General features: G+C 36.0%; 3 protein-coding genes across 9 annotated transcripts; all 3 read right to left on the bottom strand.

The window, feature by feature from the left end:
* Positions 1–10,814: 10,814 nt before the first annotated feature.
* Positions 10,815–15,129, bottom strand: LOC148695137 (transcriptional corepressor LEUNIG-like). Of its 2 annotated transcripts, none has more exons than XM_088699207.1 (6): positions 14,982–15,129; positions 14,826–14,901; positions 11,928–12,077; positions 11,393–11,548; positions 11,171–11,287; positions 10,815–11,057 (listed from the first exon to the last, which is right to left on the bottom strand). In XM_088699207.1, exons 3-6 carry the CDS (start codon positions 11,985–11,987, stop codon positions 10,818–10,820), a joined length of 573 nt encoding a protein of 190 aa, XP_088555333.1. In that variant the 5' UTR covers positions 11,988–12,077; positions 14,826–14,901; positions 14,982–15,129; the 3' UTR covers positions 10,815–10,817. The 2 variants fall into 2 exon arrangements, with proteins under 2 accessions (XP_088555333.1, XP_088555334.1); XM_088699208.1 differs by having other exon boundaries at positions 11,393–11,450.
* Positions 15,130–17,130: 2,001 nt separating this feature from the next.
* Positions 17,131–25,561, bottom strand: LOC137717718 (transcriptional corepressor LEUNIG). 6 transcript variants are annotated; one of them, XM_068457174.2, is made up of 19 exons: positions 25,393–25,561; positions 25,075–25,190; positions 24,509–24,606; positions 24,224–24,333; positions 22,502–22,915; positions 22,338–22,423; positions 21,883–21,961; positions 21,728–21,803; positions 21,456–21,505; positions 20,833–21,135; positions 20,469–20,672; positions 19,968–20,213; positions 19,741–19,858; positions 19,062–19,171; positions 18,713–18,862; positions 18,253–18,408; positions 18,031–18,147; positions 17,711–17,917; positions 17,131–17,556 (listed from the first exon to the last, which is right to left on the bottom strand). In XM_068457174.2, exons 2-19 carry the CDS (start codon positions 25,104–25,106, stop codon positions 17,413–17,415), a joined length of 2,700 nt encoding a protein of 899 aa, XP_068313275.2. In that variant the 5' UTR covers positions 25,107–25,190; positions 25,393–25,561; the 3' UTR covers positions 17,131–17,412. The 6 variants fall into 6 exon arrangements, with proteins under 6 accessions (XP_068313275.2, XP_068313274.2, XP_068313272.2 ...); XM_068457173.2 differs by having other exon boundaries at positions 22,338–22,426; positions 25,393–25,539; XM_068457171.2 differs by having other exon boundaries at positions 19,741–19,885; positions 22,338–22,426; positions 25,393–25,530.
* Positions 25,562–46,835: 21,274 nt separating this feature from the next.
* Positions 46,836–49,675, bottom strand: LOC137718715 (putative indole-3-pyruvate monooxygenase YUCCA4). Its single transcript, XM_068458257.2, has 4 exons — positions 48,463–49,675; positions 48,060–48,308; positions 47,853–47,975; positions 46,836–47,314 (listed from the first exon to the last, which is right to left on the bottom strand). Exons 1-4 carry the CDS (start codon positions 49,102–49,104, stop codon positions 47,096–47,098), a joined length of 1,233 nt encoding a protein of 410 aa, XP_068314358.2. The 5' UTR covers positions 49,105–49,675; the 3' UTR covers positions 46,836–47,095.
* Between the last annotated feature and the right edge of the window lie 8,616 nt (positions 49,676–58,291).

The following is a 58,291-nucleotide window of genomic DNA, read 5'->3' as shown; positions in this document are numbered from 1 at the left end:
ACCGTCATCCACGACGGTGCTGATGACTTTTCCGGTGACCTATCTCGACATGTGGCAACGCGTGGGGTGGCGTGTGGCTTCTCGGGCCACCGCCCAGTGGCAGTGCGTGCAGCAGCGCATTGGAAAACCCAAGGTCTCTCCTTAAGTTTTTCGACTTGCTGAATCCGAATCCGCTGTCAGTTTTCCTAAATTCGATTGTTTTAATAGAGTTTTATTAAATGGTCTCTATTTGAGTTTAGGTGCATCAATTGGAAGTGATCCCTTCCTCCCTAGTTCGAGCAGCTCCTCAGAAAACATACTATGTAGTACTATAGAGTTTTCAAAATGGGGGGTTAGTATGTTTAGAAAGAAAATGGTTTTCTTATTATTAGTATTATTATTATTCTAAACTTTGTCCACTCACCCTTTGTTTTGCACCCCCTTCAGGAGTTAGAATCAAAGCATACGATTCAAGTGTCATGGCATTTCTGCATAGGTATCTTCGAGTCTTCTCAGTGTAAGACCCATTCCTTTGTTCATACATTTTTATAATAATTCTTTCACATTATTCTTGATTAGTTGTATGTTCTGAACACGTTTCCGCATTGGCATATTTCTTTCTAATTACATTTTTTATTTGTATGCATGTTTAAAATAGCTTTGTCACCCTCAGATGTTGGCCAGCATGTGCCTGTCCTTGTATCTAGGGATATCAGGGTCGAGGCATGTTAGTTTAGTATCAAAGCATACTTAGGATCTTATCCTACTCTAGTAATGTGTCGTCCTTGATATCATTTGGATGTTGCAGCTTCTGTTTATCGATGTCCTTCGGCACAGTTATGCAATCCTCATTCTGCCTAAATAGTTACCTCATATTTGAAGCATAAGAAATTCGTATCGAGATTGTGCCTTAACAGTGACGTTTTGGAATGATGGACGACTCTCAACAATGGACCGATACTCTGCATCATCCATTATCTAGGAATGGCGAGCAGAGTCGGATTTACATAGAAGTGATGTGAAATAGAGAAATCTTAGTGGGTTGAAGTCTAGTTGGGACCAGCTAGAGATATGAAACAATGATGGTACTCTGTGACTTTCTTTCTGTTAGAATGGCTGGCAAAGTTATACTTGTTGGGAGATTACTCAAAACGTCGGAGGTTTGTATTGGAGAAATTAGGGAAACACCAGTGGTAGGCGAAGTTAACAAGTGTTAGTTGGGTAGATCGAATCAACTTCCTCGGACTTATTGTTTCCGCTGAGGGAATTCGCGTGGACCCTCAGAAAAAATTTCTCAATGATTTTTTTTACTGATAATATCTTTGTCTACTTCAACCACAAGGTCAGTTTATTAAACATCAACAGCCAGCTTTATACCAAATTCCTCAAATGTCGACCTTGCTTGGATTACGTACCTTTCTTGGGAGACGTTAGCGTAGCAGAATATATTTTTACCATGACAGTTGAAAATTGAAAAATCCTCTCGAGTGTCGTGAATTACGAAATACCATTGGTCGTGTCGATTCTATTAATAGTGATCAACGATTCTTTGACCATAGTCCTATTTCCATTTCCTTTGGCTAGGAAAAAGTCAGTTTTATTACGATGTGGAATGTGAACGAATATGAACGAAGTTCCTGACAACTAAAGTGTTGTCTCACATGTCCATTGTTCTTACACCTTTCGATGATATCACTCAATTTTAAATCTTGCGGTGATGTCTTACTGAATTTGTAGTTGTGCGCTAATGCATCATGATTGAATGACGCTTATACCTTTCGACATTGGGACCACATGATGTGAACCATCCTATCTTCTACCTAGAGTCAACGATTATCATCCTGGCTTGAAAACCGAATTACACCCTTTTCGGGGAGTAATGCGTTAAATCCTTGTCAACCTCACAAACTTCTTAATTATCTTCACTCAAAAAGAGCTAAATCTCAGATAGCAGCGGATAAAATATATCAATGTCTACAATTGCACCATCGCGTACCACCCCAATTGTGCAATTGTAGTTACTGAAGATCGCAGTAGAAAAACACATAAGTACCTGAATACTCATCAATCTATTATATTTCCACATTATGCTGAACTCCCTACTGTTATGACGTCATTTCTCAATCATCAGGAAACTGAGTTAGCCAATTTTCAAGTTCAACCATTTCAATTGTTGTTACCCAATCAAGTTAGGTACTTGTATGTACTCAAGCATTAGAGTTGTATATTCAATCCAGATATCTTGTACTCTATATTTAATGGACTTGTTTTGATCTTTAAACTCTTGAGTGTTCTTTTAGCCTTCTCGACATGGTTTCTTGCTAAATTTGTGAGGAATTCATGATGGATCGACTTGGATGAAATGTGCGCCCAATTTCATATTGGTACCAATAGGAACATTAGGAGCATAACATTTTCACAAGCCTACCAGAATTACCAAGAAGAGTTCCAGGTGGTCTTGAGGATTGCACAATATTTTAGTAAGGAATTGGTGAAGGTAGAACTGTAGGTTTTGAACCTGGTGATTGTGGGGTCAGTTTCTGTGAATGGTTTGAAATGGTAACCATTATTTGAAGGAAGTTGTCAGAGTGATAGTTCTTCTAATTATACCTCTCGATTGGGAGAACAACCATAGTGGTTAGTCATGAAGGAAATGTTTTACGACAAGTGTTTGCCTTTACGCATCTTTCAAGTATTTCACTCCAGGAACTTCTTGATCAAATGTACGTGGATGTCGAAACACTTTTAACAACTCTGATTGGTGCATTTTTGGGGTAGTGCGAGAACGCGATAGAGGTGTGAATCAGACGATCTAGGCACATTCTCACATTGAGGGGCAAAATGGTAATTTTGGCACACTCGGGAACTTCTTACTTGCTTGCCAAGACAATGAGTTACCAACATTACATGCTACAAACTGTAATATCGATGGCTTATGTCTTGGGTTTGCTAAGCAAGTAGGCAAGTCGGCCATCTACAGCAGTAGTTACTAATTAGTTATGGTTTGGACTCGACCTAAGACACACACACCCATTCTCTTAGTACGTGACGTTACGAATGCTTAAGCAAGGCCTATCTTAATTTTCGGTTTTGATTTTCAGTTCAAATATTTCAAATTACATTATTATATTTATATATGTATTTTTGCCATTAAAAATTTTGGGTGAGTCATTTCCACTTTCGATTTTAAACTCAGTATAAGTATTTGAATCCTACATTAGTATATATCTATTTTTGTCGTCATCTTATTATACGCATATATTTTTTATCTTAGGTTATTACATAATAATATGTATTTTCAACTTTATACTTTTATATAAGTATTATACTATACTATATTATTGAGGAAGGAAGAAGGTATGAGCCATCCCGGATTTTATGGTTTTTATAATTTTAAAGCGTGAATTTATGAAAATGCCCTTCGAGGCAAAAACATTGACTTTTGTTGATCGTCGTGTTGTGTCATGTAAGGCCTTTTCCTTGACGTATTCTTGTAGTACTCGTCATTATAAATGTGTGGGCCCAAGCAGAATTGAATTTGGAGCAAAAACGAAGATTTTACGGGATTCGGAATGATAAGGGTATTTTGGTAATTTTACAATTGGAGATATTTCTCCATCATGGACCATTAGGGGGCGACACGTGGCAGGTTACCCCCATTTTTTGCGGTGTTCTTTTTTGTCCCGTGACCCTTTCCTTCTCTTATTTCTCATTTGATTTTTCTTCTTTCTTCTTCCCTTCTTCTTTTCTTCACTTATCTTCCTCTCTTGCCAAAACACACACACACACACCTACAACCCTAGCAAGGAAGCACCCCCACCATCATCCCTTGTAATCCTTGTGAGCCATTAGAACTGGAAATAAGAGAAAAACACCTTGAAAACTCCCGCCCCAGACTGCACAGTGCCATCACTGTGCAACATTTTTCTCCAGCGAATTCTCACCATTTCTGGCCAAGGTAAGCCTCAAAATTGGTCCCCATCATTGTAGATCATGTCTAGGTTCATGATTAGTAAGTTGTTGGGTAGTTTTGGTGGTGTAGGAACTTGGAAAACGCAAGAGAAATCATTGTGCATCTGGAATGTCGAAACCGTGGTTGTTTGGCCACTTTCCAGCCATTTTTCTGGCTAACTTCGATCTTCGTTGGGCCTCCTAAGGGTATAAACCTCTTCTCCAAATCCTAACTACATTTTGGCTTTTGAATCACTCGATTTAGACTTGTATCAAGCTTGAAATGAGCTCTTGAAGCTTGACAAAAAATCTAGAAAATTGCCATAAATTTGAAGGTGGCAAGTACAAGCTTACTCACAGCTCGTGGGCCGTGTGTGGGTTGTCCCTCCCTGGGTTTTTCGATCTACCGAATCTGAATTCGCTGTCTGTTTTCCTAAATTCAATCATTTTAGTAGAGTTTTATTAAATGGTCTCTATTTGTGTTTAGGTGCGTCGGTTGGAAGTGACCCCTGACCTCCCTAGTTCGAGCGGCTCCTCAGTAGCAGAATATTTGTGAGTGGACCCCTTCTCAAATTGCATGTTTTTATAAAATATTAGGCTTGCATGCATTTCATATTCAATGAATTGAGCATGTTTTATATTATGTTTTACGGATTTCTATATTTATGGTTTACGGAGAATTTATGATTTATTTAAATTGCTTTTACAAAGTATATATGGTTTATCTATTTACGGTTTATAAAATGGTTCGTTTATAGAAATCACATTTATGAATTTATTATGATTTTGGATGATGAGGTTTTGGTATTCTACACTTGGTATGAGATTTTGGCTACATTTTTTTATGCTAATCTAGTGGGTTATCATACAATACATACACACAACACGCATATGTAGACGTCTATGGCCATAAAACACAATTGATAATATTTATGACATACTCCCAGCTTCACTGGCGAAACCAGTGTCGGACAGCTTCACTAGCCACGGCTAGTGTCGGTGTGTTATGTATATGTTTCTTCTCTGGCATAGCCCAGAGTTGTACAACTTTACCTTCGGGTGATGGTACCTACCGTATTTCTTCACTGGCGTAACCCAGTCGTACAGCTTCACCTTCGAGTGATAGTTATGCCTTCAGGCGACTATGTAACCCTTAGTTGAGTACGTCATTGAAGTGATTTACGGAAGTGTTATGGATTTTCCTTCAGGCGCCTATATTACCATTACTAAGCACTTGGATTATATGTACATGTTTTACCAACGTTTTTCATGTCATACTAGAGTTTTCAGAAAACCTACTATATAGTACTATATGAGTTTCCAAAACAAGGGGCTAGTATGTTCAGAAAGAAAATGGTTTTCTTATTATTAGTATTATTATTATTATAAACTTTGGTCCACTCACCCTTTGTTTTGCGCCCCTTTAGAAATTAGAATCAAGGCATACGATCCTACCGTCAGGGAACTTCCGCATAGGTATCTTCGAGTCTTCTCAATGTAGGACCCATTCCTTTGTTCGTAACTTTTTATAATAACTCTTTCACATTATTCTTGATTAGTTGTATATTCTGAACACGTTTCTACATTGGCATATTTCTTTCTCATTACATTTTTTTTTTTGTATGCATGTTTAAAATGGCTTCATCACCCTCTAGTGTCAGCCAGCATGTGCATGTCCTTGTATCTGGGGATATTGGGGGCGTCTCACTCGTTGATCGACTTAGCCCTATTGCCACTCACATAATTTCTCCTCATCAATCGGCATTTTTGAAAGGTAGACGTATTTCTGATTGCATTGGCCTAGTTTCAAAAGTGTTCAATTTTATGGATAAAAAAGCATTTGGTGGTAATGTGTGCATAAAAGCTGATATCACTAAAGCTTTTGATACTCTGAATTGGAATTTTCTTCTTCATGTGCTTTCTAGCTTTGGGTTTTCTTATATTTTTGTGGATTAGGTGCATGTTTTATTACAGTCAGCTCATCTTTCAACTTTGGTAAATGGCACGCCACATGGGTTTTTCTCTTGCTCACAAAGTGTCTGTTAAAGAGACCCTCTTTCTCCACTTCTTTTTTTTGTTTAGCAGAGGTTTATCTTTGCTTATCTCTATTGGACGGATTACTGCTATTTCAGCTCCGCGAGGTTGTTGCCCTTCAACTCATTTGTTATATGCTGATGATCTTTTTATTTTTTATCGTGGGAATGTTCGATCTCTTCATTCTCTTCAAAATTTTTTGGATAAGTATGGTTGTGCATCGGGACAGCTTGTTAATGCAACTAAGAGTCCTTTTTATCTCAGTTCAACCTCTGCCCATCGCACAGTGCATATCTCGAGATATCTTGGCTTTCGTATGGGTATTGTTCCTTTCACTTATCTTGGGGTTCCCTTTTTTTGCAGTAAGTCAAGGAGAATTCATTTTCAAGCTTTGGTAGATAAGGCTAAAGCTCGTCTTTCAGGTTGGAAAGTTAAACTTCTCTTAATGGCTAGAAGGCTCCAATTGATGCAATCTGTTTATCAAAGCTTGTTTCTTCATAGCTTCTCAATTCATCAATGGCCAACTTGCCTTTTAAAGCATTTTTTTGCTTGTGAACAAAATCTTATTTGGTCAGGGGACTTGGCTTCCCAAAAGTTAGTCACTGTTGATTAGAGTATAGTGTGTGGACCTAAGCATGAAGGTGGGCTTGGTCTTCGTGATTTGGCTTCTTTGAACTTGACAGCTTTACTTAGTTTTGGCTGGGATGCTTTACAATCTTCTTTTTATTGGAGTTTTTTTCCCTCGTCAGCATTTTCATCTTACGCCTTACAAAAAACAAGATATTTATTATTGTCTTCTGTATGGCATGGTTAGAAGTGTGCTTTACCTATTCTAAATAATAATAGTTGTTGGATTAATTGGTGATGGAAAGTTAGTCTCTTTTTTGTTCCACAAATGGTTGGATGGACCGATTATTGGCCCTTCATTATCTTTGGTCATTTCACCTACAATTCTTCCTCGGGTTTCAAATGCTATTAAAGCTCAAAGGTGGCCTTTTTCCTTTATGTGGTCTAATAGATTCTTTGTTTACATTTGCCTTTAATTGTAGAGAATGACAAACTGATATGGGAGCCTTCGTCGACTGGAAAATTTTTCTTTTCTTCTGGCTATCATCTTATTCGGAAAAAACATAACGATTGTGCTTGAGCTAAGGTTATTTGGTGACATTTTAGTCCGCCTCAACTGTCTATTTTGGCTTGGCAGCTTTTCCATGACAAACTTCTTACCGAAGGTGCACTACAACGATGTGGTATCTCTCTGGCATCCATTTGTTGCTTATGTCATAGTTCTGAGGAATCTACTTTTCATTTTTTTCTTTGGGTGCCGGATATCTAAGTAGCTTTGGAGGTGGTTAGCAAGTCAATTTGGTACCTCTTTGCCTTTCTCAGATACCCTAGCTGCTTTTTGGGATGCTTACACACGGAAGCCTTTTTCCCAACAGTTGCACAATCTCTAGACTTTTGGAGCTTTTTCTACTATTTAAGCTATTTGGAAAGCTCGAAATAATTTTATTTTTTAGGGTCGCCCAATATATTTTCGTCTTCTTTGCATGTTTATCAATTCTAGGATCGTTCATGGTGGGAAGTTTATTCCTGGTTATTCTCAGGGTTTTGATGCTAGTATCATTTCTTCTCTGGGAATCCAACTTATCCCTTGCAAGGCGCCAACTATTTTTCCTATGATTTGGTCTTCTCCTTGATTTCCTTGGATTAAACTTAATACAGATGGTTTGTCTAAAGGAAATCATGGTCCTGCTACTTGTGGAAGAGTTCTTCAGGATTGCCATGGTCAGTTTCTTGGTGGTTTCTGCCAAGGAATTGGTCATCCCAACTCTTTTTATGCAGAATTATCAGCAGTTATTATTGGTGTATAGTTTGCATATCATTGGGGTTGACATTGTCTTTGGCTGGAAATTGACTCTTCTAATGTTATTTCTGCTCTCCATACGACTAATTTTCATCCTCCTTGGCATCTTCGTACGCAATGGTCTATATGTTTGGACCGCATTCGAAATATGACTTTCTATGCCTCTCACATATATCGCAAAGGAAATGTAGTTGCAGACAATTTTGCTAACATGGGTTTATCTTCTCTAACTTTGATATGGCATGATTCCCCTTCAATGGTTGTTCGTGGCCGCTTTATTTTAATACTATATTGGCTTTCCTGGTTTCCGCTTCTCAAATTAATGTGCATCTCTGCATACAAGTTTGTCTCGCATTTTTGTTTTATTTTTTCTTAACCTTGTGATGTTCCTTGTTTCTGTTTTGTAGATTTAGACCTTTAGGTTTGGCTTTAGAGGGGTTAGGTTTCATGTCCCTCCTATTTTTCTTGTATCTTTGCTATTTAGCGTCGAGGTTTTCTACAAAAAATAGAAAATAAAATCTTCAATGGGTAACGGATCAGGTCATAGTACCTAATCATATTAACAGGTCGATTTCGGGTTGGTTCATATTGCTCGTTTATTTTAACAGGTGTTACACAACACGACCTGTTAAGATATTGGATATGTCACGAAAACGATACGAACACGAAAAACAGAACATGAATGCCAAGTCTAATTTTGGAGTAGAGTACTAGGATTTACTAGAAAACAAGCCCGCGCGTTGCGACGAGAACCAACTGTTTCAAGCATAATTGCATAAATAAGACACATTTAACTTGAATAAATTCAACACAATCATGAATGAACAGAGGGACACATGAGTGAATGAGGTCGATAAGATAAGCAGCTTGGCTTTTATATACATTCAACCTTAACGTTGCGAAAAAAGTTCTTGATCACATAGGAAGAAACTGAACGTTCTTGATCACAAAGACAGGTTGCCAAAAAAGTTCTGTTTCCATAAGAAACAGAAGCAACATTCAGTTCACACAGATTTGACCTTGTAGTTAAGATGGCAAAATATGTATCTTGCAGGGCAAGCAACTATTCGTCACTCACAATTTTCTTTTCTCTTCTCTTCCTCACTCATAATTTTAACCTAACTATAAAAAGGAGCTTTATAACACCACAATCAATATCATTTTAACCCAACTAAAAAGAAACTAATTCCATGTCATAAGTTTATAAACATGCATAAAATATATAAACTTTCATAAGTAATCAAAAGCTTACAAATGCCAAGTAAGTGTATACTCAAAATAATGAATTTCGCGGTACATATTTCAATTAACAAACCACAAATAAAGTGGAATTCAAATTGATAAACTGGCAGAGGAAAATGCATTAACATTTCATGCTATCCACCTTGATGACAATATTCATGAGTATGAGATTTTATAGAAATAGATAATTAAATGAGCAAGATAATAACAAAGAATGTTCATCCTTTTTCAACCAGAAGAGCAATCCAAAAACAAAAACAAAAAACAGAACTAAAAAAGAACCCTTCTTTTAGTTTTAGCTCTTTGACACCATTGAAAAAACATTACAATGAAATTTTGGAAATCATTACTAATCATTCTTCAGAAGCATCTTTAATCATTACTAATCATTCTTCAGAAGCATCTTTATGATTTCTAGACATATTTAAAAAATAAAAAAAATAAAAAAATAAAAAAATAAAAAAAAAAGTAGAAATATGAATCCAAACAACCTCCAATGGATAAACTAATAAGATCGCCCAATCGACCACCAAATACTTCCAAAGATTATAAAAAAGAGGTGTCTCTATTACATGCTTTTTCGAGACTCGGAGAGAAAAAGGAAGGCAAAAATCTAAATTTGCCTCTGCCTTCGGTTACAAAGTTTAAACTAAAATAGTTTTAATTTGAAACCAATCAAGGACTATAGCTATCCCCTAAACCACCACGCTACCCAAAATTCTTTTATTAGCAATCAGAAAACCACTAAACAACCACCATTCCAATAAATCTCACAGAAAACCCAAGAAAGAACAATGCAAAGAATAATAGAAAAAAATTGAAAGACAGGATTTACCTGAATGTTCACAATAAAGAAGAATTCTCACCTATCATGCGCCGCATATTTCTGCAGAACAAAAAAATTTCAAAAAATATGAGTCGCGTTTTAATCACCATTTCTTAACAACTATTCAGTAAAGGATCAAACAATCATGCCATAAAACTAATTTGAGAAAAAAAGGGCACTAAACTTGAGTTGAGTAGGGTAAATAATTGAAGTGACTTTTGAGACATTTAGGGTAAGATTTCTGTATAGTGTTGTCAGCCCAGATTTGTAACATAATTTTGTTCTGTTACATATTATCCAAATAGCAGATGTACCATTTTAATACAATGGCAACACATTGCTTACAATAATAAAAGACAGATCACACAAATATACAGGTACACCATCATGTATTTGTCTCATTTGTTGAGCCATATGGCAGGAACAACTGATATGCAACACATTTAGCCCGCACATTGTTGCAGGAATGTCAAATGGATCATAAATATTGTAAGTGTTAACATAAGGGAAACTTCTAAACAAACTATCAGTTGGCATGAAAGTTCTTTATAGGAAGGAATTGTTATGATGCGATTACTACTGAGATAATTGTGAAACTGATCATGCTCAATTGGATTTATTTAAGTATTGATAAAATGAGGATTACATATATGAATGCCATGTTAATTTTCATTATGGTTTTTCTCATAACCTTAAAATAGGGCCAAGAATTTCGACTCACCATCCCCCTTTAGCACAGAGCAACTCGCTTCCTTTGTTAACAGATCGTGTTGTTCTCCGTCATGTTCCACAACTCCAGTGACTGTAAATATTTTCTCAGCTAAAATTATCAGTAAAGGATCATTTTTCCAGGAAGTAAAATGGGATCGCACATCTGTTTAAGAGAACAGTGATTTCCAGGAAAAGATGTAACGAACTTTACATAAGCATAATAATGCAGAATTGACTTGCCTGATAACAGCCAATGACCAGCAGTGAAGTATATGTAGGATGGAAAACGCATGAATGAAATTTATTTCCGTTGCAGCTCAACTCATGAACGCATTCCCCTTCACCTCCAGCTCCAAGTGTCCAAACTCTTACAGAGTCCTCGCTGACAGATGCAAGGAACTCGCCAGAAGGATCCCAACACACAGAATGGATAGGCTTAGTATGCCCCTGCATTCAAACCCGAATTCCAATTTAAACAGTTGAGAATGCACATAAAAATAACATAATCAATTTCAATCACAATTATGAAAAAAATTGGTGGGAGAAAATGTTAGACTGACCTGTAATGAATGCCGACAAGTCTGAGTCTCGACATCCAGTGTAGACACAACATTCTCAGCGGCTGCAGCAAGCAATCTTCCAAGACGGGGTTGAAATCTCATTTGTGCTGTGCCACCCTAATACATTCAAGCATACAAGAACTTAACAAAACATAAATAATATGAAAACCACCACTACCCCACCCCCATCAACTTCCTGCATCCCAGAAGACAAGATTCTACCTTGAACACGTTCGAGCAGCTGCCATTGTTAATACTCCAGTAGCGTATCTGACCATCACTGTCACAAGAACAGACGAGGTCATCTTTATTTGGGTGGAAATCTAATGACATAACAGAGGCCGAATGTCCCATAAAGGTACGGAGAGAATAACCAGGCTGCAGATTAAAAACATAGAGAAGGCTTAATACAGCACATCCACAGCATGTCACAGGGAAGAAAAACAAAAAAGATAAATCATCCTTTTAAGAATAGAGCCACCAACTCGGCACCCGAGCAATGAAAAAGATTATTACAGCATATATATAAACTTATAACGGCGAAGATTACAGAATATATGATAGAAAGCAATGAAAAAGATTATTACAGCATCCATATATATAAACTTATAACGGCGAAGATTACAGATAATATGATAGAAATCAAACTAGAAGTATTATACTTAGTTTGACTACTCAGTCTTCAAATCACGAATCAATAGGTTAAAATCAGAGTGAAGCTAAGTAGATGAATAGGACAGAAGAATTTTCTACTAACATTGGCAGCATCCCAGACCCTGACAGTCTTGTCGAATGAAGACGTTGCAAGACACGGCATGCTCGGACTAAAACAAACATCAGTTATCAAAGCTGAATGTTCTTCTAGCGTACCTTATGGCTTTAATATATCTGTGTACCATAAAACAGCCTGCATAATAAAAAATAAATAACTATGATGAACCAAATAACACTTACAAATGCAATTCCCTGAAACCAAGTACACAGCCAAAAAGATGTAATTGAATAGTAAGGTTGCAGAAAAACAGGTTGAAAAATCTTTGATTAGTTGACTGTATGCTATTTACTTCCTATGATAAGTTACATCTACATCCTCTGCACTGGGTTCAATGACTTCAACTATGTGAAAATATAAGTGCTTTGAATCGGTATCAGATTGTAAGGAAAAAGATACACAAAGAAAATGAACGTCTTTATGGTAAAATTTGTTCGGCTGGATGAATGTTGAAACTCTGAAATGTTCCAAGAAGTAACCAATCATAGAACACCTCACTTCGCTGGGAAATAGATGAAGTGACATCTTTCAAAGGGAGAACAAAAAACTCTTTGCCGGCTGAGACTTGAGACTTAGATAGGTAACCAACAAAAATAGGAGAGTGTTGTTTAACTAAACTGAAGGTCTTCTAAGCCAGGCAGGTTCTACAAGTTCAGTGTTGTTTAACCAAATTAAAGAAGTTCAGTGTTGTTTAACCAAATTAAAGGTGTCGCAAGTCGTGGACACAGTAATGTTTAACCAAACTGAATATGTGCCAACGTGGAGGGTTTAGTAAACAATTAGTGTTTTCTCAAAGTGTGAGAAGTTTTTACGCGGAGAGTTGATTTGTGTGTTGAGTTGAAGATCCCTTTCTCGTTGCGAAACCTCTTTATTTATAGGCAAGGTTTCAAGGATGAGCAAGTTTTCCGAGGTAGAATCTTGATACGACTGAGCTTCCACAACATTTTTCCTGAATATTCCAACTTATCCTCCTTCAGCTGAAACTTAACCATGATCTAGTCTTGCCCTGTCCATTCGAACATGGATTCTGAACCTGATCTCTTTCTAAACTTAATTTATTCTTATTGGATTAAGCATGAATTCTAGTCCCTTAAACAACTCCAATGTTATCAGAAATCAATTTCCAATCCTTACCAGTTTTAGTCCATCTAGGACTCGACCGAGCCCTGCTCAAGCGTGATCTCTCCACAGTCCTTCAAACGACTCAGCTCGGCCGATGACGTCCTGGGCCGAAACACCCTTAACTCACAGATCCAATGTTGGGCCTAATATCGAATCTTCCCATTCCAAATTACTCATTCTCGACCCAAATTTGTATTTTGGGCCCAGATATTACCAGCTTGCAACACAGATATCAAGGAATTTCACATTTATGTTCAGATATATTTAAGAACTGATAATTGGTCAATATGCATCGCAGCATTGAATTCTCCCCACAGAAGCTATTGGAAATTTGAAAATCCTCACTCACCCACCTTATTATCAAGGGTAAAATACAAAAAACTACCTAAACTATTGGTTTCACGACATTTTCATACCTTATTTTTTAAAATTGACAATATCATACCTCATCTTTAGAATTTGTGTCAATGTTATACCTTCCGTTAGCTTGGCCGTTTATTTCTCAGTTAAATGCTGACGTGGCTTGATCTGGGACCCATTTTTTATTAAAATATTATTAAAAAATTAATATTATTTAAATATTAAAATAATAAAAATATATACATAAAAAATAAAAAATAAACCTCTCGTTTCGTCCCTCCCTCCTTTCTCTCTTCCCCATCTTCCTACAACCCAAAAAGAAGAAGGAGGAAGAAGAAGAGGAAGAAAAAGAAGAAGAAGAGAAAAAAAAAAAAAACCCCAAACCAAACCCTGTTCGTCCCCCTCCCCCCACCACAAACCCAACCCCCTGCAACCCAGAAAGAAGGAGGAGGAAGAAAAATAAATTAAAAAATATATATAAAATAAAATAAAATAAAAAAAACCTGCAACCCAGAAAGAAGGAGGAGGAAGAAAAAGAAATAAAAAAAATAAAAAAAACTAAAAAAAAAAAACCCCAACCGAACCCGAAGGAGGAAGAAGAAGAAGAAAGAAGAAGAGGAAGAAGAAGAAGACGGAAAAAAAAAAGGGAAAAATATTAAATGATTTTTTTTAGTTTTTAATAATTTTTTAATAAAAAATGGGTTCCGGATCAAGCCACATCAGCATTTAACTGAGAAATAAACGGCCAAGCTAATGGAAGGTATAACATTGACACAAATTCGTAAGATGAGGTATGACATTGTCAATTTTAAAAGATGAGGTATGAAAGTGTCGTGACACCAATAGTTAAGATAGTTTTTTGTACTTTACTCAATTATCAAAGCCACCACCACTAGCAAGAACTTTACCATCTGATGAGATGTGGCAACTCACAACCTTGCTTGCAGTTGCACTTGCTCTAGCATAGTTTATTTCCGTAAATGTGAACCCTAGCTAAGTCTCAAGAAAACTATCTATGTTTCATTTGGAGTCCATTTAGTAACATTTCATTTTTCAGTTTTTAGCTTTCAATTCTCTTTGTCAGAGATAGAGAGGGAATACATGGGAAAAAAGGAGATGAAGAACAGTGGAGGAAGGATGCATGGTCGTTTGGAATGTGGAAGAAATGTATATGGGTACACAAAAATGAAAACCAAAAACTCTTAAACAATTTTAAATTGTTTTCAATTCGAGTTTTTGTTTCATGCATCCATTTTGCTACCGCATACATCCTCTATCGCTAGCGCACAAAATAAAAAATAAAAAATTGTTATCAAACGGGTCCACAGAAGGAAAAAAGAATTTTAAAAAAAAAAAAAAATTATACCCCACATTTCAAGGACAACTAGATAACAAAGTCACCTGTAGATTGTGCATCATCAAGAAGTTCATCATCTTCTGCATTTTCTGCATCGTCTGCAAATTGATCCATATCCGTCTGCAATCGAACCTATTTATCATCCCATTACCAAAATTATCAATTCCTTGTGATACCAAGGAGATGAAAAGATTACTCACCAACTGAACTGCTAGTGAAAGAGTAGCATCAGCACCAGACATCATCAGAGGCTTAAGGAGTTGTGGATGTTCTCTTTGGAGAAAAATATTTCTCCTCTCTTCTCAACTCTTTTCCTTTATCATCTTTCCACTTTCTAATAATTTCATGTTTGCTGGTGGAGTTGACGCCAAAGTCCACTTGACATTATTTTTCAAGGAAAGGATCCTCTCCGGATTCCTTTCAACTAATCATCCTCATCAAATAATCTAAGCCTTTAAAATTTGATACAACGGCTAAAAATATGAGTCTACTTTAAAAGTTATAATAACTTTAACCATTATATCAAATTTCAAGAATCTGGATTGTTTGACGAGGAGAATTAGGTGGAAGGGATCCGGAGAGGATACCTTTCCATTTTTTAAATGCTTAATGAGGGTGCTTTTGTTGAGACTAAAATTTTTTTATTCAATTTTAATTATAAGCAATATTTATGATCTAAACTAAAGAAGGGGAAAAGAGTTTGAACACAAAATGCAATGAATTAAAAAAAAAAAAAAATTCTAATCAACAGGACACTTCACCATTTGCGCGGCTCAATTTCTAGTTAAATTCACTCAATCAAAACTTTTGATCTATAATATTCCAAAATTATCCTGACAAAATGTGGAAATAAATTGCGGTTGTCTATGTTGAACTTTACAGAAACCATCCAAACTTGTTTCAGTTTTATCTGTAATTGGCGATGAAATTACAATTACCAACATCCCACGTGAAATTACCGTTACACCAAATAATTTATTCGTTTCAAGCATGTAAACCCTTATGTTCTACATTTGAACTGCGAAACTGGATCTTGATGACAAAAGAATTACCATCTCAAAGAGACTCGGCTAAACCAAAATGACACGAGACATGATAATCTTTCCCTTTTTCTCTACTACGTACACACCCCCATTTAATTAGGGTGATGCTATCAACACACCTATGTTTACCTCTCATACATCCCTTATTAATTATGCTCTTGGATCTTTTTCAGTTCATTCGATCAAGCGGCCATAAATTGAGAATGGTGTGTGGGAAGTAAAATGAGGTGTGTAGATAGCTCTACCCTTTAATTATGTCACTTGTTTTCATTTGATCTTAAGCCCATATATGGAACATAAATGGGCTCCATAAGTCTTTTTCATACAAATGTTTCCTAAAATTGATCCACATCATCAAGATGGTCCTTGAAATTGAAAATCGATCAATAGGGTCAGTGAAAATAGGTGTTATAAATCAATGTGGCCTTTTTGTCAAAAATAAGTTATATGTTGATGTAGCACATAAAAGATTTATGGGACAAATGGTCCTTGAAATTCAAAATTGATCAATGTAGTCATTGACAGTATATGTCGCAAATCAACATTGTCCTATCACAATTTTGTCATAAAATTTGTTATGTGCCGATGTAGGCTTAATAATTTCTTAATTAATTAAAAATTTGACAAATCTTGCAATTCTTAGCGTCACCAAGATAACCAGGGAAACGCCCAACAAGCTCTTCAAGATTAAGGTTGTGAGGATGTTGATTGCCCAAATGTTAACAGAGATGTCACATAAGTCGTCACCAATCCAAGCCGTCACCAAAGGTAGTCTCAATTTTGGTAAAGGGTGTCCAAGGATACCTTGAGTTGTTTTTTTTTTTGTTTTTTTTCAAAGAATAGATGACAAAGGCTACCATAGATGAAGGTAGAGGAGTGTGGGTTGCGATCAAATTAACTAAACTTGTGGGACCCATAAATATGTCAAATCAAAACATAACAGAATTTTTGACAAAATTATGACGAAATAACCATATTGATCAGAATCACCTATTTCTAGAACTACATTAATTGATTTTCAATTTTAGGAACTATCTTGATAGTATGAGTTAATTTCAAAGACCATTTGTGATTAAAAAATAATAATAATAAATAATAAAAAAATAAAAAAGACTTCTAAGCCCATTTTTGTATCACATCAACACATACCAGAATTTTTAACAGAATTGTAAAAAAATAACATTGATTTGCAACACATATTTTCAAGAACTATTTTGATAGATTTTCGATTTCAAGGATCATCTTAATGGTGTGGGTTAATTTCAAGAACCATTTTATGATAAACCCTTTTAAGATTGAAACACAATGAGAACGATAAAATTTTCTATTTTACTGTTCGAAAAACGTTACAAAGAGCTCCATGAAGCATGTAAGAGATCTCCACGTTTTAACTGTAGTAATAAGCGTACAAATACAACAATAATATTACAAGGTCAGTTTCCGGGGGTCATATGGAGGCAGTTCGAGATCCATTAAAAGCAAAAGACGATGAATCCAGCAACCAAGAGACAAACTACAAGCGTTGGACCAATACTGGCAGAACCTAATCCTACTCTGTGAAGTTCAGTTAATCAGAGTAACGACCATTTCATTTCCAGAGCTTGACATACTTGTCGTGACTAGCCGAAGCAACCAAACCAGTACCAGTTGACACAGACAACGCAGCAATAAGTCCTTCGTGTGCTGATAGAGTCATCGTCTTGTTCTCCGTCATGTTCCATAACTCCAGTGACTGTAAATATTTTCTCAGCTAAAATTATCAGTAAAGGATCTTTTTTCCAGGAGGTAAAATGGGAACGCACATCCTAACGGTTTAAGAGAATAGTGATTTCCAGGAAAAGATGTAACGAACATTACATAAGCATAATAATGCAGAATTGACTTGCCTGATAACAGCCAATGACCAGCAGTGAAGTATATGTAGGATGGAAAACGCATGAATGAAATTTATTTCCGTTGCAGCTCAACTCATGAACGCATTCCCCTTCGCCTCCAGCTCCAAGTGTCCAAACTCTTACAGAGTCCTCGCTGACAGATGCAAGGAACTCGCCAGAAGGATCCCAACACACAGAATGGATAGGCTTAGTATGCCCCTGCATTCAAATCCAAATTCCAATTAATGCATTTTACAATGCATATAAAACTAACATAAACAATTTCAATCACATTTATGAAAAAAATTGGTGAGACAAAATGTTAGACTGACCTGTAATGAATGTCGACAAGTCTGAGTCTCGACATCCAGTATAGACACAACATTCTCAGCGGCTGCAGCAAGCAATCTTCCAACACGGGGTTGAAATCTCATTTGTGCTGTACCACCCTAATACATTCAAGCATACAAGAATTTAACAAAACGTAAATAATATGAAAACCACCACTACCCCACCCCCATCAACTTCCTGCATCCCAGAAGAAAAGATTCTACCTTGAACACGCTCGAGCAGCTGCCATTGTTAATACTCCAGTAGCGTATCTGACCATCACTGTCACAAGAACAGATGAGGTCATCTTTATTTGGGTGGAAATCTAATGACATAACAGAGGCCGAATGTCCCATAAAGGTACGGAGAGAATAATCAGGCTGCAGATTAAAAACATAGAGAAGGCTTAATACAGCACATCCACAGCATGTCACAGGGAAGAAAAACAAAAAGATAAATCATCCTTCTAAGAATAGAGCGACCAACTCGGCACCTGAGCAATGAAAAAGATTATTACAGCATATATATAAACTTATAACGGCAAAGATTACAGAATATATGATAGAAATCAAACTACAAGTATTATACTTAGTTTGACTACTCAGTCTTCAAATCACGAATCAATAGGTTAAAATCAGAGTAGAAGCTAAGTAGATGAATAGGACAGAAGAATTTTCAACTAACATTGTCCGCATCCCAGACCCTGACAGTCTTGTCGAATGAAGACGTTGCAAGACGTGGCATGCTCGGACTAAAACGAACATCAGTTATCAAAGCTGAATGTTCTTCTAGCGTACTTTTTGGCTTTAGTGTATCTGTGTACCATAAAACAGCCTGCATAATACACATTTCAAGAACACGCTAAATAAGAACAAGCATCCCAAATAAAAATAAACATTAAAGCTTTTAAAAATTAAACTAAACAAAAGATTTCACATGTAAATGTTCTGGAAGAATCAATTAGCCAATATGTAGCAGCAGTTCTTAATCCTCCCCCAGAAGTTATTAGCAATTTAAACATTCATTCCCTCACCTTCTTATCATGGCCCCCACTAGCAAGAAACTTTCCATCTGATGAGAAGTGGCAGCTTGTAACCTTGCTTGCGCTTGCTTTAATAGAGTTTACTTCTGTAAATGCGAACCCTGCAGTCAAATTCAAATTCTGAGCTCTCAAAGTAAACAATAATATCTACAAATAACCAGGTTTACGTATTTTAATTATTTCAAAAGAAAATAAATAAAAAATAAATAACTACGATGGACCAAATAACACTTACAAATGCAATTCCCTGAAACCAAGTACACAGCCAAAAAGATGTAATTGAATAGTAAGGTTGCAGAAAAACAGGTTGAAAAATCTTTGATTAGTTGACTGTATGCTATTTACTTCCTATGATAAGTTACATCTACATTCTCTCTATTGAATGTTTACGAAGATAAGAAGAACGAGTATTGACAATGTTTGTGAGTTTGTGGACAACACAATTACCAAAAACACGTGGTAGTTAATATATGTGAGATAAAAATTAATAAAAGTAAAAAGACAAAGATCATTGATTGAGACTTGTAATTCAATACCTATGACTTGCACCATCCTGGTTTTTATGAATGTATATATCTACCTAACATACCTATGACTTGCACCATACTGGTAGATACTATGTTCAGGAAATGTAAAACGAAGAATTTATTCAACATGGCATCCACCGCACCTTTGCTGACATCCATACATCGACCAACAGCATCTCTATGATCCACATCATCAGGGGATAAAAAAGACTCGACATTATCATCAAGAGACCCATCCTCTACAAATCGGTCCATATCAGCCTGCAATTCAAGATCTTTATCATCCCACTGCCAAAATGGAATCCCAATGAGAATCCGTGCAAGGAATTGCCAATTCCTTCTAATACAAGAAGATGAAGAAGTCACTCACCAACTGATGTGCTGGTGAAGTAAGAGTACCAGTACCATCAGCGCCAAACATCATCAGAGGCTTGGAGGAGCTACCACTATGGGGCAAGGCAGGCATTGAGATTACATCTCCAGGAGTGTGAGTCGAGGGAGTTGAAGGGGCTGAACTCGGGGAAGGCCCAGCTGTGTTTGCTGTACCCGTGCTATTGGCAGGCCCTGAAGATGACACTGGCTGCTTTCTCTTTCTTCCTGCCTGGTTTTTTGAAACCTTAAATTGCATAGGCAAAACTGTATCAGGAGCTTCACAAGAATTCTAAAGAACATGTAAATAAAAAGTTGAAAAAATAACTACTCTACAAGGTTGATTTTAGAGCAAGTACATGTTCTTCAGACATAACTGTCTTAGTTTTGTTTATATGAACATTCCAAAACGAGCTTAGTTATAGAGTAATTTTATAAGCATTACAAGCCTGAGTTAATTGACCAAGAAAAGTTCACAAGAAATAACCATAAAAGGACAGACCTGATCATTTCCTCGAAAAGAGTTTGACATGCTACCATCCATAGTGATGCTGCCAGCACCCCCCATTTTATCTTGCTGATGGGGATTGAGATTTGAATTTTGCGACTGCTGATTAGAAAGACCATGCTGTTGAAGCTGTTGAAGCTGTTGCTGCTGCTGTTGGGGATTGCTGTTTTGTTGCTGCTGTAGTTGAGCCATTTTTAACTACAAACAAACAAAGAGTCTCAGAAGCCAAAGAGAATGAACTGTTTGATAATATGTGGAAGTACAGAGGGGGTAAACACTGCCACCATAACAACTACAAGTGAAATGAACAGAGATTAACAACTACAACTACAAGTGAAATGGACAGAGATTGGAGCACCTTAATCAGCATATCTGTGTCTCCACGAGGCAAAATAGGGCCACCAGCTTGAAGAGGTGATCCCATATTTGGTACCACGTCACCAACAGAATTTGATAGGCCATCCTTCCCAAGACTGCGATTCATTAGCATTCTCAGTCGTCTACTTTCATCACTGGCAGCAGACGGTGATGTCATATTTTGCTGAGCAAGCATAAGTTGCTGGTGTTGTGGTGTCAACATCTGAAGCTGATGAAAGGGCTGGGGAGCTTGTATGAAAGGTTTCTGTTGCTGAAGAAGTCCAGAGCGAAGCTGCTCCAAACCCTAACAAGGAGAAAAACAGTTGTAGAGTATTGATGAGTGATACTCCAATCTTCAGAAATGCAATGAAACAAATGATAAGAGATTTTAATTTTAAACGAACATTGGTCACTTCGAGATTCTAAAGTTCAGAGACAGACAACAAACAAACTAATAGAGTTTCCAAATTCAGAAACAATGTAATTTTGATGCATTTAGCGCAACTACTACCATTGTTTTAATAAAAGATCAGAAACTCAAGAAAAGAAATGGTCCAAATAGACATAAGAATTCTCTAACAAAGGCTACGAAACAAAAAAAGTATCCAGCCATCAAAAACTTACAGTGAGCGGCCATCCTTTTAAAGTCAAATTGTTTCCACCCTGATTTGATCCTGAAATCAAAGAATCTTACATGTAAGGTACAAGCATCATTATAAAATACCATCAAAACCTACAAAAAATTTTACCTCTATAATTACTAAGTTACTAACTCACAAATTACTTTGGAATAGCAGGCTTCCAATATCAAAATATAAGCAGACCAATATGCAAACAATATTTCAAAAGAGTGAGACATGGTCAATCAAACATCGAAACAGACAAAACAAGAATACCAGGAATTCCTATCAATGATCCCTCAGGACATGCAGCTCTGGGATTCAATACTGGATTGATTTCAGTCTTTATGTCCTGATTCCATATACAAGTCAGAACAGATAAACATGATTCAAAAGACATATAATGGAATTCCACATAAAACTAAGCATACCGGTGTAGACCCTGGCAATTGCTGATTTCGAGCTTGGACTTGTTGAGTCATCCCACCCGCTGTACCATGCAAAACTTGCCTGCAAAAAAGAGCTCACTGTTTTATATATAATGTTGATAACAGGATTAAGTAACAGCTTCCACATCCAAGACCCTGAATGAATGAGTAGTTATGTGGGCACAGCATACGAACTAACATTTTCCAGTTTTCCGAGATATATGCAGGGTGACCGGGGTCGCACTTTACTCTAAATCCTAAAAATACAATATCAGAGCAATCCCAATTTTCCTATCATCAATATGAAACTGTTTTCTGCGAGCCCTAAATTTCTGTGCATTTAGTAGATTAGAAGATAAATTGCTTAGCATAAACAAGTCCACATCATTTCTCAATGTATCCAGAGGCTAAACAAGCAAATAAGAATAGTTGAAAAATATAGTCTTAGAGAAACGCACCCTGAAGGCTGGCCGGTTGCTGCGGCTGACTTCAATATTGAAGTATGATTTTGATCCAAAATCTGGCCCACATTCTCACCAAATCTCTGCTGCAGATTGTTCCTAATATGGTCAGAAAACTGTTAAGGTCATTCTATTCAAAATAATAAGGATAATTCACCTACCTTCATAGATGCATCATCCATAGAATCTCTCTGCAGAGGAAGTTTTAATCTTTCCTCATACATCTTTGTAGCCATGGCATTCGCTGTTCCAGGATTTTGTCGCATGAGAGGATCATTTCCAACAAGCCCATTTGTAGGTCCATTGTGAAGATGTGCCCCATCTCTTCTCTGATGCGGCTGTGGCGGTTGCTGTTGCTGTTGCTGCTGTGGTTGCTGCTGTTGCTGCTGCTGCTGCTGCTGCTGTTGTTGTTGTTGTTGCTGCTGCTGCTGCTGTTGTTGCCTTTGAAACATGAGTTGCTGCATTTGCAGCTGCTGCTGCTGTTGTTGTGAGTTTTGCGGTTGCTGGGAATGTTGCTGTTGTTGTTGTTGTTGCTGCTGCTGCTGTTGCTGCTCCCTTGCTTTAATCAACTGAGTCTGCAGTTTTAATATGTCATGAGCTTCCAAAAGGCACTACCTTGTTTATAAGAACTATAAGAAATACCCTTGTAAAGCTTGTGATTATCGGTCCATATCACAGGAACCACAAAGACATCAAATTAATATGGCTAATTCACTATAAGTAACTTTTGTAGAAATATACACGTTGCTATAGTAGACAAACAAACAGTATTCCTCACGACTATTTGATGCCTCCACTGAAAAAGATCGTGCTTATTAGTTACTATTAAGCGTGAGGTTGAGTGTGTTCATCCAACTTAGGCATTACAGTCAAATTGAGAGGCTCTACCGATGTCATGTCATTAGTGTGGAAGACCAACAGATATTCACCTTGGCCTACACATGAAGTTCAGTGAAAACGCACCAAAACAAAAAGAAAAAGCACCCTTCTCCAGGCCAATACTGTAATTATAAGCTCAACAAAACAACCCATAAAGCAATTAGAAATTTGAAAAAGTGGTTGAAAGATACGAAGTTCTTGTTACTCAAGAATGCAAAACAATCAAAAGTTCTAACACTCATCTGAAATTGTACAGGCCAGCATATTTTCAGTTCACATACAACCATCAGGGGTTTAAGCCTTACGACCATCAAACAAAATGTGAACATAAAGTTTGGTGAAGGGCTGAATACTTGTACATTGTAGCATATCTAGAACCTTTGAGTTTTAATAATTGTTTGCGAAAATTATAACGAAGGAATAAGATGTCTTGATGAATATATGATAGAACATAAAGCAGATGGAAAATCAGAAGCAAATAAGTCAATACAACTTTTTCAGTGATTCAAACTATAAAGGAAAACAACATAGAACAGAAATCCAGGGTGAAAACTGAATGTTATTATATAAACCATAGTCACAGGAATCGGAGTAAACTTTTATCAAAAGAAGAGTCAGAGTAAAACATGAAAGGGATCGACTCCAGTAGATTCGGAGAATGGTGTAACTGAGGATATAACAATTCACATATAAACTAAAGAAAGAAAAAGCAAGAATAAAAATCTCAAAATCTACTCCAACATAGGGTCTCCATTTAGTTCTGTGAAAAAACATAAGAAAGAGACTCCCCTGGCATGAGAGTAGAAGTGCATTCCATTTAAATTGGCTTGTGAAGAAAACATAAAGCATGAAACAAGCTCAACATTAACCATTCTATTTAAAGCTGGGAACTATCAGCTACACAAAACACACCCTTTTCTTCTCTCTTAAAACTCTCATTGCAAATGATATATGGCCTACAGTATATACCAAGCTAATACATAATAAAGCATTCTCAAACTAACCTCAATGTACGATGCAGCAACCTCTGAATGCTTCTCATTAGTCCTAGCAATGAATATATCCCAGAAAACCGACCACCATTCAAATAGGAAACCTCCTGGTGCATCAATAGCTGTAAACCCATTTCTCAAAAACATTAATAAATAACGAGAATGGAACTTATAGCCAAAAGAAAAATCAAAATGCAAGTTCAGCAAAGGAAAAAAAAACTCATTTAAAAAGTAGTAAGAAATATAATTTCCATTACAAGGTTTTTGTACCCCTTAGGTCAAAATTTCTGTGCTTACCAACCGGATCTGAGGATACTTTTCCTTCAGCTTGGAAAGCTTGTGCAGAAGCTTTTAAATCCCTCTTCACTAAATAATCATGGATATACACATCCAGCCTGTTAATCACAAACATTATCAGTCACACAAGTCGGAGAAAAATCGAAACTTCACAGAGAAAAACAGTGAAAGACTATATTTTGGTTAACAAAAACCCAAATATTACTAAGAATAACAGAAATTATAGAGAGTTAAGGGATGTAATAGACAAGGCTCAGTCCAGAAACCCAATTTCCGCTGTAAAAAGTGAAGTAAAAGATGGCCCAAATTCATACCCGTTATAACAAACAAACCCTAGAATCCACACACTAATTGAAATTCACATACAAAACAAAAGAAAACAGGATAAAGAACCCAACTTTAATCCAAGCTCTGCAAAAACTAACAAACCCCAGAAAATCCCAGAAACCCAGAACCTGAATCGACCCAGAAAACAACGAGGCCAGTAAAATAGAAAAAGATAGAAACCCAGATAGGGAACTAGGGCAGAAAATGAAGAACTTTACAATTTAAAGCCCAAAACTTACATTTTGTCAGCTTCCCAGTTGGTCTGAGACATGCTGTTGAAAAGCAAAATCTCACCCAAACACTGAATAATAATGCCAGATTCGCAAATGGCAACTTCTTCTGCTACTTTTCAACTCTGAAGCAAATCAAACCCAGAAGAGAAAAGTAATAAATTATTGGTACAAAACATGGAAGTTCATAAATACAAAAAGGAATGTGCAGTAAGAGCTATAATTTTACCAAACGCAAAATACAGAGACAAAAAAAATTGCAAATATAATTTTCAGCTGATGTCAGATTTATAAATTAATATAGAAAGGGAAAGATGATAGGGATACCTTCAAACCCTTTTTCCTTTTGGGAGTGTATCTTTAATGTGGTTGTTGTATTTCTTTTTTCTTGTTTTTATTTTTTCTCTTTCTTCTCAGGTGACTAGGAATTTTTCTGAAAGTGTTGAAGTTGGAGTTGGACTGTTGGTGGAGCTTGAGCTGCCGTTGCAGATATCACAATGGTTTTCCCCGATTGAATTTACTTAATCACCCCTCAAACCCTGTCAAATTTCAACCTAATACCACCGTGATCGTGCAAAGCTTTTTCTTGTAATGACTGAATTGCCCTTTCATATTGTCTTAAAGTAATGTGTTTATCAAATATAAAAAAAAAAGAGTTAATTTCAATTTATCAGCTGAAGTCTGAGGTTTTCAATATTTAATACATTAAGTTTTTAGAAATTGTTATTAGTACTTTTAAAACCTTATTTGACATTCTAAGTTTTCTATAATTAAAAAATAAATATATACTTATGAAAAATGTAGAATATAATTTTTGAAATGCTAATAAAAATTTCTAAATTTTTTTACTTGAAATTTATAATTCTGAAACAATTTCATACATGTTTTAAAATGTCTGTTAAAACAGTAGTTAACCATGACGTAGAATTCACGTTGCGTCAGCATTAATATGACTCCATGAGTATTAAAATTTTAAAATAATTAATAATTAATAAAAAAATATTCTATTCCCCTCCGTTTTCGACTGCCCGCAAATCCCAGATCTTGGTCTCGATTTCAATGGAGGAGGCGTCGGAAGGAGAAAATCAGAACAAAAATCATGATCCAAACCCCAATCGAAGACACGCACCGCCGCCGTCCCCTCGTCCATCTTACCCCGACCCACCGGTATCCGATTCCGACTTGACCAGTACCTCCATATCTCCTACAACTACGGCCCCAGCCATTTCAAAGACCTCCTCTTTCTAATCCTCTTCCTCCTCTTCGTCCTGGCTACCTTCGCCATCGGAATCTTCGCAGTCGTCCACTGCAACCAAAACTACTCTGCCATTTCCTCCTTCGCCTACGACTCCGACTCATCCTCATGCGTCAAAAACGAAATTTTGACCCGTCTCCCCAACTGGGTCGGACAAACTTTCTCTGCTTACTCGTCCTCTCTGGTCAAAGATTTGACATGGACCCAAGCAAGTCGTCTATGTCTTCCTCCCCTTCTTCATCGTTTTCCCAATTTTCTTCAACGGGTACTGGTTCGTCGCCTACACTCTCAGCTCGACCTGCAGCGACGTTCTCCCTTTAGCTTACAAAATTTTGCTTCTGATTTTCGTGTTTTTGGTAATTGGGGTCCTTGTGTGGATTCTTGTGGTGAATTGGCACCGGATTGAGCTCACTGCCGTGTTTGATACTTGGATTGGTGGTTTACTACGCACTCTTTGTTGTGTTCTTGGTGTATGCCGGGTTCAACGGGAAGATTGCTCCGCGAGAGTCGAAGGGAGTAATATATAATTTGGTAAAATACAAAAAATTATCTCAATTATTGGTATCACGATACTTTCATACCTCATCTTTTTAAAATGACAATGTCATACCTCATCTTACGAATTTGTGTCAATATCATACCTCCGTCAGTTTTTCTGTTAAGTGCTGACGTGGCTAGATACGGGGACCACTCACTAATCCAACTAGATTAAAATATAATTAAATATATTTTTTAATAATTAAAATTTTAAAAAGATTTTTTAAAAATAATATTAAATCTCTCTCTCCCCCGTCTCTCTTGCCCCTCTCTCTTCTCTCCATCCCCCAAACGGGCGAAACCCCTTCCGACCTGACCCATTCCCACCCGTCCCCCCAACCTTGCTCCACCACCCTCTCTCTCGCCTCTCTCTTCTCTCTCTCTCTGGACACCTACCTACATCCCTCAAACCCTTCCCACCCGTCCCCCCCCAACCTTCCTCCCCCTCACCCTTTCTTCCCTTCGCTCCCTGTCTTCCCCAAACTCAAAACCAGAACCACCCAACCACCCAACCTAGATCTCACCCCGCTTCCGTCTTCTCCGTCTTCCCCGAACGGTTTGGACCACACCCAGATTCAACAATCCGTCAACCCAGTATACAACGTCCTGTCGTTCGACACTGCCAATGCATTCACGACGTCCTCATGCGCCTTGACCGACTCGACGCAGTGGAGATCCAGAGGCATTTCTCGTGGCCCGATGCGGCGTAGAAGAGGTTGTGGTTGATGGCGAGGCAGGTGATTAAGAGAGAGGGGCGGCGGGCCGAGAGAATGGCGAAGTAGAGGTGGGAGATGGAGAGGTCGAGGGGCTCTAGATGGGAGAGTTTTTGGAGGGAGAGGTTGCGCATAGAAGATGGGTGAGGGGGAGGAAGGTTGGGGGGGATATGTGGGAAGGGTGGGAAGGTTTTGGGGATGCAGGTGGGTGTTCAGAGAGAGAGAGAAAAGAGGTGAGAGAGGAGAGAGAGGGTGGATCCACAATTTTATATAAAATTAAAAAAAATTAATTTTTTTAATTTTTAATTATTAAAAAATATATTTAATTATATTTTAATCCAGTTGGATTAGTGAGTGGCCCTAGTATCTAGCCACGTCAGCACTTAACAGAAATTTTAACAGAAAAACTGACGGAGATATGACATTGGCACAAATTCGTAAGATGAGGTATGACATTGTCATTTTAAAAAGATGAGATATGAAAGTGTAATGATATCAATAATTAATGTAGTTTTTTGTACCTTACCCTATATAATTTGACAATTAATGAGGGGCCGAGCAAGCCCAAGCGCCAGATGAAGACCCCATTTCAGCTCGAAACCCTCAAAAAAGCATATGCCTGTAAGTTCGATTCCTTCAATTTTTTTTGTAATTTTTGTTTTGGATTTCTGTGAAAATTGAAGTATTTGTTTGTTTTTTTTATTTTTTTTATTTTTTATTTTTATTTTTATCAGTGGAGACCTACCCGTGTGGGTTGAATTGAAAGAGGAGGATGGGGAGATGCGGCAGTGATGGAGGTTCCTAAGGTGGAACAAATTTTTAATTTTTTTTTAATGTTCATGTAGGCTTAAATTGACACGTAACATCTAATCATTGTTCACGTGGGCACCACGTCAGGGATTAGCGGCTGTTTTAGCTTAACATATGTATGTAAGTTTTCCAAAATTATGACTTTAAGTACCAGACTAAGACAAAAAAAACTTTATATATAAAATGTTGAAAATTAAGAAACTTCAAGTAGGAAATTAAGATTAACAAAAAAAAGAACAATAAAAATTATGTGGTCAAATTGTAATTTTATTATAGGTAACCAGAAGTAATTTGCAACTTTTATAGTAGTGTTCTTCACACACATCTTTTTGTTCATGCACACCCTTGTTAATATTTGTCCATTTATATTCTTGAATTCATTCGATCGACAGTTGGAAATTGTAAACTGAGATTAACAACAACAAAAAAAAAGATAAATGTTATGTGGTCAAAGTGTAATTTTCTATAGGTAACCATGAGTAATGTGCAATTTTCATATGGTAATGTTATTCACACATCTCTTTTTACCTTTATAAAATCTTGTTAATTTTTGTCAATTTATATTCTTGAATTCATTGGATTCACGATCTGAAATTGAGAGGGATGTGTGAAAAGTAAAATGGTTGTGTGAATAGTTTTCATATAGGGACGTTTTGATATAGGCACCTTGTTTTTCAATTTCGTTGATTAAACATTTGTTCTTTTTAAGAATTTGATTAAACATTTTTTCTACAATTTTATTAGAGGTACGTTTGTTTATCTATAATATTTGTACATTTTATTTTATAGTACATTTGGATTTATGTACATTTTGTTTTTTGGTACATTTAGAATCTAAGCGTACCAAAAGTCAATACATTTATTTTCAAATGTAATCCATAATCCACTTGGATTTTTACCAAGAATTTGTATCAAAAATATTTTTACCAAAAGTGATTTTAGTCATTTTCAAAACACTTCCAAACGAGTGATTAACATTTAATATGATGATATTAAGAAAATACATACATGTTATAACATTAATATTAATAAGTCCTTAAAGAATGGGATTTTCTTAAAAATGTATACTAAAGTTTTCTTATTTTAATTAAAACCCTAAACTTTGATCATTTTGATTCTTCTACACTTTACGGATTCTCTATACTCATCTCATGTTTGGTGGCTTGCCTAACTCTAACTTGATTATATATTAAACTATGAAATATTTTTGACCTCAAAAATGATGACGTTAGAATATATTGCATATAATTGAAGATTAGGGTAGGTTAAGATCGTCCAAATGGGTAATCCTAGATTCCAAGTTCCCAAACAACCTTACAATTTCCAATCCTGTCTATCTTGTATCGTATTTCATGATTGAAGAGCTCTCTTCAACAACAAAAATTTTTAAAAAGTGTTCGTATTCAAATGGGTACTTCACGTGTCATAATATATGTGGTGAAACGTAGAATAAAATATCTTTTCCTTCACTTGTATTATGACACATGAAGTACCAGTTGCATACTTGACAACTCCTTCACCAGCCCCTCAAACAAAAAAACATAGATCTCTTCCAGTTAATGTATTATCACATTTTGGGCACGTTTCAGTTTTCGTAGGAAGCAATTTTGTTCGTAGGTACTTTTTACCAGAAAAAAAAAAAAAACAAAAAAAAGGTTTTCGTACTCATTTTAAGTATTTCAACTAAACATATACAAGAGTGTTTTTGGTAGTTATAAAGCGTTTTTAGTCCTTTCAAAGACAACCTCAAACGGGCCTTAGTAAAACTATTAAAGAAAAAGAGTAGATATTAACACTCCAAAAATATCAGCATGGACTTTGCAAAGTTTAGTTTCTACCTACTTGCAAATATAAAAGTAGGGCAAACAGAATGCAAAAGGGCTTTTGGATGAAATTGCAAGGTAGCTTTTAAATGTACAAGACATTCAATCATTTTGATAATTTGATATGGCCATTACTTTTTAAGGGCTTCACGCATTTGATCAGATGAGCTTTTTGACTCAGACTATGTTCAAATTTGACGTTTCAGAATCAAATCTAAGGCAGAAAGAAAAGGGTAAGCACATGGACTATTGCTACAAGTACAGCAAAAGACCAACTCATCTCATCTCATTCCACTAGTAGTAGCGTTTTGTTTTTATCTTTTTCATGGGATACAATATTGTTATAGCTAATTTTACAAGTCACGTAAAGGCATAAAAAAATAATTATAAATGACCATTGCTTATGTTTCATTACGTTTATATTACTACATAAGACAAAAAGTTACTTTAGCAAATTCTTATAGGCTTTAAAAATACAATTGAGGCTTAAAAAGTTAATGCTATACATGGTATTGTGAAGAGAGGAATTACAAGGATTTTTTTTTTTTTTTTTTTTTGTTGAAAATGGGGCTTATAGCTCAAACAAACTAATTACAAGGTTGATTTTTCACATCACTTGGAAGTTGATTTTTCACATCATTTGAAAAAACATTCATTCCAATGTCTAATGTCTAAATTGCTCACCTTATAACAAGGATATTACGGTGCGTTTGTCGTATAATACTATCATGGACTTGATTAGCTTCATGACTAAGTTTGACTAGCTTAGAATAGACTGACTTAGTGAAACATTTTGTACAATGTCAAACTCAAAAGCAGGATAATTGACAGAATATAATATTATATTATTTCATGCATATCTACTAATATTTTATTATTAATTCACATTTTTTTCCTTTTTTCTATAAAACTCTACCTCCACACAAAAACTTCTCATCTTTTCTCCGTCTTTGGCTCCCACCATTTTCTCCTTTTCTCCCTCTTTTTCCTGCAGAATGCAGATCCCTCAAAATGATTTTTCTTGCAAAACGCAGATTTTTCGGTCCAAAACAAGATCATCCTCTTCACCCTTTTCACGCCGTTAAGCATCTCCACCTTCCTCATTCTCTTCTCTCTAAAACAAATTCAGATCTCAATTGTGTTGTTAGAGCCCGAGATCGAGGCACTAATTGGTATGTGAGTGTACCTGATGGTAGTATCCCTTGGCGACTCCAGTGATTAGATTATGCAGTGTGAGATCACCGTCCTGATAACAGCGCTCGTCTTGCACTTGCAACAACGCTCGTCTTTTGGTGATTTGGTTTTCGATGGAGACCATCGGCGATACAAGTCTGTCGTCGATCATCTATTTGTTGGACGGCTAAGAGGACGGTGTGAAGCAAACTCGACGAGTCTTAGGCGAAGTGAAGAAGGTGTTGGAGACGGGATTAACAAATCTCTCCTTTTGTGAGGTCTCGTTAAGACCACCTAGCAAAGCATCTAGTCTACACGAGTCTGACTTAGTCCCATTAAAATCAGTCTCTGCTTGCACCAAATACTAACTAAATCAATTCAGTCTAACGAAACTTAGCAAGGCCAAACAAACGTGCCCCTATTGGATTAACGAACAAATTTTAATTTCTATTACTAGAAAACACAAATATGAGAATAAGATGAGGGAATTCGTGATTCGGGAAAGTTAGGAATAAGAAATAAAAGGAATGAGAAGGGAGTTATACTACCCTAATTAATTTAATTTGTTATTTTCAAGTATTGGATTACATATTGAATGTGTGAGAAACATATTTTATTTAGAATAATACTTGCATTCTCCTCACTTGGGGATGAAATTATTCTCTTACCTGCAAATAACGTATCTTCATGAACCATTCAATGTCCTAATATTCATTGAACATTATTCCTGCAAAGAATTTGGGATCGTTTACTCATTCAAATATATCAAATAAATCAATGGTGTAGGTTCTAGGTAAAAGTTAAGAAGCCACAGAGGCATAGCAAGGTCGTGCTGCACCTCTGGTTGTTGGAAATCGATCCTAAGAGTGAGAATTTGCACCTCTGATTCTTCTGAACTTGCATGAAGTCTCTCTCTCTCTCTCTCTCTCTCTCTCTCTCGCTTTTTTATCTTTTTTTGTTTGGCGTTTTGTGTTTTGTTTATCTGTGCGGAGCTGCTTCTTTCTTCTCAGTTAGGACACCCACAAGCCTATGATGAAGTTTCGTGATACAACTGCATTTTGGGTTTTTATTTTGTTTACAGAGTTGGATTACGCGTTAGGCTTTATTGTTATAGGTTGTGTTAGGGGCCATATCAAATAGCTGCAATGGCCCACCATGTTTCTTATAAAACTTCCAACACAGGTATAAAATGGCTTTTTTTTAATTGAAAAATAATATTAGCAATTCAAAAATGACATCATGCACTTCTTATTTATGAATACATAAGCGAGAACATGAAGAAATGCTTGATGACTTTTGTAGAATGTCGATAACAATTACTTTTTTTGTTTTTTGATAATGGCAAAAAAAAGTATTACTCATTGTACCTCGAATTGTTTTAGGGAAGTGTTATTGGCATTCTAAAAATCTCATTCTACACTCCTCACAAATATATTTTTCTTTCTAAATATAGAAAGTTTAAAGTGTAGAATGAGAATTTTAGAATGCTAATAACAATTCCCTTGTTTTATCATGGCCTAAAATACAATATAAAATCCTCCAAAGGCCCCAAAAAGTCTTCAATATTTAAAATTATTTCAAGTCATTGACCTTTCTAACCTACATTACATCTAATTCTACATGTTTATGGGACCTTTTACTCCTTTAAATTTCGCCTTTTTCCCTCGACAAGTCCTGGCTTTACCATTGCCAGGTAACATATAAAATATGAATAGTCCATTTATTTGATAAATTTGGAGGACTAACCAATCTCTATTTCGAATGATTTTTTATAGGGTTGATCTTCAAATGAAAATTGAGACATCGAACAGTTCCAATTACGAAATTTGTTATGATGAAGATACGTTATTTGCAAGTGAGCAAATGAGCTTATTGTTTATTTATTTATTTCATATGTGTTAGTAACACTGTTCTAAAAATCCCCGCCTAGCGCCGCCTAGGCGTTAGGTGGCTGGCCACTGCCCCAATTAATGCCCAGGCGTTTGAGAATTAAAAAATGGCACTTGCACTTGTTGAGGCGCCCACCTAGACATCCTAGGCACCCATCTAGCCCACCCAAACCCGACTAAGTTGCAACTACTAAGACAAAAAATAAATAATTTTCTTTTTGCACTTTATTTTTTTTAATAAATTATAAGAGACTTGTTGAAAACTTAAATGAACACACCGTATATGTTTGTTTCTAAGTTTTCATTATGTTCCAATACTTCCTAATATATAAGTCATTTTATTTTGTAGTTTATGATGAAATTATATATATTTTAAGTATAAACAGATACTTATTTACATGAAATATAATATATTTATTTAACTCCGCCTAATCAACCTAAGCGCCAGACCCCAGCCCACTGCCCGACTAACGCTTAGCTTATTTTAAAACCTTAGTTAGTAAATGAGGAAATTAAAAAAAATCAAGAATCATAACAATTCTAATGAAATGAAATAATTCTAATATTCATTCTCAACATCACCAGTCATTTATTTGTATTCTCAAAAAAATGAATACACTTTGTGCAATAAAAATTGGGTTTGGTCGCACCAAATGTTCACGGCAAAAAAAAGAAAAAAGAAAAAAAAAAGAACTTTACGTGGCAAAGAGTTTTCTGACGCAATAGATGTTTGCTCAACGACCTAACCTATTCATCAAGCAAACTCTAAACAAATTTGTGGGTAAAATGAGGATTTGACGCCAATTTTTGCATGTTAAATGAAATATTGTCGCCCTAGAAGAATTATGCGACGAAGTCTCTGAAATGGTCAGTGAGGAAATAATGGCAAAAAAAATAAATACGACGATGATGAAACTTTAGGTGACGAAGGCTTCATCGTGCAAGGGTTCACAAAATTTATTAAAGTCTCAAATCCGTACCCTTCTCTCCTCACTTCCTATCTTCCTCTTCTTCCCCAATTCCAAATATCTTTTTTCTCCCCCAAACTCCAACACTTTCGCTATCCCATATCCCAAATCTTGTTTTCTTTTTCGTACTCTCACCGTCGACGATCGAAGATTTCCATAGTAAGTTCCTATTTCTCCCAATTAAGAACAAATTCTTTTTCAGTTATGAAAATTAGTTTTCGAATGTTTAATTGTGTCTCAAATTTTGTGGGTTTGTGAATTTATGGAAATTATAAATTTGTAGATATCATTTTTGTCCAATTCCGCATCCGACAATGTTGTGATGAATGATCAGCAGAGGCACATCAACTATGATTTCATGTGGCAAACAGAATTGGAGAGGAAGGCACACTACATTCTTGTGCATGACATAGAGTCGTTGGTCAGGAACAAATGTCCTATGGAGTGGTCGTCCTAGGAAAAAGTGCCGGAGGAGATGACGAAGTCTTTGTTGAATGACCTATTAGTAAGTGTCAAATAATAATTTAATAATTATTTTTTATATAATAGGTATTATGATTATTAATATTTTAATATTTTTGCTCATATGAAATTTAATATTGATGATACTAATAGTAACATGATTTATTATGAATATTGTAAATATTTCCTTACTTATATTCGAATTATAATATTTTATTTAACTTTTATAGATGCTTAACACCCTACAAATTATTGATTAAACCACACATACTTAATACACCTCACATTTGCTTTTTCAATTAAAAATTATCTTAATACACCCCACTTCCTTCTCCATAATACCATCACACTGCACATTCTCAATATACACCTTACATTTTCTGCATACACCCCATATTTTTTATACACCCCACATTTCTCAAATATTATAACGCTCATTTTTAATTTTGCCGAATGAAAACCATCTGAACGTTAGTTTGCTGAATGATTTCAAATTGAATGATTTGAAAAATGTTTAGGTTCATTTGAACATTTTTCAATAACAATAATAATGATTCAAAGCTACCATGTTGTTTCCATTTTCTTGTGCATATTTTGCCCACAACAGTGCTGTTCACAGCGTGACTGGCAAGTCTCCTTTCTCCCTAGTGTATACTACTGTCCCCAAGCATGTAGTGGACCTCGTCAAGTTTCCAAAGGGTCCAAGTGTGAGTGTAGTTGCTGAAAAGATGGCAGAAAGCATCCAAGCTGTTAAGGTAGAGGTTCGTGAACGTCTGGCACAAACACCTGTACATACAAGATCATTGTCATTTGCCACTAATAAAATGCTTGTAGACATGCTAAGTTTCCAACCCATATGCTATTCCCTATTATAGAATCCTTGATAGATTAAAGACTTTCGAAATCTAAGCAATTGAAGGACCAATAAAAGTATAGAATACAAGAAACAAAGTCTAACCATTTGTAAGGGTTTGATAATATACTAAAAATAGTTACCTCGTCAGTTTTAAATGTGTTTGTGTAATTGACGACGCTTGTTGTTGCAACCTCAGTGTCCCCTGTAAAGGTATTGCCTTGTATGTTATCCTGTTTAAATACACCAAAAATTTGTATCAAATCCTCGTTTATTTACTAAGAATCATACATCTCAATTATTTGCTAAGTATCATCATACAACTCAATATCAATATTAGTCTAATACTTTAATCGGTAAAGGGAGGCGTAGTCTTATGCTCTGTTAGTCGTATGCAAATAATCAATAAAGCTTCTTATTTGGACAAAAAATGCCGACTGGAATTTTGACAAAAAATGCAGCCTGGGATTTAAGCATATGTGGGTTTGTTTTCAATTCCACCATTAAAACCCATGTCGTCTATTTTTAATATTAGGTTGTAATTTTAGGTGTTTAATTCTTAATGTAATCTCTATGATCGCTAAAAGATGAATATGAACATAGAAGCATAAATAACACAGCAAAAGCAAGATTAAATAATTATTGATGTCGTCAAAATCACTAAAACAATGAAAAATACGAAGTTTTATCTCATGTGAAGCGTTCAAAACACCGATTTCGTGTTCCATTCGTCAAAAATAATTTTTCTCAATCAACATGTTTATAGTTTCATTGGTTAGGATTTTATTCAACAATGGAGGATGCGAAGGGTTTTGATAGTTGAAGAAGATAAATAATATGTTAAAAGTGATTTGGGGTGTATTTAGAAATTTTGTATTTTTTTTAAACCTAATAAGGTCAAAATTGTCATTGCGTAGTAAGGTAAATAAGTCATTAATAGTAAATTTTAATGTGAGGTGCATTCAACATTTTTTAGGGTGCTAATATAACCAAACTTAAATATTTGCTTAACTTGTATTCAAATTAAATATTTACTTTAAATATATATAAGAATGTTTTGAATATCTTATTTACTTAATTTGATAATAAAAATAGAATCAATAAAATTTATGAAAAAAAAAAAAATGAGCGCAACGAAGATCATGTCGTCGCACAAAGGCATATTACGTGATGGGAGTTATGTTGTCGAACAAAGGCACCTTACGCGATGAATGATGTTTTGTTGTACAAATGAGTCTTACGCGACGAATGCTTCATTGCCTAAAGTCCATGAGCAATTAGGGTTTCGTTTGGATTTGGGCGATGATAACCTATATTGGGCGAGGAAGGCTTTGTCGCTCAAAACCTTCGTCATTTTACTATCTTCCCCAGCCATGAGAGGCAGATTTCAGAAATTGCTTTACAATTTCTAAACTCCTCTTCCTCCATCTCCCTCTTCATCTTTGTTCCTCTCTCTTCCTCCCCATCTTTCTCTCCATCTCCATCACCCTTTCTCTCCCCCTCTCTATCTTCTCTCAATCTTAATTCAAATTTGTCCATCTTTATCTCCTATATTTTTCCATATACAACTCCTCTCCCTTTCTCTATCACTCTTTATCTCGTAAGTGATAACTGTTATTTTGATTTTGCCATTTATATTTTTAATTTTGAATTCGAACTAACATAATTAATTTTGTTTTCTATTGGGTTGTTGTATACGATTATTGTCGAAGAAGAAATTTGAAGGTAATTTCTTCATTAGTTTATTTTGTTGTGATATATATATTTTTTTAATTTATGTGATAGTTTGATAGAAGTAATACATGTGTGTATTTTTAATATTTTTGTACATCATGTTCAAATTTATTTTGTGTTGTACGAAGTTAATAGTACTTAACTTCGTACGATTTTGTTCAAGCTAAGCTTAGTTTCACATTAATAGGAGCTCTTGTTTTTTCGCTTGTTTGCTAGTCTTTTCTTGCAAGTCACCAAGCTTTACTTTTGTCTATGAATTCAAACCGTTCTTTCAGTTCTCAATTTTTTTAACCTATAATAAAAAATCAAGTAAAACATGACAAGGGCAAGTCTATAGACATTGAGTTTCTTCTCCAATTCTTGTTGACATATTTTTGTGAATTTTTTTATTTGTAATGAATGGCTTTTCTAATATTATGTTTTTTGGGATTTTTCATTTTTGGAGATCAAGGGCAAGAGCCAAAAAAAGTAAAAACTCAAAAAGTGCCAAAGGGTGCAACAAAGTACAGACAAGTTTGGGTCATCATTGGGTTTGGGGAGAGATTTTTCAATGCGATCGTCAAACGGGATGGTATACCACGTGTCATTATATAAATGGTGGGATATGTGTGTTAAAAAGTTAATAACTTAAAAGATAAAAATTTTCACGATTTACATAAAAACACATGATGTATCACTCGTATTCCCGTGTCAACTAAAAATTTCTTGGATTTGGGATAAATGGGCCTTCAACCGACCTTGCTGGTTGGTCCTATTGATTGAGCTGTTTTCTTTTGAAATTTGGCCAATTTTTGTCGCTTGCATAAGTCCAAGAGACGACCAGTCGTTTACAGATGATGTGTCAAACAACCCTAATACAAATTGAAATACACAAAACCTTCTGCCTTTTACAGTTTACAACTTGAATGTTTAAACTCATATTAAGGGTTTGTTTTAATCAGTTTTGTGTTTGATTTGTTTCCCCGACTCTTAGTCAAATAAATAAAAAGCTCTAAGCTTGAAATAATGAACCCAACTAACTTGACATAACGAACTAGGTATGTTTGACAAAAAATAAAAAAACTAGGTATGTAAATCATAGCATATTAACAATTTAAAAACATTACTATATAGTAATAGAATATCGTCACGTGATATACACTATCCTCATGTTACAAGATGTGAATAAGTACTACCCGATACCAATATTGACACAAACCATATTTCACATAAATTATATAGCTTAAACAAAAAGAATTAAGGTAAGCCATTGGACATTGTCTCTTACCCCATACCATTCTTTTGACTGTCGGCAAAACAAGAATAAAGGAAAAAGGGCAAAAAAAAAAAAATCACAGTACTGACATTCATAAAGTAACAAACAATGGTTCACCAAGAAAAAAAAATAAAGTAATTAACAGTTAGCCATATGTCAATATGATAAAAAGTTGAAGTATGAGGTTCAACTTTGGTGTTACATATAGTATTAAATGTTACGAATATTAGATGATGTGAATTTATAGAACTAAATAAAAATAATAATTCAAGCTAGGCTAAATCATTCAATACTCGTAGCATATGTAACATGAAAGATAATTTATCAAAAATATGATATAGATATTTCAAGTAGTTAAAAGAGAGCGAGTTATTAGGGTATGACTGGGAAGAAGGCAAGAAGGTTGGTCATCGAGAGGTCCTTCTCTTCCAACGTTACGATGTGCAATTATATATTCCTGTAGAGCGCCTACTCTGTTCTTGTATATATGTGTGTCAGCTTGAGCTAAGCTGCTGCAAAAGCAACATGCCACTGAGATCAAGTGGGACCCAATCTATCAAATGCGTAAGAGAATTTGGAAGAGGATCTCCTCCTGATTCGCTTTGTGGGAATCCTAAAGATCTTCATATCCTAATTATTCATCGTCTATTGTGCGCTCAGTTTTCGTCAGATACTATTTATGTTTAATTAAAAATAAAAAAATGATTTATGACAACATGCACAATGAATAATTAAGATGTGAGAATCTTTAAGATCCCCACAATTTGGATCCGGATAGGATCCATAACCAAAGAATTTCTCTCTGATCTTGGCAACTTGGGACCTTTTTGTTTTGAGAAGAGGATCCTCTGTAGATCCACTTTGTGGGGATCTTCTTAGCCGTTTATCATATATCGTGCTGTCAGTTTTCGTCAGGTACTATTTGTGTTTAATTTTAAATAAAAAGAATCAAATGATTTATGACCTCACGATGAATGACTAAGATGTAAGGATCCCTAGGATCCCCACAATTTGGATTCCGATGGGATTCAAATCCTTTGTTTTGTATTGTGTGTGTATACATGTAGAGTAATAATAAGAAGACTAAAATTTTAAATTAGAATTTTAAAACAAATAATGTGTTGTTAATAGGAAATAATTACGTTAATCAATACTTAAGTAACAATCCAATTATCAATATCCACATTATTTGGCTTACAAAATTTGGTTTGGAACTTTGGTATCCCTAGCATTACCCTTTGTAAATTACATGACTTGGTCATTGATGATTGAATTATGACTTAAGTGTTGATTACTGTGCTTATTTTCTATTTATTATACATCCCATAATTTGCAAATTTGGTCTAAAAATTGGTTTATTATATATCTTAATATTTATAGTAATTTATTTTTTATGTTGTCTAATACCCTAGTAGATAGAGTGTTGGATTTCTTTCATGCGTCTCAAAACTTTCCCCTCTCATAAAGTATTGTAAAACTTTTAAACTCTTCCCGTCCCTTTAATAAAATAACCCTAAAGAACATGGAAGTTGATGATTGGTTTATTACTTAAGCGTTGATAACATGCTCATTTATATTGGTGACACATAATTTAATTTGCAAATTTTATCTCCAAATTTAGTCTTCCTAGCATTACCCTATAGTTAGGATTCGGGACACACATTTTGACACATTGTTTGATAAAATGATCTTTGAGGAAATACCTAAAACAGTGGATTGTTAAAACACATTATGCAACCGTAAAAAATATATCAAAAAATATGTCACTCAATCCTGAGCCATATAAATATATAAAGGGTAATGCCAAGGAGACTAAATTTATAGACAAAACTTACAAATTAAATGATGTGTCACCAATAGGAAATGAGCATGCTTATCAATGCTTAAGTAATAATCCAATCATCAACTTTCATGTTTTTAGTTTACAAATTTTATCTATAAATTTAATCTCCTTAACATTATTCATATATAATATTTCTATGTGTGTAGATATTAAGTGAGAACTGGCATGGCAGAAATTGAACGTATTTGAAGCTCTATAGCTTGTAGCTTGTCTTTGTGCTTACGTATACAGTGGAAACTTAACGCATGGGGATAAGCTAAGGGGGATGGCATGCATGCACAACCACCAGTTTGTGATTCAGTACATTTGCATGCCATGTCATGCCAACCTATAATTTCATAGATACGCCCTGCATCTAACTCTGCTGAGTCTCAGTCGTATTATTTATGCCACAACCCTAACTTCCCCATCCCTCAGCGCCTGCTGAATATACCTACCTATACATAGAGGATGATGTTATTCACTCATTCATTTTTAACTCTCACATATCTTTGTTAATTTTTTTTTTTTATTATTGTTCTTCTTCAATTTATTTGATCTAACAACCGAAAATTTAAAAAGATGTGTGAGAAGTAAAAATAAGTGTATAGGTAATGTTATCTTACATATATAGAGTATATACCCCAGTACGAAGTGCTTATATTACATTTGCATGTGGTACGCATATGTATACGTGTTGCTCTTACATACAAGTACATATATTAAGAAAACTTATGTTAACATGAAGAAATTAAGAAATTGAGTTCAACTTTAAGGTAAAAGATGAATTACATACGTATCAAGAAAACTTATTCATTCAAATTCTCCTCAAAATAGTAGGGTGAGAATGAATAGATTTCTTTCATGTTTAATTTCATCAAATGAAAAATCATTCATATTTACTTCCAATATAGTAAATTATCCAAAGCATTATCTCATCCTAGATACCAAACGAAGCCATACTCTTATATACATATGCAGGACTTTCTCTCTGGAAGACGTCTGGTAGTGGGGATTAGTTACCCGGCCTTTTACATTGTTAGGTGCTAGGTTTAACGACCGGCAACGAGTAATTTCCATTGTTGTTTTGCTTGATTTGACCATTCTGACGTGAATGTATGTTTAAGCGTATATAACTACTCATGGAGGTAAGTTTGTGTTATATAAGCAATCCAAACCTCAAAATTACCAATGAACCAACATTAGAGTTTAGTTATAGAATTGAAATCTCAAGGTCATTACATTAGTTAGATCATTCGCTTATGCTTGTATGGATGAATTTAATGGTTAATACATGATAACTTTCATATATATGTTCCTTTCATATAAAATATCAGAACTCATTTACACACATGAGTAACTAACCGTAGCACAATTTTATTCGAGAAACAGTTTTTTGCAATTTGCAAATCGTCATGTGTAGAGACAATAAATTCTTAGCTTTTTTCCAGAGGAGTAGAAAGGCCAAACAGGGGTGGTGGGGTGGGGGTCTCTTGGCATCAGGTGGAATGCAAAGTGCACGGTAAGAAATGAATCTAACAAGAGATCAGATTCTCAGAGAGAGAGAGAGAGAGAGAGAGAGAGAGAGAGAGAGTGTGTTCAATCAACCATGCAATTTGCCTCTCAGTCCTTTCTCTGTGCTCTGTCTGCAGAATGGGTCAGTACTAGTACAGAAGAGAGAGGGAGAACAAGAGGTAAGCATGGCGTAAGTTCCTGGCACCGTAACGCGTGCATGGAAGCGTGTGAAGTGGATTTCGAATTCAATACACACCCCCGCTTGGAGCTAGCTAGCTTTTCTCTCCTTGGACTTTTTCTACCCAGTAACCCCCATCTATATCTTTCTCTTTCATCACCATGCATTGTCTTATATATGGCGGCAGAGAGAGAATATTAACTTCGATTTCATAAATCTCATCTTATTTAGCAAAAATGCTATGGTGCTTTGAATTATTTCCGCAAAAATATAGTGCTGCATAATATATCAAATACTGAAGCTTTTAACTTTTAAATATTGATTATTGCATTTTTTTTATGACTTTTGAAGGGTTAAAATCCTAGAGTACATATATTTGCTAATTTTGTCATATGTATAATTGGGGAAATGGTCACGCCTGCATGCATGGCAATTTGCATCAGAGAGAGAGAGAGAGAGAGAGAGAGAGAGAGAAAGAGATGGATGGAAATGGAAGGAGAGCTGTCAATCGGGTATTCTAAGAGCTTCGTACGATCGTGTATATGCATATGGGAGGAGGGGTCAGAGCCCCATCATTGTCTCAATTATCAGGTCCTGAGAATTACGTGAGAGAGAGATTGTGAGATTGTGAAATTGCATATTGGTTTATCTCATCGACCTAATTACCTACACAGACCTTTTACCTGCTGTGTGTCCTCATATTTATTGATGCAAACTGCTGTGCCAAGATCTTCTACTAAAACTTGCCTGACCTCATCTTCACCAAAATATTATGTGTATATATCTCTCGAGAAGGAGAGTGGGAGGGTGGGTAAATGAATTAGGACGATTCCTTCCATTGTAATGTGTTTGACTATCTAATAAACCACATGACATGTTAATCTCACGTTATGAAATGTGTAAGAATATTAATACATAATGCGAGACTTAACATTGTATAGACATGTCAGGATTGTTGAATATCCCTTTAAAAATGCACAACGTCTGATTATCATTGTTGATGAGCAAATTCAATAAGAAAAAAAATCTCACCTCCAAATATTTTAGCAAAATGAAAAGTTGAGATTTAACTAACATTCTCATGACAAAAAAAATATGTGAAGGGGAATTTTCAAATTGAGGAATGTTATTAGTCCAACATATATGGACATGGAGACTATAATTTGATGAAAAAACTGAATTAAGGCACATGAAAGAATATAACATTGTTAATAAAATGCATGGAAATATAAATGAAATACTTCAATATTAATTTAAAAATATAAATAGTCTGAACTCTCTCTATCCTAGTATCCTAGCTCCCAATATATGCCATAGGACTATCATGATCATCACATATATCATGAATGCAAGGCAGATATTAAGGTAAGGAAGATTATCAAAAGAGCAAGTCTGAATGTTATTTGCTCCTCCTAGACTGCTCGCACGTAAACCTTTTCTTAGAAACAAAACAAGAAATCTTGAGACTGTTGTACAAATATTAGAATTTTAATTGATTTTATGCAACAGGTACAGCTCCTGTAAATTGCAGATAGAAATGGAATTCTAGCTTGGAAGACCGAGGAGCTCATTTGACGATGGGACTGTGATGGAAAGCTGGCAGCACAGGAAGCAAGAAAATAGCTGCAGTATTTTTTGGTGTAATCAAAAATAAAAATAGCTGCAGAAATTTCTGCAAGGAAACGAAAAGTTTTTTGAAATCTTCGAATTTTGCATTGAATGACCAACTGAAAGGTCATGCACGTGGAACTCTTCTTTTTACCAAATTTATTTACAATCACACATTTTTTTCTTTTTTTTGAGAAGTATTTACGATTATACTTGACTTCTGAAAGGCGACTAGAAATTTTTACTCAAAATTTTTTGTGTCCGAGTCATAAAATTTGGTGCTTATGATCGAAATTGCTCACATTATAAGTTATTATGTAATAATCATCTATGCAAAAAATAAATACAAATTAGGCAATGAACTATATAAAAACAAATAGACGAATTCAATAAAGCATTATGAACTGTCTATCTGTTTACTACAGTTGATTAACTAAATGATCTTAATTTTAATTGATTTTTTTTTTTTGCAGATATGATCTTTATAGCGTGATGTATAGTATGATTAACACGAAGTTATGTGAATCAGTCATGAAAATTTTTGAATATAACTTCTCACTCATCTTTGAGTAGTCAAAATACAACATACAAAATTCAGCATTCTAAGATTGTATTGGGTAAGTATTATGTCCGCACTCATTTTATCAAATTTTGCCAAAGTGGGTATATAATTTGTAATTTTTTTATGGTACGGAGTGGGTATATAATTTGTAATTTGAATGAGCGGTACTAAAAATGAATAATTGAAATTAAAAATAAAATTTCAAATTTAATAATTAGAAAGCACTGAATGCTACATACCCATTAAAGCGACACCCATAAATTTGTCCTCCAAAACCCTAAAACTTGAGAAAGAGATATGTGAAAGTACAAGGGTAATTTTTTGTTTGGTGAAAGAGAAGATCGAGCGAGCGAGCTCATTCATTCATTCACCAAACCTACACTACACGTTTGGGGACTGCCAAGAATGGACAAAGGAGATATAAATATGAGAAAACGTGAATGAGAATTGTGGAAGTGTAAGTGAACAGAGAGTGGAATGCATTCCACTACATGTTTGTAAGATATTTTTTTATCTTTTTTTCTAAAAAATGAGACAACTGATGGTAAATCACGATTATCCATCATTTATACGGCCCGAAAAGACTCACAAAGACATTTCAACCTCCCTTTGACCACAAGTTTGACTTCATTTTTGTAAGATGGATATGTCCCTCATTAATCAATGGACAACCACTTAATCAGTTCAGCATATGTAAATGGATCAATTTGACCTGCATTAATATTCAAAACCCCAAAATGGATCATTAGTTATTTGGTTAAAATTCTTTTACCAATTAGTTTCAAAATATGCCGGGTGGATTTTTTTTTTCTTTCAATCCACTAGCTAGCCACTGCATTTCAGGTTTAAACACTTTCCTTTTTTTACTGTGTAGTAATACTATCGCTTTTAATTCTAAAAAATTATCAATCATCAACTAGCTATTTTTTTTGTTCAAATCAACTAGCTATTTGTTTGGTGATATCTAAGGATTTCAAAATCGATTGGAAAGATTCACCTTATGGATTAAGTTGGAAGACTGATGCCAAGCCCCTTTACTTGTCATAAATTTTCACCCACCTTATAACTAAAATATACATGATAAATTAATATAAAGTGTGTGAAGAGGATATATTAAAAAGTCTTAACATAGTAGCACTCAAGTTGAAAGTCTTATTAATTAAAAAAAAAAAAAAAATCAATCGAAGAGGATATATTAGAAAATACGAAGAAATTAATTGCACCTTCATAAACGAAACTAGATAATATAAATTTATTTAGAAAGGTGATTTGTATACAAAATTTTTTAGCTTCTCATTCACTCCTCTTTATTCATGACTATTAGATTAAATAAATCAAACAGAAACAACAAATAAGATTAAACAAGAGTGTGTGTGTGTGTGAGACAAAAAAAAAAAAAAACAGCTAAGAAAGTATGTGCGTGTGTGTGTGTATCATTTTCCTTCATTAACATAAAATGTACCTACTTCTAATTAAACAACTACAATATAGTTAACCAAACAATAAACATTCAAATATAACAGACAAGTAGCATATAACTTGTATGTTAGTAGAAATTTAAAACTCAAAGATGCATAGACTAGTAACATAACTTGTATGTTAATAGAAATTTAGAACTCAAAAGTCCATGACAAATGATACTCCATTAGAAATTCTATGTGTTTTTAATAGAATTAAAAATGTAATTTCTAATGAGCTGAATGTTTGAGTTTTTTTTGGTGAACTAGAAATGCATTACCAGAGCAAACGCCTATAGACGCTCATTCCACATTCTTGTGTTTATGTATACTGTGTACATCAACTTTATTAAATGTTTCTGTTGTAGACAGTTAAATTCAGAGAAACACTAGAGTGATAGAAGAGTTGCAAATCTTGTTTAAAGTGGTAGATGCAAACGTTAAAAAATAAATCCAAAATATTCTAGCCCATAATAGAATAATGCTTTGATTATTCAAGGATGAGTAAAAATTCCTACTCAAAATTCTTTATATTCGAATCTAGAATTTTGTGCTTATGATCAGAACTATTATATTATGAATCACTCTGTAAAGATCATCTCAGCGAAAAATAAATTAAAACTAAAGTTGTTTAATCAATCTATTGCAACAAGTAAGAATTGGTGATTTAAGTTAGATTACACTTAAACTTTGCTTCGCTTCCATCGTTTTAAACCTTTGAGTTGCATGAATATTGAGCCCCTTTATTCAGTTTCATATTGTTTCCCTTCATGTTTCAGCCTTGTTTGATCCTTGATTCAAATATATTTGTTTCATTTCATTGTTTAAAATATAAGTAGCATTTCAACTTATAATAAATTCAGACCTTCTGAATCATTTTCTTAGTGAAGGCGTTAGGACCTTAAATTTCCATGCAGAAATAACAATTTCATACTATATTTTGTTGGCCCGGAAAGTAGTAATCCAACCTTTTTTCTTGGTTAAACTTGGCAATCATCAAGTTAAAATAATGATTGGCCTGCATTCATTTAAGATGAGAATCACTTGAACGATGAAAATTCCATGCAGAAGTAAAACGTAACCATAACTGTTTGGAAGATGAGAATTTACTTGAATAATGAAAATTTGCGTATAATTAATTGAAACTTCTCATGAATAACGGAGATAGAAATACATTCTATTTCTGAAATTGTTTGTACAAACTACAAAGCTAAGGAACATACACGAGACGGAAACGAAGTCAAAGCCCCCAGCAAAATTGTTACATATACAAACCCAAAAGAGAAAAAATTGAAGTGCAAAGCATTGCTAAGGTGAAATTAAAATCATTATCCCCTGTAAATACATTAACTTAGAGAACGATATAACAACTCTCCTAATTTATTTTTTTTTTTATACAATTCAAATTTGTGGAGATTATTTCAGTAGGATAACATGGGAATTACAGTAATTATTCCTGCAATCTTTGTTTGTCTTCCAAAGCTGAGTAATATCCTTGGCTATCGCAACAGCATCAGAAGCCGTTCCAAGAAGCCCTCTTCTTGTGAAGCCAACTGTGTAGAGACCATCACTTCCTTTCCAGCAGTTGGGAAAGGATGTTTTTGGCATCCCATCTTTGGTGAAAAAGTCACAACCCTAATATACCAAAAAATCAAATAAAAATGTAAATATATTTGCTGAATAGTAACCATCATACATGAAACCCCACAAGGTATTTAGCTTGCATATGTACAAAATATAATATGAAATGAAATATAGATGGAGAAGAGAAGAGATTATGAAGTGTCACTGAAACTTGAGTCATTACTTCTCGTAGTGTAACGAGTGTATACATCCAGTGACACTAATGTAGAGATTATGCCATGTCACTAAATATATACACCCGTGTATTACTACTTCTATTCCTCATAGCGTAACTAGTATATACATCCTACGACACTTTGGAATTTCTCGTGGAAGAGTCCAAACAAAAAGACCAAGTATTCTTTTGGGGGTTAGAAGCAAGAAAACTCTCAAATTGTTTTATTCTTTTTTGCATGGAGAAAAGAAGGGGTTTGTAGGTATGTGGAACTATGTGGCCTATAGTTAGTGAATGTATCCAAGAGAGAGTGACAGGTGAATGCATAATAAGTTACAAGTAAAAACTAAAAAAGAGCAAGCTGGTGAGGGTTACCTTGAGCCAAGTAGGCACATTGCTTTTGTACCCAGTTGCTAAGATTATAGAATCAAACTCCTTCTCCTGTCCATTCATAAATCTTGCTCCATTTCTTGTTATCTCCTTCACCCCTTCCATCACCTGCAAAACAAAAACTAACAATTTAGCCAAAACCCTAATTCAAAAATTAAAAAAATTAAAAAAAAAGGGTAAGTTTCTAAGTACCTTTATTTTGTCAGATTTAATTTGTGACAATGCTCCAACATCAAGAACTGGGGTTTTACCAGTGACATTCTTGAGCTCAATTGGGCCAGTTTTAGGCCTCTTAAGCCCTAATTGGTCTGTGTTGCCTAGGATGAAACTGGCCACTAGCAATACGACACTGTCCACAAGCTTCAAAGGCAGCCATTTAAGAAGTGCCATAGCGATCCCAAATGTTGAGAACCCAAACATCTCTCTTGGCAAAACATGAACCTGTAAAACCAAAAACCCTTAATTTAATCACATAGATTAACAAAACCCAGAAACCAAAATTTGAAAATAATCAAGATTATATATAATATTATATGTGTATAGAGAGAGAGAGAGGAGAGAGAGAGAGAGAGAGGAGAGAGAGAGAGAGGCTTACAGTGTTTCTAACAACCATATGAGGGATGGCATTGTATCTACAGAGGTCAAGGCTGACTTCCATGCCAGAATTTCCACATCCAACAACCAAAACCCTTTGGCTTTTGAAATCAGAGCCAGACTTGTACAGGCTGGTGTGAAGAACAGGGCCTTGAAACTTATCCATCCCAACAATCTCCGGTACAACCGGCTCAGCATTCTCTCCTGTGGCAACAATCAGCCACTTGGAAATGTACTCATAATCCTGAGTCTTCACTCTCCAAAACCCAGAAACGGGATTGAATTCTGCGGTCTGGACGGCCTGGTTGAACTTTGGTTTGATTGAGAAGTGGGAGGCGTAGGACTCCATGTATGAAATGAACTGGGATTTTGTAGGGTACCTTGGGAAATCTTCAGGGAACCCCATGAGAGGAAGCTCGCAGAATTGCTTGGGGAGGTGGAGTTTGAGACGGTCGTAAGTTTTCTGCTGCCATAGAGAAGCTATGCAGTCGGATTTCTCGAGAATCAGAGAAGGGACGCCATTGTTAGAGAGGCAAGCTGCTGCTGCGAGACCAGATGGTCCTGCGCCTACAATGATAGGGCCTTGAAGAATCCCGGAATTGGATTCTTGGTTTTCTTGTTGGGGCTTTTTGGACGAACCCATGTCGGAAAATCCCAAGAAAGTTGAAAGAAAGTGTAAGATTTAGACAGGGGAAGCGAATGAGGGCGAGAGAGAGAGAGAGAGAGAAACCTTTGAGGGTTTCTTTTTACTTGCTCTGTTTCTAATGGAACTGTTAAGGGTGGTGTTTCTTTCACTCTGTTTTCCTGAGGAAAATCATGGTGAGGTGGGAATGAATTTAAAGAGGGTGGTGGGGGAGGGAAAGATTTGTGCTTTTAGGCAAGTGGGAAGAAGGGTTTGGAGATTTTAGAGAGAAGATTCAACACAAAGCGTATCAGGAGCGTGGGGTTTCTGAGCGACTGATGAGGAACTTTAATGCATAGAAAACAGAATAGGAAATGCAGAAAAAAAAAAAAAACAAGGGTTATAATTAGAAGTGAGAGAGAGAGAGAGAGAGAGAGAGAGACAGAGAGGAGGAGGAGTGGGGTTGTGTAATGGAGGCGTGAAGGTTAAGGAAAGGATTTGGTTTTCTCCAGCTCAAGGCCCTTTCTTCCTTCTCAGTTTTCTTCTGTGTGCAGAGAGGAGTTTTTTGGGAGGGTAAAGTGGTAGTAGGAGTAGGCAATCGTGTAAAGAGGGAAGATATTTATACATTTATGTGGGATTTTAATTTTTTAGGTCGAAATTTTGGGGAGGAATGCCATGTTCCACTCGCACTTTACAACATTGGTTTTCTACACAAATTTTGTTTAGAAATAATATCAAAGAGATTAAATTTTGTAAACTAAATAACATGATAATTGATTATTGGAATTGGATTATTAGTTAAATGGTTAATTAACGTGCTTATTTTTTTATACACATAATTTAGTTTACAAATTTAGCCTATCTAGCATTATTTTTTTGTTTAGGCCAGCAGATTGAAACATACCCGGTTGAGAATTATAAATGGGTAATGTTAGAGAGATTAAATTTGCAGACTGAACTTTGTAAACTAAATGATGTGGAAGTTAATGATTGGATTATTACTTAAGTATTGATTAACGTGTTTATTTTTTATTCATGATACATCATTTAAATTATGCAACTATTTAAATTGATATATTGTGTCTTAATGCAAGTGAATGATGTATATGGATTTGCTAGCGTTTGCTACCCCTGGAGGTTGTGGGATTTGTCAATAGACACTAGTAAATTTTGCACTTCTTAACTTTATTATTATAAACCTAACACGGGTTGAATAATAAAAACCGCAGAAAACCCATACAAGATTTGACCTCCTTTTGTTTTTTTTTTTTTTTTTTTTTTTTAAGAAAAGAGAATTAGAAAACTGATAAAGAAAGTTTCAATGAAGGACTCGCCGGAGGCGCGTGGCGTGAATCCCCAAAGTAGTTGGCCGAATGGGGCACGTGAGATGCTGCTACGTGGATGCCAAGTCGGCAGGGGAGTGGTTTTGTTGCACCGAAGGAAGCAGCGGTAATTGTTGCTTCCGTCGACAGCCCTCCGAGCGAGTAGTACTGCCTCTCTTTCGTCACGTGGTGTAGTTCTTGCCGTCCTCTGCCGGGAAAATAACAACTCGAAAATGATACTTCAACATTTGATGTGGATTGCATTTTAGTATTTAATTTAAGTATCACTTTGGTCCCATGTTGCGATTTGAGATACAGACAGTTCAGTGATGATCTTAAACCAAGTACATAGTAGTCACATGCCTTCAGTTATTTGACTAGGTTGAAATTAGAGGTGGCAAACAGTTGAGTTTGGCTGGCTTGAGTTACTTAAACCTAACCTGTTAAGTTTGTGGGTGAAAATGATTGGGCTCAAATGCCCATTATTTTTAACGAGTAAACTGTTTTACCCATTAAAATTATTTATTAATGTAATCCTCAGATCGAACACTTCATAATTGCCCTCTTCTACCTCCTCCCACAACCCACAAACTCCACATCTCCCTAAAATTCGTCCACTCCCACTCCACCCTCTTCGCCATCGTCATCTACGCCATCCACATCCTCATCTCTCACTTCCTCGACAGGATCCAGCTCCTCTTCCTCCCCTCCTGACACCTCCATCTCCCAGGTTCCGCCTCCCACCCCGACCGCGTTGGTGCCTCCCTCGCCCCTTGCATCGCCAAGCTCCAAGTGCCCAAAAAAGAATGCCCCGACACCAAGCTCCTCTTTTTTTTTGGCTTTGAGCTCGATGCCCTAGGCTCGGACATCTCTAAAAAGCTTATGAATTCGTGTCGGAAGGTGCTCAGGTCGTCATGGTTTTAGTTGCCGCCCACCTCAGCTTCACAATCGGCACCGAAAACGGCTTATTCTCCTTCCTCAAGTAGTGCTCCAGAAAGTCGGAGTTCTAGGGTTGACCGTGGTCACTCTTCAGTCTTCATCATCAAAATGCTAAATTTAAAGATTACCCAATTGATTAATTGTAAAAGTGAATGGGATTAGTACCTAAAATCAAATAAAATCGAGGGAAGTGAGAGGACAAGTCAGAGTGAGTCGGCGGATTAAGAGGGAACCTAATCTAGAGTTGTTTGATACCCATTTCATTCTCCGTTTTAGTTTAAAAAAAATTGAAAATTGAAAACTGAAAATCAAAATCAAAATTTGTCTTTGAGTTTTCATTTTTTTTTTTTTTTAAAACTAAAAACTAAAAATGAAATGGCAATTAAATGACCCTAGAATAGTCAGAAATCACAAGACATGGAAGTTCTTTTGGGTTGAACTAGGTGTGTTTGGAGCTTCATGGCTAGAGGGATTGCTACATTTTAAAAGAGACGGACATCAAATTATGCAGTGGCTCTGATATGTATTTCGCATGGTTGCAATCACTACCGCTTTGGATCTTTGAAGATCCGGTCTCCATCGCTTTGGATCTTTGAAGATTCGGTCTCCACTGCTTAGATTTGGTCACCACAGCCTTGGATCTTTGAAGATCTATGAGGAGCTTTCCGCAGAACAGGATAATACATAGGCACTGATTGGTGAGTATTTTATGTAATCATTTCCTGATTTGAGCGAATAAAAAAATGTTAGTGTGTTTCTTATTATTTAAGAAAAACTGACGAAAAGTTAAAAAAAATTTATCTTTTAATAAAAGGCTCTCTTTAAAGGTATAATGAATATTATCAGAGAAATGTATAAATGTGGTTTTTCATTAAAAGTGAACAGTTAAAAGTGAACAGTAACGGAAGTGTTTTGTTAAATTTTCCTATTTTTTAAAGCCCAAAAAAAATTAATGACATGTTCATTATTTTTAAACAAATAAAACATGAGTTAATTATGAGTTAATGTATCAATAGGTAAAATCAAAAGATAAGTATTCACTAGTACGTACACAAATATTCTCATTGCATAATAATAAGAGAATAACAAGCCTCCCACGATGAGAGATGGAACAAGTAGTGACAAAAAAAAAAGGATTTTTCGGATCTTAACATTCATTGTATTATTAATATGGCATAGAGTTTCTTTTTCTTTTCTCTCTGTTTTGTTTATTGGGTATTGGACTTTAAGAAAGTGTCACTATAAGTGACACAAGGATTTTTTTCTCTTTTAAGAAAAATTTATTCAATGAGAGAAATTACGAGTACAATTAAAGAGTAAAGCATTTTTAGAACTAGTAGGTAAAGACCTATCCCAAATATTAGTATTTTGAATGGAGTGCCCAACACTACAAATGACATCAATAAGAAAATTTGCCTCTCGAAAGATATGAGCCCAAGTTATAGAAGAAAAATATCATTCAAGCCATCTGATGTCCTCAATAATAGTCTTCAAGCGCCAATGTGTTATGCGCTTGTTCAAAACATGATCAATAATAAGCTTGGGGTCACCTTCTACATAGACATCTTTAAAACCTTTAATTTTTGTGGCGACCGACCGATTAAATTTTTAAGGCTCAATGTCACTGTCTAACAGTTTCCTTAAAAAAAACATGTTAAGTGATGAATTTTTCATAAGTTGTCTAATCTTATTGTGTATACATGTAAAAAAAAATAGGGCAAATGACAAAAAACTACCTTAACTATTGGTGTCACAACACTTTCATACCTCATCTTTTAAGATTGACAATGTTATACCTTATCTTACGAATTTGTGCCAATGTCAGACCTCCGTCAGTTTTTCTGTTAATTTCTCTGTTAAATGCTGACGTGGCCAAAGATATGACACACTTACTAATCCAACTAGATTAAAAAATAATACAATATATTTTTAATAATTAAATATTCAAAAATTTAAAAACTAAAAAAAAAAAAATATAAAATGACCTAAGGGATTCGGCCTTCCCTTTCATCCACCTGCACCAACCCTTTTTCTTCTTTTTTTCGATAGCCACCAAACCCTTCCCCATCCCCCCAACCTTCCTCCACCACCCTCTCTCTCTTCTTTCTCTCCTCTCTCTAGGATGCGGTCTCCCTCCTCCGTCCCTTTCCCCACTCACACTCGTCCCGTCCCCTACCTTTGTCCCTCTTTCTATTTCAGAACCCCCTCCCTTCTTCGATCCAAACCCTAACCCTAATTCCCCAATTTCAAACAGAAAACCCCAATCCCCCTAAACCTTAACCCTAAATTTCAAATCTCCATGCCAATTTTAAACAGAAAACCTCAATTCTAGGTCCTCTTCTTGGGGCAATTTCAAATCTCCATAGTTGAGGCAATGCTGCAAACAGACTTGCAGCTATTGCAGGTCATCTTCTTGGGGCTCTCCTTGGCACCGTAGGCGGGGGATTCATCGCCTCCATTAGAAGAAGCACCGGTGGCCTTGCTGTTGTGATCCCACTTTGAGGGGTTTGTTGAGCGCGGAATGAATGTAATTGATCAAACCCCATGCCTTGAGGAAATTAAAAACCCTCTGAACGGAGCCTATGTTGCCAACTATATACTTGCGGGCCTCCATGAAGGTGAGCTTCCAAGAAGGGTTGACGGCCCTAGATTCGGCGACGATGGTGTTGCGGTAGTACTTGTAGAGGCTAGGGTTTTTCGAAGGGGATCGAGAATCAAAGAACTCGGGGAGGAATCGGACCTCGTAGTGGTGGATGTGGTCCAGTGAGAACCAGCTGGAATAGCTGAGGACGTGGATGACGTCGGCGTCAGAGGTGGGCTGCGGTTGAGGATGGCGGGGAGCGGTGGTGGTCAGAGTCTTGGGATTGGCGGGGACTGGAAGAGGAGTGGGTGGGGGTTTGGATGGGGTGTCGGAGGAGGAAAGGTCTTGGGCCTCTGTTTGGGTCGAAGATCTTCGAAGGGACAAAGGTAGGGGATGGGAAAAGGTGGGGGATGGGAAAAGGTGGGGGATGGGGGTGGGTCCCACATTTTCTTAATAATTTTTAAAAAATGATTTTCTATATTTATTAGTTTTTTTGTTGAAATATATTTATTAGTATTTAATTAATTTTTTAATTTAGTTGGGTAAGGATGTGGTTCCCACACCTGCTAGCTCGTAATTTAACGGTCAAACTTAACAGAAAACTGACGGAGGTCTGACATTGACACAAATTCGTAAGACGAGGTATGACATTGTCAATTTTAAAAGATGGGGTATGAAAATATCATAACACCAATAATTGAGGTAGTTTTTTTTATAATTTATCTAATATAATAAACTCACACATCAAAACATAATTTAAGATAAAAAAAAATTACAGATATTGTTTTTTTTAAGTCATTGTTGACCAATGACTTGAAATTTCCGACGCTCCCAACTACAAACTCTGGCACTGGCATCGGTGACATGTGGGTGCAATGGGGACAAAAAGTGTAAGCGTTAATATGCTTAATTATAAGTGTATTTGACCACAATTTGTGATTTTCCTTAAAGTTGGTATTTTTCCTTCAAACATTGTGAAAATTGGTATTCAATCTCATTTTGTCTTGATACATATTTTTCTATGATTGTTAATAGATATATTGAATAATGTCAAGATTTCAGAGTTGGACCAACGGTACATCACTAATCTCACCGATATTAATTGTCATAACCTAACTAATTAACTGCACAACTCAACAATTGTTGGATGTTATCACAAAAGACCCCAATGATATTAGAATGGAACAATTCATAGTAATATATTTTGTCAAGTTCTTATGTTGGAATTACATTCTACAGCACATAATTGTATGCATTAATAATGATTTGAGAATGTTTATTTATTCAGAATATTGTTGCTTGTATTTATATATGCTGCTAACTCAATCACTAAATCAAAATAGACTAGAATATTAATCGGCTAGGCGGCTGGCCATCGTCTCGATTAATGCCTAGGCATTTGAAAATTAAGAAGGGGCGCCTAGACCTACTAAGGCGCCCGCCTAGACCGTCTAGACACCCAACTAGCCCGCCCAGACCCGCCTCAACACCTGCCTAGGTTGCAACTCACTTAGATAGAAAATTGAACCAACATTATGTAATAAGCGAATAAGTAAATGAAGATATTATTGGTACTCCCAAAAAGCCTTTTTACACGTTCATAATTGTATAAATGTAGGAAAAGTTTGCGGTGTCAGTAACAGCACAGTAAGTAAATTCTTTTAGGTGTTGATGACGCTTTACCCCGGTCATGGAAAGCATTGATGCCTATTTACCATGTTGCGGGTTCAGTCTCCACTGATTCTTGGTTCTCTAACAACTAAAAATTTAACCCACAATGTTATATGTGGATGCAAATTTTCGCCTTCTTCTTCTTGGACGAAAATGCACCTGCAAAACAATTAACACCTTAGGTCAAAGCCAAGAGCCTCACGCGCCCATGATGATTTTTTTTGGGGGGGGGGGGGGGGAGGGGGCCAAAACCTCCGATGCCAAAGTTAGAATTCGAGGGAAAAGTATTTAGAGAATTTAGAGAATTTTTGCAAGAGAGTTGGAATTAGGTTTTTGGGAGAAATGGGAGCTATTTATAGGGGTGTGGCCAGCCCCTATATGGAGAAAAGGGGTCCGGGCACTTATGGTGGTTTTTGGGTGTAATTGCAAGATATTATGTCAAAATAATATCTTCCAATCAATTAGGAAATTATTTAGATAATTAATTAATTAATTTAGGTAATTAATCCTATTTTGAATGAATAATTGAAGGTTACCTTGTGGGGACGATTTGATGAGGATGGATGAAATACATTTTGAATAAATATCTATTTTGATCACTTTTGACCTTGATTGAGTCGTGATTGTCCTCTGATTGCGTGTAGGAGTTCCGGTGTACCTCGAGGGTAATTTTGTCTTTTTCAACCAAGAATCCACGTGTCGCCTCCATATTTTTCTCGATTATTTTTGGCTCCACAAATACCCCCACACCTATTGGGCTACTCGCAGGAAAGGGCAGCAAGTGTAAAGATCTTCTTGCCTTAGGAAACATAGGATTGTTTCCTATTTTGATGTCGATTCCCTTTTTAATAGGAAATTAGATCCTTGTAGGAAAGGGAAATAAATTTCTCCCATAGGCTATTTAAGTCTACCTTAAGTAGATTATTAAATCAACTTTGGAGAGAAATTCATTCTACCTTACAAGAGAGATAAGGCTAGAAGATATTTGTTCCCCCTCCCATAGCAATCTTTTACACTTGATCGTGCAAAGGATCGTCTTTCGTTGTTTTCTTTGTCTTCTCGCCGCTCCAAGGTAAGAAAAATTAATTTTCCTTGTCTTCTTAATTTCTGGGAGCCTCGGGGCTTGAAATTTGGCTTGACGGGGGTCAAGGATTTGTGAGAAAGTGGCTGAAGAGCCACGATACAGTTTTTGTTGTAGGGTGGCCTTGGTACTATGATGGCTCAACTTAGGCCGAGGGTTGGCGGCACGGGCTTTGGCTCGACGCGCGGTTGGCAGGCTTGGGTGCTGGGGCGCCACGGTCTGGGCCTTTGTGTATAGGTCATATGGAAAGATGGGGCCAGCGCAGGCTGGGTTCTCCATGGCTGTTGTCTTTTGGGCCATGAGGCCTGATGCGTTTTTTTTTTTTTTTTTTTTGCTCGGCTCGGGCCCGTGCATGAGAGGAGAGAAAGAGAGTAGTAGGCCGCTAGGCTTGGCCCGCTTGATTGGACCGAAGACTGCCAAATTTGTTTTTTTTTTTTTTTTTTTTTTTTTTTTTTTTTTTTGTGGTTGGGCTCGGGCTTGTGCCTGAGGGAGAAGAGAGAAAGGCCGAGGGCACTAATTAGGCCATGGGGCTTGTTGCGCTGTATTCCCATTTTTTTTTTTTTGTTTTTTGCAAGCAGCCGTCTAACAAATTTTCTTTGAGTCTTGGTAGAATTTCTTCAAGCATGTTTTTCCTCGAGCCACAAGAATGATGATGGTGTGCCACCATTATATCGTCAAGGCGGGTCTTTAAGCAAGGTTGGCTACTTCAAGGCTGCTCACTTCAAAATTAGATCCGATGACTTGTTTAGAGACTTCCTTGAGGCATATAGGTACGCTATTCAGTCGAGAGTGCATGTGAAGCGTGTCAAGGATGGTAGGAGTCATGAGTCGTGTAATGGGGCTTGGAGAGAAATCCATCAAATCTGTTTCCGAGGAACCTGTTGAGATTTGTGTGCTCTTAAGACCAGATTTGATTGAGTACATAAATGTGTGCCAAATTTGTTGATGGCGTCAAAAGGGTTATTGGCCCAAGTTCCTTTGCGAAGCATGCGACCGAGTATATGAGGACTGCTCTGTTGGCTATGATGTAGAAAACGGTGATTCTAGTAGCCGAGTCTATGTTCCTTGATCAAGAGGATACCAAGGCTGCCAAGGAGGTGGCAAGAACTGTGGCAGCCGAAACTTACTCTTCGACCGAGAAAGTCAAGAAGTTGGAATCTGAGCTTGCTGCTTTGAAGGGGTCTAATATCTCTGCCCCCACTTCTCAGCAGCTTGAGACTGCTCACCAAGAGATCGTGGATTTGAAGACTAGGCTTGACGCAATCAAAGTAAAGTATGAAAGTGTAGAGAAGGAGATTGGGTGTTACATACCTCAGATTCAAGATCTTGGGCGTGCCATGTTTGAGTTTCAACTTACGCAAAGAATGAAGAACTGATCGCTACTTAAAACCAAGTGATCCACTTCAAGAAGGTCATTTATAGGCTTGAGCCTTAAGTGTTGGAACTAAGGTCCCTTGAAGATCAACGACAGTCAGAAGAAGGAAGTTAAAGAGTTGCAGTGCGTTCGTGCTGGTCGGTTCAAAGAGAATGGGCAGTTGAAGGGCGAGAAGGCTGGGTTCGAGGCTTTGATTTCTACAAGCTAGGTTATGTAGACCATCTATTTGGGAGACCATC

Source organism: Pyrus communis, chromosome 8 (assembly GCF_041283825.1).
Source record: "Pyrus communis isolate YQ-2024b chromosome 8, ASM4128382v1, whole genome shotgun sequence".
Taxonomy (NCBI): domain Eukaryota; kingdom Viridiplantae; phylum Streptophyta; class Magnoliopsida; order Rosales; family Rosaceae; genus Pyrus; species Pyrus communis.
This window is presented reverse-complemented; position numbering and strand designations above follow the sequence as displayed.

Bases quoted from the DNA above. Each gene is read 5' to 3' on its own strand.
- LOC137717718 (XM_068457171.2), bottom strand. From the start codon at position 25,106: ATGTCTCAGACCAACTGGGAAGCTGACAAAAT. The intron at 19,886-19,967 runs GTGAGTGACTTC...CCATTTTGGCAG, and splicing joins CTTCACCAGCACATCAGTTG to TGGGATGATAAAGATCTTGA. The intron at 19,172-19,740 runs GTGCGGTGGATG...ATTTGACTGCAG, and splicing joins ATGTATGGATGTCAGCAAAG to GGTTCGCATTTACAGAAGTA.
- LOC148695137 (XM_088699207.1), bottom strand. From the start codon at position 11,987: ATGCCGTGTCTTGCAACGTCTTCATTCGACAAGACTGTCAGGGTCTGG. The intron at 11,549-11,927 runs GTTAGTAGAAAA...TTTAATCTGCAG, and splicing joins GGGTCTGGGATGCTGCCAAT to CCTGGTTATTCTCTCCGTAC. The intron at 11,058-11,170 runs GTCAGTCTAACA...GTTTGAATGCAG, and splicing joins CTTGTCGGCATTCATTACAG to GGGCATACTAAGCCTATCCA.
- LOC137718715 (XM_068458257.2), bottom strand. From the start codon at position 49,104: ATGGGTTCGTCCAAAAAGCCCCAACAAGAAAACCAAGAATCCAATTCC. The intron at 48,309-48,462 runs GTAAGCCTCTCT...TTGGTTTTACAG, and splicing joins ATATGGTTGTTAGAAACACT to GTTCATGTTTTGCCAAGAGA. The intron at 47,315-47,852 runs GTAACCCTCACC...TTGGTATATTAG, and splicing joins ATGTGCCTACTTGGCTCAAG to GGTTGTGACTTTTTCACCAA.